At 46.8% G+C, this 71,007-nt stretch overlaps 2 protein-coding genes across 5 annotated transcripts; one reads left to right on the top strand and one right to left on the bottom strand.

Moving 5' to 3' along the window:
• Positions 1-17,801: 17,801 nt before the first annotated feature.
• PTPN11 (protein tyrosine phosphatase non-receptor type 11) lies at positions 17,802-60,937 on the bottom strand. Of its 4 annotated transcripts, XR_014229564.1 has the most exons (18): positions 60,774-60,936; positions 55,946-56,068; positions 54,586-54,780; positions 53,235-53,427; positions 51,855-51,971; positions 51,217-51,330; positions 46,211-46,307; positions 45,513-45,592; positions 45,228-45,386; positions 41,870-42,001; positions 40,822-40,976; positions 40,075-40,142; positions 39,259-39,410; positions 35,503-35,615; positions 35,175-35,276; positions 34,045-34,120; positions 30,039-30,173; positions 28,862-28,944 (listed from the first exon to the last, which is right to left on the bottom strand). XR_014229564.1 is itself a non-coding variant. In XM_082324988.1 (16 exons), exons 1-15 carry the CDS (start codon positions 60,785-60,787, stop codon positions 35,207-35,209), a joined length of 1,782 nt encoding a protein of 593 aa, XP_082181114.1. In that variant the 5' UTR covers positions 60,788-60,936; the 3' UTR covers positions 30,529-34,120; positions 35,175-35,206. The 4 variants fall into 4 exon arrangements, 2 of the variants coding, with proteins under 2 accessions (XP_082181114.1, XP_082181115.1); XR_014229563.1 differs by lacking the exons at positions 28,862-28,944; positions 30,039-30,173 and adding an exon at positions 17,802-17,820; XM_082324988.1 differs by lacking the exons at positions 28,862-28,944; positions 30,039-30,173 and having other exon boundaries at positions 30,529-34,120.
• Positions 60,938-61,335: 398 nt separating this feature from the next.
• RPL6 (ribosomal protein L6) lies at positions 61,336-65,691 on the top strand. Its single transcript, XM_082324990.1, has 7 exons — positions 61,336-61,471; positions 62,218-62,454; positions 62,547-62,645; positions 63,121-63,264; positions 64,284-64,332; positions 64,799-64,983; positions 65,487-65,691. The coding sequence occupies exons 2-7, from the start codon at positions 62,218-62,220 to the stop codon at positions 65,637-65,639; spliced, it is 867 nt and encodes a 288-aa protein (XP_082181116.1). The 5' UTR covers positions 61,336-61,471; the 3' UTR covers positions 65,640-65,691.
• Positions 65,692-71,007: the final 5,316 nt, after the last annotated feature.

Raw genomic sequence — 71,007 nt, 5'->3', positions numbered from 1 at the left:
CTCACCTCCCGACACTCAAAATCCATAACCAGGTGCCCAGCGCAGCCAGCGCGGCTCTTCTCCATTAAATTGTGCTTTGGAGGAAGAGGTGGGGGAGAAAAGAGGGAGAGGAGGATGGAGAAGGGGGTGACGGGCACTGGCCCGAGTTCTCTGAGCGGCAGGGTGGACCCTGGCAGCTGAAACCACGGAGGTTGTGCCCGGCGCTTTGGGGACCAGAGAATTTGCACCTACTTCTTCAAGAGGACAAAACGCCAAGCCAAGATTTAGGCCAGAGTGGGAGAAAATCATCCCTCTGACTCTCCCCCAGGACCTGTGCGGGATGCAGCCGGATCCACGCAATTTAATTAACACCTCATCCCCCTCTAGCCCAACCTCCTGCTGACTCAGAAAATAACGAGCAAGGCACAAGTCAGAGGAGACATCCTCCATTAATTCCCTCTATTAAATTGCCATAATAATAATAAAAAGAAATTAAAAAGGAAACCAAATTTTCCCCCTTGTCACTTGATTTGGGTGCTGGGGTGTCACACGGACACTCAGCTCCTCCGAGAGCTGGTAACAGCGGATTTTCTCTTCTGCAGAAGCAGTGGCTGGAGAAACAGAGGAGGAAAAGCACCTTGTGAGGGGGCCAGGACATTTTTAACCATCTCCTGTGCCTCTCCGCAGCGTGTCAGCCCTCACCAGCCCCATCCCGGTACTGTCCCTGCCGGAGATGCAGGAAAGCATCTGCAGCGAGAGGACTTCAGCATCCCCCCCAACTCCCACCCATCCCAGGTGCTGGCAACCCCAGGGGAAAATCCCCCTCCCCAGCCTACTTACCCCCTCACCCCGGGGCCACCAAGTCCCGAGGAAACCCATGGGGACCCCGAATCCCTCGCCGGCACCCCCAGCTCCCCTCCCCGCAGCCCCTGCTGTGGCATGGGCAGGACCCGGACCCCCAGCCCAGCCAGGGGTCTCAGCCCATGGTCCCAGCAGCGCTGCACAGCCCCAAGCTCAGCAGGCCCAGCTCAATCATGTAGGCAGCTCATTACACTCTTTTAATAAGATATGTGCTAGTTTTACATTCATTTTTCATTTCTGATAACGTTCTGTCCTATATAACTGCACTATTATCCTTGGCGAGGTGAGGGGAAGAATATATTTCCTAAAAGACTGCCTGCATTAATTTTTCAGTAAGTGCCATAAAAGATTTAATCTCCAGCTCCTCTTTTGTTAATGGGATTAGTATAACTTATTTACTGATTTAATTAATTGGCATGTCTTCCACTCAGCTGAACACAGCATTTCAGAAACTTACTGGTTTCGGCTGAGAATAACTGGGCTTCATTTCATTTTAGAGATTGCAAAAAGCACGTACCTGTAAGCTTTAAATCATTGAAATTATTTCTGATAGGGTGCATTAAAAAGAGGGGAGGAAGGAGCTTTATCTCCCCTTCAACCCATGAACACGGAGAATTGGCTGTACTACAGCATTGCCAATATATATTTGACAACAAGAGTTGTCGCTTCTGGTAACACCCTCCAGCGCCGGGACGGACCTGCTCCATCCCGCGGCCGTCGGAGGGACCTGCCTGCATCCCACCCGCTGCATCCCTGCGCACCCGGCTACGCCTCATCCTCACCAAACGAGGTGTTCTATTCATTTATCCATCTCCCATCCCCTCTGAAGCCCAGGGCAATGGTGCTCGGGGGCATGGGGTGCCCACGGAAGGGTCCTGAGCCACAGCCCCGGAGCTACAGGACCGGCACCCCCCAACATCTCTTCCATCGCTTTATATAGGTCACCCTGTGCTCGGCGGCACGGCAGCCACGCTTGCAGCGGGGGAGGTTGGACTTCACACTCTTGCTCTCCGAGCTGCTTTTCTAGGTCACCAACCCACAGCGGTGTATTAAAATAGAGTCTCTCCACTTCCCATTTCCCACGGCCGTAGGCTGAGATGCCTGGGCTGTCGCAGCCGCCAGCCAAAGGGGAAGGGGTGCGAGAGGGTGGCTGCAAACCCGGGGTCTGTGCACGCCCCGTACTCGCTCCTCCGGGCACCTGCAGAAATGCACGGGGTGGGCTGGGGGAGGCAACGCTGCACCCCCAAAATAAGCAACTCCAACGGCAGTGGGGTGGGTGCAGCAAGATGTGCCCATGCATGGGGACATCACCAAGGCGGGTCGGGGAGCCCAAACAGGGACCAACAGGGACCAACAGGGACCCGGTGCCCAGCCCATCCCCGTGGCACTGGGTCTCACCTCCATGCCCCAGTCGGTGACCAAGGATAACCGCCCCGTGCCAGACTTTGTATAAGGAGATAATGGATACCAGCCCCCAGCTCAGCCTGGGGGGTGCAGCCTCCAGCAAGGATTTTTGTTCGATTTGCAATAATTAACTCACAGCAAATAGCAATGTCCAGGCAGGCGGCCACATTCCCAACCAGGCACAGAAACCTGGAAACACTCTCCTGTGGAGAGGTGGGCTGCTCCGCTTTGAAGCAGAGAAGCATCACACCGCTCTTATCTCATTCCCCAGCAGCTTCCAAATGGAAATTTTATACCAGGAAAGAAAAGCCGAGCCCAGCAGCATGCAGGTGTCCGCTCGCTCCCCAGCCCAACTCCAAGAATATCTTCCCGTTCTGCCAAAAAACACAGGCAGAGTTCAGCTGGCAGCTCCCCCATCCCTCCCCAGCCAGGGAATCGCACACAGACCCGCAGCTGGGAAGCAGAAAGGCTGCTCAGGTGGCGGGGACGGCAGCGCCGGTTCACCGTGGCACTTCTCACCAAGACACCGGAGACGCCACGGCTGTCCCCAAGCCGGGCCGACGGCATAAATAATTACTTGGCCTTTTCAAGTGGTGGTGACCATGACCGCTGGTTGTTTCCCCTTCAAGGACTCCCTGGCAGGGCACCCTCCTGGGATCATTTGTTATTATTTCTCTTCCCTTTGATTTTTTAGAATGCTCCTTTTCCTGCGCTGGGGGCTGAGGTCCCTTCCCAGCGCGGGCCCTGGGGACGTGGCTGTGCAGGGCTGTAGGACAGCAGGTTTGGTGGGGACCTGTCTCTATGCCGTATGTGCCTACGAATCCACATCAAAAGTCTTGACAAGTCTGAACGCCCCAAAATCTCTATTCTTCACATGGTGACTAAGAGGTTAAATCAGCATGCGTTATATCCACACGGGGACCGAGCGGGAGGGGACTTTTTCCAGCAAGTGCAGCTTGTTTAACAAGCTTAGAAATCAATACTGTCGTCAAGCCCTACCCAAATGACAGCGTGAGCGAGACACCGCTGCAAAGGGATTTTGCTGTCAAGTCTTCGCAGCACGGAGCAATTTGCCAGGACCAATCCCAGCTTGGATGGGGAGCCCTGGGGTAGGCAGAGGGTCCAGGGGCTGCGATTTGTGTCCCCGGGGAGCACCAGCTCAGCATCCCCTTGCACCCACGGGACGTGCTCAGCCCAAAGCCACCAGCAACCATCTTATACAAAGGGCTGGTTTCCAGCTTGTTTTATTTCCCAGCAAAGCCTGCAGGGTATCGATCGCTGCTCAGGCCACTGCCTTGAGGGTAACGATTTGCTTTGAAAAATTAAAGCAGCAGCAGCTGAGTTTCTCACGCGACACGGAGACGGGGTTGCAAGCAGAAAGGTTGCTCAGCCTGAAGTGCAAGGCTTTAACTTGGGAGCTGAAAACCGGCTGGCTGGAGCTCCCAGGGCATGCGGGTGGTGTATTTACAGCTGCCCTCGCTACCAGCGTGCCCTGCTTTGGGAAGAAACCCAGCAGACATCCCTCATCCCATGCACAAACCAGGCAGCAATCCGTGCTAAGAGCAGCCTGCCGAGATGCTCCACTCGCTCAGCAAGGACAAGGAGCTCCTCGCAGCCGGCCACGGAGCAAGCTGGAGCCTCTGCAAATCTCCCAGCACCTGGGAAGGGTTAAACCTGGGGTATCGCTGCATGAATATTCTCACCAACACCTGCATCTCATCCCCAGGGAAGGGAGAGAAGAATTTTTGAGATATGCCAGAACTAGTTGCTTTGATCTTTAGTGCTGTGGAGTCTTATTGCTGCTGCTTAAAGGAAAAACAACCGCTGAGGGCTTTGATATTCTTGAATAAACAAACACTTGGGGAAAACAGCAGGCTGAGAAACACTCCCTAGTAGTTAACGTGTATTCACGCTCGATTCTCTTAACCTGGATAAAGAAGGCCCTGGTGAAAAACCCCAGGTTCAACCTGAGCATCCTCACAGGACGGCACTTGTACGATTCCTCTTCCAGGAGAAACGTGCAGAAGGTCAGAGAAAGTCACCCAGATCAGACCAATAAATCCAAGTTACCCATCGCTGGGCAAACTGCAGTCAGTTAGTTGAGATCTATAGCTCTGAGGTTTCCTACTGAAGATAAAATGCTGTTACTGGACTTGTGACCCAAGAAAGGGGCGCAGCGTGGAAGCCACATACTAAAATGTATTGCTGGGCGTTCACCAGACGGACAGACACACACGGCCAATGTCCCGCCCGGACACAACAGCAAGTGATTAATTTTTGCATCGCTGCCCAAGAACCACCTCCTGTGTGCGCATTTCCAGGCTTTGCCCTGACTTTGGGCAGCATCTTCTCAGCCGAGTGGCTGCTCCTGCTATAACGCTGCAAACGCAGATTTTCCCGGCTCCCTGGCAGCAGGGATGATTGCAGGCAAGAGGGTTAAGGCAGGACACAGACAGCTTGAGCTCAACGCTTGGTTTGACAGATGTCATTCAGTCCTGCTCCCCAAAGGATGCTCCGGCATGATGCCACCAGTGCTGGGCTGGCCATCGGCCTCAGGGTCATGGGCAGCACCTTCCCGCTCCATGCTCCAACGAGACCACAAATGCACCTGCAAACACTAACCTGAATTTCCATGCAAAACCTGACCGCAATTTGCAGTTCTTTCCCAGAGTATCAGATCTGGGTGTTTTGGTGAATTCGATCTTTGCTTCAGCAGGCACAGCCAAGGTCAGAGACAGATGCTCCCCTCCAACTATTGCATTGGGAAATTATCAGATACAATAAACACATTCTATTTGGATCAAGAGATAACTAATGAAGAGCAAATGACTGCAATAGCCACAGCCTGCACCCAGCCATGGAGATTTGGCTGGAGGCAGCGCAAGGTCCCCTGAGCAGCCGGCAGCACCGGGAGAAGGCACCGTGTTAGTGCCAGCACCGCGCCAGCTGATGGATTAGGAGTGACAGCCCAGAGCCATGCGGCTGTAAATTTCTGCATGTCCATGGAGGCCAGCAGAGATTCATGAGCCGGTGCTTCCAGGTGAGAAGCTGACCCATCTCTGCATCCTTGCTTGGGAGGTGGGAGATACAGCAGGACGGAAGAAATTCAGCCGTGAGCAGCAGTTGCCCAGGGTTTAGCACGCAGCGCTTCCAGCGAGCTCCTCAGTGCCAACAGCACCAAAGGTTGGCACCAGTGAAAGGATGACATGGATTGGCCTTGTTGCAACAAAAACTAGCTACCTCCATCCCGATTATTTTCTCCTTACAGAAAGTCAGCATTGAGCACAGCAAGATGCCACCCAGGCTTGCATGGAGCAGGATGGAGAAGGCATCTCTGCTGGCTGGGAACACCGGCACTGCTGAGAGCTCAGGAACCGGTGCAGGGGAGCTGGATGCAGCTGTGGGGCAGCCCCCAGGCCAGCCCCCTGCCCTGGTCCCCATGCCCAGACCACCCCTGGCAGCACCACCACAGCCAGGAGGGATTTCCGAGGTGCCTCCCCATGCTGCCACTGGAGAAGTGACAGTCAGGACTGGCCTCTCACTAAATTAGAAGAGGCAAATGTGCACATTGCAACATGCTCCATCATCTGTCCCATCCTTCTGCAAAGCCCACCTGAAAGATGTCCTGTCCAAATCTGCAGCCGCAGCTCCCGTGGGTGGTGGCCAGGAGCTGCCTCTGACCACTCCAAACTCTGCTCCCAGCCACTGATCTCAGAAATATTTGTTAAACATAATTTTTCGTCCAGGAACAGAGTAAAGTGACCCAGTTTCCAAGACTGCTCAGATGTGCCTGCATGTGTGAAGTCGTCCATTGAATGGACTTTGCTGGTTAGTTATTTCCTGAGCTCCCCGTTCACACGGCTGTGGTCTGCACGGCCACTGCTGGCCACGTCCCGCTGCCCTGCAGCCCCCTCCTCTCCTCTGCTTGGCCTCACAGCTAGTATGAAAGCATTTGCAGAAGAAAGAGCAGGATTCCTGGTTACAGCTGGATGCAGCCACCTCTTACCTGAGATCACCAGAGCAAGAGCTGAGCGGCCTGTTCCCCACTTAGGAAGCAAAGGGAGTTACATGTCCTCCTTAATCTGTCTTCAGCCAAAAGCAATAAATCTGTGGCCGTGCTGCAGCCCTGGCATCCCAATGACATCTCAGGGACACCTCAGCCACAGCTCCGACATGTGGCGGACGGTGCATCCTGATGGGTGGCCTAAATCTCTCTCCACATCCCCCTCCAGCTCTGGCACATCCCCAGCCGCGGGCAGGAGGTGACCCAGCTGGGGACACAGACGTCCGCCAGACCCTCAGGGCTTTGGCCAAAGCATCCCCGGTGCCAGGTCCTGCGCCCGTGCCTGGCTGCCCCGAAGTCCAGGTCAGGGTAGGGAGGGTGACTGTCACCGCATCGCAGTGGCACGTGCCACCGTGCCGCCGGGCTCACAGCTCCAGCACAGCACCACGTCAGCATCCAGACAGCAACCCTCGGGCAGAGGCCACACACAAACAGAACCAGCCTGTCCCAGAGCCGCTTCCTCTTAAGACAGCAGGAAAGAAGACCTTAAAATAACCCAGGATGAGCTTATCCCCCTGGACACCCCCTGCGACAGCCTGCGTCTGCAGGGCTGTGTCACAAATCCACCTGCAAAACCTGACCTGAATTTCCATGCAAAACCTGGCTGTGATTTGCAATTCAGAGGATCAGATCTGGGTGTTTTGGTGAATTCAACCTTTGCTTCGGCGGCATCGCTTTTCCTTGTCCTCTCCTGCAGGCTCAGCGGGGCCGTGCGCCCTCGCAGCACCCTGCGCCGCTTCCCATCACCGTGTCCCAGCACCCCAGGGTGGCACCAGGGACAGGCAGGACCGAGCGGCGGGGCTGCGCTTGGTGGCTGCTGCCAGCACTGCCGGATCAATAACTTTTATCTGCATCATTATGTGCCTTTGCAGTGAAATAAATTCGACGTGCAGGACACCCATCAGCCAGTGTCAAGTCTTGTGCTGCAGGACAAACAGCTCCTTACGCATCCCAACAGGTCGAGGTGTGAATCCAGAAGACAGCACATGCCCAGAACTGGAAGTCAGCCCCAGCCCTCTGCTTTTTGCTAGATTTCTTCGTGTCCTTTGGTTTCTCTGACTTGGGACACGTGTATGAAATGGGCCAGGGGAGCTCTCCCTATGGGGCAGGTGGAGAAATCCTGTCCTGCTGCCAGCTGGAAGGTCCTCCCCGGCCCATCCTCGGACATTGACTCAGGCACGAGGAACCCGTGGGGTCACCTGAGCTGTTGGAGATGGATGGGAGGGACCGGGCAGGTCCTGCTCCAGCGAGACAGCAGCCGCTCAAGGAGTGTAAAACCTACCTGCTGGAAAAAAATGAAAGGAAAGAAAAAGAAAGAAGAATAAAAGAAAAGAAAGAAGGAAGAAAGAAGGAAAAAAGAAACCAAGAAGGAAACAAGAAGGAAAAAAGGGAAATAGTGCATGACCGTGGGCAAAGAACCGCTGCGGCGGCAGCAATACAGTTTTTTGGTGTGTACCCAGCTGCGAGCAGGGAGCTTTGCACAGACAAGCAGTGATATTTCGCGATGCGTGGCATTAATTAAACACGAGCTCATTTTCCCATTTCTGCAGAAGGGGAACGAAAGGCAGGGGCTGGCGCTGACGACTCCTGCCTGTTGATGACCTGCAAGGTGAGAGCTTGCCTTCCGCTTTCCCTTGATTCTTGGAAAGAGCTCTACAATTTCAGTCTCAATATTTTTGGCAAAAAAGTGGCAAACCGAGGTCCTATCATAGGAAACGCCAGGCAGCTGGAGCAATGAGCAGCACAACCAGCCCTGACCACAAGAAAAATTGGGCTCTGGGTGGCTTCAAGGGCTGCCGAAGTTGGGCAGAAGCGGTGGCAATGGCCGAGCGGGATGCCCACGGCCGGCCGGGCAGCAGCAGTGCTCCAGCGAGGATGCGAATCACCAAACCTGCAACTGCAAATAGATTTTTACACATTTTTGCACCCATCCACTTTCCCAAACGTGGCTTTCTCTGAGCCTGCAGCATCACAGAGCCCCGAGAAACACCCAGATCCCCTTCCAGGAACCCCCCGGTGCTGCAGCTTCTCTTCCTCTCCTCCCAATATCTGCCCCCGGGGAGGAAAGTCTGTGGCTGGGCCAGCCCCTTCCCAGCCCACCCGAGCAGGCTGTGGTGGCCTTTTCTTTTCTAGGGCTGTAAATACTGACACAGAGCTTTTTTTCCTGCTTTTTACTGTTTGGCAGCCGTTCAGGTTGTATTTGTGTTTTGGCTGCCAGCAATGCAGCATTTACAAACCTGCCCTGGATTTATCTACTGCAGAGTTGGCCACTAAATTAACAAATACAAAAGTTGGGGCTGTTTTGGAAACGGCAATTTTATAACACCCAAGTTGCACGCCGACCCTCTCCCACCCACATCCCGCTTCTCCTGCCTCCGTTTGTTCCTCATTACAGCACCAGTTGGCTTCGGTTTCCCCCAACATGGCATAAAGGCACATTTTGATTTTCTTTCCTCCCTCCCAGCTGGGTTTGCCCCATGCAGACCCCATGGAACAGCTCCAGGAGCGCTTCCCTGCAGATCAGGGCCCCCCTAGCACTCCTAATCTTGGGATTCCCCCGGAGACCACATGGCACCGCAGGCTTTCCCCCCCCAGGCCATTTCGGGAGGGGGTGGTTGGGTGGGGGTCCTTAGTAGATTCTCTAGTGTCTAATAAAGGCTGAACGCCTATGCCAACTTCTCTCCGGCAAATGCGTTTCTCCTCTGCCTTGCTCTTTAAACGCACCGACTTGTAAGAATTTAATTACCTTTGAAACCTTTAATGCTTTATCAAGTGGCCCGACAGTTCACATTGTGCGGGAGGATAGGGACAAAGCGGCAGAGCAGTCACACAAGCCTGTGTTTTTGGGGAAAGCAGGCTCAGAAAAGACGCTCTGCAGATGCCCGGGGCTGACACACGAGATGGTTAAGCATCCCATAGCAATGCCACACCGGGGCTGCAGACACTGATGGTTCAGCTAACCAACCGCAGCCCTGGCAGACCACAGGGAATCCCAGATGGACGCGCTTCGTCCTTTCTCAGATACCACTTCATCCCTGCTCGGTTTGGCTTGCAGGAGTGAAGCTGGAGCCAGAGACTGCACCCAGCGAGGCCGTGGCAAGCGGTGCTGGCTCACCCCGCATCCCACTGTCCAGAGAGCATCCCAGGACCCCCCAGCAATGCTTTTCATCGCCACCACGGCCCTGGAGCCCAGCCCATTGCCAGCACATTTGGACCATCCTTCCTCAAGAGTATTCCCAACCCCCGTACTGAGCTGCAGACAACTGTGGTGCAAATTTACCATCCGCTCAATGCCAATAAGCAGTGGATTTCAACCAAAAAAAGGGGATTTTTCTGGGGTCCTGAGAGCCTCAGTGCGAAGTCAAAACCCAGCCCTGTGCTCGCCAAATTGGGCACCCCAGGAGAAGTCTTGCACACTTTGAGAGTGAAAGAAAAAGGGTTACACAGAGACGATAAAAGCTCCTGTCTCCTCCCTGCGTACAGCGTGTTCCTCTATAACACCGATGCACGTTGTGTGTCAGCCTCGGGATTAATGCCGGGTAGTTAGACCTCCCCTCCTCCCAGGTTTTCTCTGCAGGATCTGATCTCTCTGCTCATTCCCGCAGTGCTTTCCCCAGCCGATGCACACCATGTGTCTTGGTGGCTTCCTCGCAGTGTTAGGCTTTCCGAAGAAATGTCACCACAGATGGGGCGAGATGCAGCCCACGTCACTGCAGACTCCGGGTGCAGCAAGACCCTGGGGGGAAAGGCTTGAAGGTGCTGACACACACGGTCCCCATCCCGGGAGTCCCCTGGAGAGGGTGGCAGGACCGTGCCAGGACATCTCCCTGGAGGACAGCTCCGAAGGATGCTTGTCTGGTCCACTTAGTAAGCGGAAAAACAAAAGCGTGATGACACCCGGGGCAGGTGCTGCTGTGAAGTGCCAGAGCTGTTCCCAAGGGTTTTTCCCATAACAGAGATGCTCTGCTCTGTAAATCAAAGCAGCAGAAAGCAAGGACAGTTTTTGAGACATCACTCCTTTCCCTGGACACAGAGTTTGCATCAGCCTCACGCCCAGGTGATGACTCCTGCTTCGTACCCTGCACCGACTGAACAGATCCCAGAGGGATCCAGCACCCAAGAAGGACCGAGAAGCACAGCTGAACCAGAGATGATCTTGGCACTATCCCGTGATGTTTGGCAGCCCCAGGCTGCTGCCAGACCCGCCAAGCACAGCCCTGCCCACTGTCGGCTGAGCTGAGCCAAGGGGTTAAACACAAGCTCATCAGCCACCCTAATTCAATGTCTTCCAGTGATTTAGTTGTGCGCTATCAAAGCTGGCTTATAAAAGAAAGAGGTTTCCTTTCAAGAACTGTCAAAAATTCATTAAAACGGTGACCGGTAACCCCCAAACCAGAGGTCTGCCGTGGTGCTCAGGGCAGAGCCTGCAAATGCTGGAGCCAACGGTGCTGGTTGTAGCTTTTGGCCAACCTGCACCTACATTTGCATTTAGGGGGTTTAACTGCTACACAAAAGGAAACAGCAAGCACTAGTAAACTTAATAGAGAGAAAAGTCAAGCTCAAATGAAAACAACATGGAGGGCATAGGCCAGGAAAAATATAACATTAATAACCTCCACGAAGCTGGCAAGAGGCAGGATTCTTGCAAGGGAAATTGGTGGCTCCTTTTTTCTAATCAGAGTTGATGCGGACAAGCCAGAGCAGACGGGGACTTTGCAGGGAAGATCAGGATTTTGGTGCACTAGGCTGCAGAACAGAGATCCAGCCAGATCCACTCTTCTTAGCTAGAGGGACTGGCACAGACCGAGGCGTCCAAAGATGAAGCAGCAAGACAAGTTAGAGAGCATGAAGGTGCCAGCAAGGACTGGGCAACGAAGGTCTGAGCAGACATCGGCTCTGCCTGTGCCCCAGAGCAGGACGATGCTCAGCATACGACATCCTCGGCTTCCCCAGCCCAGGAGACCAGAGCCCTCCTGCATCTCCTGCCAGCAACTCACTCCCTTCACCTTCAGGTTTTAACTCTTAAGGCTCCCTCTGCGCAGCCATGACCCTGATGACTGGAAGAAGAAGAAAGCGGGTTTAATTCTGCCCCCATCACTCAGCTGGGTCCTGATCTCTCGACACCAGTATCAACCCAAAGCCACCACTTACTTCCCTGGAGCTACTCCTCATTTACATCAGCATAATTGATATTCTGGCTCATTAGGTTTTAATGCACAGCTTCAAGAGCTTATTTAAAATTCATTGAAGCTTCCCCGTTCAAAAGGATTTAAGACCCAAAAGAAAAAAAGCATGTTTGAGGAATTCTGCAAAGCCCTGAAGACAGAAGGACCGAACATCTCCATCTGCTCCGCAGTGCAGCGGGAGCAGGGCTGTAGTAAATCAAGACGTGGTGATGCAGCGATCCCTCCCGCAGACAGCTTCGGCAGGCACCGGTGCTCCTCTCCTGCCAGGGCAGACAGTGCTCCTAGGAAGGGAGAAACCCCTGGAAGAAACCCCTGCACTTCATCCCGGTGTCCCCCAAAGAGGGAGAGCCGCAGCTCCAGGCTGGCAGGGCTGAACACTGTCCCGATTAAAGACAGGGAGGTAGAGAGGACAAGTGGCCACTTGTCTGCTAGAGCATCCCTCAGGCAGGGCTATGCTTCAAAATGAAGCTGTTGGAGCAGGCACCGCTCCGCTGGGTGGGGATCCCCATCACCCAGCCGGCAGCTACAGCTGACTAAGCTGCTGCGCACAGAGCCGAGCTCAACAGGCTGCTCCCAGGGTCCTGCACTGCTGGGACAGGGAGAGGGACACAGCAACACGGACATGCTCCTCGTGCCGCCCTCGCCCGGCCGGGGCTGCTCAGAGGTGGGCGAAAGAGAAATAAATCCCGGTGCAGCAAAGCATCTCGCTGTGTTTGCTTTCGGCACTATTGCTCTGAGCGTTTATCCTTTTGGATACCTCATCACAACAAAACCCTTCCCAGCCCACTCTCCGTGGGATTCATCGCGGGCAGGTGGTGAGATCAGCAAAGTGCTCGTCCTTGACTCGCTGATCAATCGAGAATAGGCACCCACTGGAGCTGCACGTCATCCAGTTAAAACACGTGGTGGAAGGAGAGATCTTGGGGATTTTCCTCTTTTTTTTTTTCCTAATTCCTACTGAGTCCAAAAATATGTTTGAGGAGAAGCTGCTAAATATTCCAGAATCAAGAAAGATGAGACAACAAGCAAGAGGGGAAAGAAAACGGGGTGCTTCTGCTGTTTGATTTTTCTTTTTTCCCTTTCTTTTTTCCCTTTCTTTTTTTCCAGGCTGTGCTCTCACCCATCTTACCTCCCAGTACCCATCGACGAGTGGCTCCCACAAAGAAGCTGAACACAGCAGATGGGATTATTTATTGCCTCATCAACCTGAGGACAAGGAAAAAATATTCCTTAACTCTTAATGCCGGATAGAGTCAGCTCCCTTCGAACTGTACGTCATGGGGGACGGCTCTCCTTTGCCACCGGGCCGTGTCGGTGTTATTTTGGGGACACGTGTCAGGCACTGGCTCTTTGCAAACTAATGGGACAGCCCCCAGGGAGCAGAAGTCGCATCTCCCAGCGAGCCATGACACCTCTCACGCCATACAGCCATCAAATGGAGGCTTAAAGGTTGTAGCAGAGGTGGGTGAGAGGATGGAAAAAGAAATTTAAAGGATGTTAAAACCCTGAAGGACCATCAGAGGCTATGCACCTTTCTCCCAGCTAAACTGCCCTGCAGGGCATTTCTTCCTCCTCTTCTTTCTTCTTCCATCCCAAAAGCAAATTAAAATAAGAGGGGAACGAACCAAGTGCATATTTCAGAGCAAATCACTTTAAAAGCGCACTTAAAACTCTCACAGCGCAGTTTAAGAAATGTAACACGTCCTCTCAAAGGAGATGGGTTTTTCCCCCCCATAAAATGATCCACTAATGGCTTTCCAAATGCACCGCATGAGAATAATCTAGAGGCATAAAAACACTTGCCAGAGGCAGATTCTGTAGGATGCGTTTGTCAGCAGCTCCCCTGCCGTGCCTGCACACCCGGGTGCTCACACCCCCCTCATGCTCGCACCCTGCACCCAGGAGGTCGCCCACGGGGGGGGTCAGGGATGGGGATGCAGCTGCGGGTGCCCCCCAAAACCTCTGAACATGAGGTCGGGTTCTTGTGCTCTTCTCCCGCCCAAAATTTGCACAGCCATCAGCTTCCCGAAAAGGCCAAAGGGACCACGAGGTCCAGCCCTCGGTCCAGCACTGCGAGCCCCAGGCGTCTTCCCCCAGGGCTGCTCCTGGCAAAAACAGCCCCTGAAAACCAAAATAGATCCAAAAAGCAGATTTAAACCAAGGAAAGCAGAAAGAGAAACAACCAGCAGCAAAGAGGCACCATTTACATTTTAAGACCAGGTTAAGCTAACAACCGCTCGGGTTTCTCCTCTCTCCCAAAGCAAATAAAGCAGCAGACAGGTACTCGAAGCCTATCCGCAGCTGTCTGAAAGGATGCTGGGTTGCGCATCGGCTTTTCAAGTTGTATTTGAGCACAGTAAAATCTGAACTGGCAAAGTCTCATACACACCCCCCTCTCTCTGCTTTGAAAGGACTAATAACACAAAAGCTGCAGACGGTGGTGAGCCCAGTCAGCTAGGAGAAAGAATTTAATGAAGAGAGAATTGGACACTGCTTACGGACATTTACTTAATTATTTAAAAAGCTGGAGAGAAAGAAATTCATAAAGGCCTTGCTCAGAAGGCAAGCATAATCAGGCTTTAAAAGTTTGTTTTTGTTTTTTTTTTTAAATACAATATATAGAACTAGATAGCTGCTAGCAGCTAAATTAGAAAGTGAGCAAAAGCGATGAGAGCAAGCAGCGCTGGGAAGAAACCCATGGTCCCCCCTGTCGAGCCCGATCAGGTTAGGTACGGAGAAAGCCAAGCAGAGGTGTCAGCCCTGTAATCAACAGATGGGGTGGAAGTGCTGACAATAATGCAGAGAAATTGGGTTTATTTAATATGGAAGAGGAAGAATTAGATGATGGATTCATGCCACAGTACAATGAGACATTTTGTATTGCAACACAAACTAAAATAAACCAATAAATAGAGATTATTAATGCCAAACTTTTTAAAAATCAGCAAGATCTGGAGCAATTGAATCAAAGAGGTTTTAAAGAGCTGGCCAAGGAGTTATTTCTAGATTTTTTTTTTCCTTTTTAAAAGGCTACTTTAAATTACAGCAGTGATATTTATTTTCTTGTATGTTAAAACAATCCATGTCGTCTTCCAAATCGTTGGTCTGACATTGAAGCCGGGCAAAACAAAGGCAGAGCTGAAACAGGACTCACTTAATGAAGAAGTGAAATTTAATTAGTGCCAATCAGCACACATTTATGAAAAGCAGATTTCATTAAACCAACCTGAGCTTTTTATGAGATTCTAAAATGAGTTTACCAACGCAACAGGGTGTTTGATTCAGCTGCGGGTGACATTTTGATGAAGAAGCTGGAACAATATAAAAATCAACACAGAACCTGTTAAGTCTCTAAACAGCTGGTTAAGACACAGCTGCCCAAATGTCAGGTGAAGGAAGGAATCACCACTGACAGGGATGCTCAGCCAGCTGGTGAGTCACTAAATAACGAGGGCTAATAACGAATGCAGGGAAAGCAGTTTTACAGCCGGGGTAATACCAAAGCTCAGGCTAAAAGATTCCGCCTGGCCTTAAAAGCCATTAATAAGGAGGGCTGGGGAAAGGGGGAAACATCTGGTGAAAATAGCGTAGGGGTTTCTCTCTCCTCCTACCCTATCTGGATGCACACGCACATCGCCGCGTTGCTGCGGCTTCAAACCGGGCTCCATCCTCAGCGCGGTCAAATGTGCCCACTGACGGTTATTTTCCATGCTGTATTTGTGCTCCAGCTTTCATTCCTCTCCCGGGAAATCAGCAGCAAGCTCTGCAACAGGCAACAAAAAAAATCACTTATTGGGACAATCAGAAAAGGAAAGTGCTGGAAATCAGGCTGCCCGCCTCATCCGAAAGCCAAATCCACGCAAGGCTTTGAGTGAGGGCAGTGCAGACACGGGGTGGCAGAGATGCTGGCAATGCCACCCGGTGTGGGAAATGGAGGTTAAACTGCAGCAAAGCAAGAGGCCATCAACAGACCCAGGCTTTTTGGGGTTTTTTTTTGGTAGTTGCCACATGCTAGTTGGACAACACAAGGGTTACATATAAACCCTGCACTGGGAACAGGGCGTTTCTCGCCCCACGGCAGCGGGAACAAGGCAGGACGTGGCAGAGCCACGCTGCCCATGTCTGGGCACTGCTGGGTTTGGCCCCAGACATTTTGGTCCCGACACATTTCCCCTCCTGGAGATGGCACAGGGCTCGCCAAGCCCCACTGCCACACCGGGGCCAGCTCACCCTTCTTTTTTGCCTAAATTGCAGGTGTTAGGAAGCCTCCTCCCCGCGTGTGGAGGTTCCCCAGGGCCACCAGGCTCCAGGCATGGGGACATCGCTCCCTGGAGATGCAATGACCACGGTCCCAGCCCAAGCCACGGGCCCACCACAGCCCGAAGTGGTTGCTGCCCTGGCTTAGGTTGTTCTCCATCGTTGCTAATTACTGCAGGGAGCCTTCTGCACGCGCACACGCTCCCCTCCAACAGCATCTCCAAGGAAAGGACGTGCTGAAGCCCAGAGCCACGGTCCTGGCTGGCTGCCACCCCCATCTCCTTGCAAAGTCCCTTTTGATGCTGTACAACCTTCACTGGTGGGGGGGAAGTCACCGCTCTGCTCAGCACAGTCAATGCACGAAAAGCTCCGTCTGCTGCCCTCAGCCACAGAGGGGGAGGAGAGCGGCAGCCGTAGGGCTGGCCTGGGGATGTCTTTGGGGTGAAAAACAGCAGGATGGGGACAAAAGCATGGCCAGAGCCCCAGAGCTGGGGGGAGAAGCAGGAGGATTTCGCATCAGCCCCAGGACAGAAGCAACACGAGCCACGTGCAGGGAGGACCCGGGTGGCAGGGGGTGGCCAGAAAGGCCACTGTCCTGCCTGGCCTCATGGTGGCTGAAGGTGACAGGGAGGTTTGGGGCTGGCAGGAGGAAGGACAGGAACAGGGAGCTGCAGGGGCGAGCACCCAGCTGAACCCCGGCATCCATTTGAAATCTGGTGCCTTTATACCACTCAGGGAGAAGGTTTTCTTCCAAAGGCACCAGCACACTTGGGCAACCAGCTCCTGTTCTGCGTTTGCCCCTGCAAGCCCACGAGCTACATCGCAGGGAGCAAAAAAGCAGGTCTGTGCTTCTGGGCATGAGGAGGCACCTTCCTCCCCAGCCTCCGCTCCTCTGCAAAACCTTCACGTCTCTGAACAGGCGCAGGCGGAGAAGCAAACACTCCTCCCGACACTGATGAGCCCTTTTGTACCCAGCCCGCGCGCTCCTTTACCTTTGGGCAGGGATAATAGGACAGCCTGAGCCAGGCGGCTGCTGCAAATGTCACCTCTTTGGAGAGGAGGACAGGGGGTGGCCTTCGTGCTGTGGCTCATCAGTGCTCTTGTCTGGAAGGAGCTGTGACAGAAGGAGGAATTAATCCTGAAGGCTCAGCCGGTACCTTTGATTTTGGGGCCCCGGAGCATCCGCCGCACCCTGCGCTGTGCGAGGTCCTGGGAGCAGCGGGGACCCAGCAGCACCCCCATGGCAATGCACCCCCACCCTCGCATCATCCCTCCCCAGGCTGCCCAGACACCGATTCCTGTCCCAGGGACCTGTCGCAAACCGGGATTGATTTCTGCACATCAACAAGCCCGTTAGTGACAACCTGAGGCCAGTACCTCCTGATGGCTCAGGAACACATCTCCTCCCCACCATGCTCCCAAACCGCTACAGCCACAGCCAGCCTGCTCGTGAAGCCAAACGCTGTCATCGCTCCTCTCTGGAGAGTTTTACACTCAGACACCATCCTCCAGTTCATCTCCAGAGGAGACGCTGCGGCTGTCAGTGGTCCTCCCCCGCTTCCCTCTCCTCCTTCTCCAGGCAAAAACAGGAGAGAGGAACATGAAGGACACGTGTCACATCAGGCACCTGGTCTGATGCTCAGAGACACCGAGGCTCCAGAGAAGGGGTGTGAGAAGAACCGGGTTAGATGAAGCCCCCCGAGATGACTCAGACCAGAGGGAGGACACTGAAGGATGCACATTACGGGTCTCCATCCAAGCGCTCTCGCTGCAATGACCCATAAATATGCTGTTTGCTCCACCACTGCTGCATTTATGTGCTCTGCTTTCACCAGAGGGATGCTCCTAAGGAGAAGTTGACCTGAACACCGCAATACAGCAAGTCCAAGCAGAGGATGTGGCACTGGAGCAGAAAGCCACGTGAGACTGGCCAGAAACCGGCTCCTCGAGGGGCTGGAGAGGCAGCATGCAGGATGTGCCCAGTGCTGGACCACCCCATGAAGCGGAGGCTCTCAATTCCCAAAAGCAGGAGCATCCTTCCCATTAGCCCTCGTCCCTCTGGATTTGGACCTGGTGGGACACAAGGCAGAGACCAGATAAGCCACATCTCCATCCACCGATCCCTTTTGGAAACTTCCAGTGCTTCCCAGAGACCTCTCCCACCCCCTTCTCTCCTGCTAGAGATTTATCACAGACCCTGAACAACAAACTCACACCAACAGTCTCCAACGTAAATTATTCCAAGTTGTCTTCTGTACATAAAGCTTCCTCCAGCTCACTGTATTAATCTGTGCAATTAATTAGGCATTTGCCAATTAAATTTTAAATGTCATTTTAGTTTAGTTGAAGGCGGGGAGGAGATTTCCTATTAAAAAAAAAAAAAAAAAAAAGGAAAAGGGAAAAGCAAGTAAAGCCCTAATGACAGGAATGATTAAAGACAGGCTGGCAAACGGGCCCTTAGAAGACATGGATCTGCAGTCAGCTCAGACCACAACTCTCTCATCCCTAACTGAAAAATAATCATCATCACAGCATCATTGCAAAGTCAATAACTTCAAGACACTCGAGAATTACTTCCACTTGCTTCACCATCACTTATCCCCACCGAAAGCAAGCTGAGAGTATTCTCTGGCTAGAGAAAAAGCATTTTGTCTTCGTCTTTCCTTCGGGGGAGGAACCTGACGTGGCAGCAGGAGACTGTAGCTATTCGGATGGAGAGCAATTGTTTTCCCAACCAGATGAGCTCATGGGTAACTGTGACCGGTGAGAGCTTCCATCACTGGGTGAAACGTGTTTTGCTCAGCAAGGTACAAACCTTCTGGCTCTTCACAGACAAGCCCTGGCCCCAAAAGCCCCGTGGGAGCACAGAAATCATCCCATTTCCCCATCACCGGCGGGACCCGAGGATGCAGCGTGTCAGGATGGTGCCGTCTTCCCTTTTCTGTTCCTCATGAGCTGCTAAATCCATGCAAAGAAGCAATTGTAATATATACCACACAGATATGACGTGGGGATGGGCCACTGCTATGGTGGAAAACTGAACCAGCTACGGAGGATAAAGCTGATTTGAAATCCAGGTGAGTATCTAAAGACGACCCAGCGGCAGCCACGGATCAAACCCATGTCCCTCATATTCACACTTCATGTCTCATCAAAAGCTCTCCAGGCCCTGCTAAAGGCAATTAATTAGATGCACCTTCTCAAAAGACGACCTTTTGTTATTTTCCAAGAGCAGGGAAGGTTAAAAAAAAAAAAAAAAAAAAAAATCACAAAGCAGCATTGGTTTCACCCAAATTATTTTAAAAGGCGATTATGAAGGATAATCCTCTGAAAAAATGGGTGATGGATTTCCATTAAACCTGGTCTCCGTTCACCTGTTTAAGGGTCCCCGTCAGTCCGATGCCGTATGGGAGGCGTGCATCCCCACAGCCGCCTGGGTTGGTGGGGTGCTGGCCTCCCCTTCTCACCTGCCCAGCCCAGGCCATCAGCGCTGCTCCTCAGATTTGTCACTTTTCCTCCAATTTAAAATAGAAAATGGATAAAGCACCAATTAAAAAATAAAGCAAGCTGTGGTTTGTCTTGAGTTAAGCTGGGGTTTTCGAAGGACATTACCCCAGTCTGTTGGAAATCAAGAGCAATGCAGCTCTGCAGCGGTCTCTATTCAGTGTCTTTGAAAATCCCAGTCTTTCATCCAGGTTTGAGCTGAAAGCACGAGGAACACCAAGGGATGGTTTCATCCGCCCCGCTGTCAGGCTGCCTGCTCAAACAGGGCCACACGCGCTGGCAGGACAGTGTCCCGGCTTGTCCATCCCCCTGCCATAGTTACAGCTCCTGGTTTGTGCGCAGCGGGAGAAAATTTGTTAAAATTCAAATGCTCGTTAACAGGATAAAAAAATAACCCAGGTAGACCTGCTGGCCAAAGAGTCTGCTCTCTGACTGCTGAGCATGTGCTGCTTGGAGATGTACCCCGTGCTTGGGAGAGGGATGGGTTTAGAAAGAAGGTCTAGAGCTGACACTTTGGATGTCTCGCTACCAGTGGTGGTTCTCCATGAAAGCCCTCCAGATGTGCTGCCATACGCGCGCTCGACTGTAGACACCAACCACAGCGCGGTGCTGACAACATCTTTCCATCTTTCTCAATAAAGACCGTTCTCAACAGGGGAGCTCATAAAGACGATACTCCAGAAGCCATCAAGTTTCTGATGAGTTAGACCCACCCTACACTCAAGAATGACCCTCAGTCTTCCCTCCAGGACCGTAATCCTGATGACTATGCGTGTGATGGAGGAGCATTGGTTTGACGGGCTGCTCGGGGCAGGTACGTACCCTGCATCTCACCCAGGAGAGTTGCTGCCTTAAAGTCAAACCTGATCCAAGTCGGGCCATTTCCCGAGGAGCAGACGATCTGCTTAGCTCTGCGACACAACTGCAATGGCTTCACAGAGTTGGACTCGAGCTGCACACAGCTCTTGACAAACACAACTGGGGAACCTGCCCTACTCCCAGCTAGTCCTAACCCAGCTAGTCCTAACTTGGCATCTGCCCTGCCTACAAGCTGTTATTTGAGATGGATTTTGGAAGAGCCAAGCATTTTGCTGTACGACCCACGCGCAAAGCTCAAGGCTGCTGTCAGCGGCATCTCCACACCGTGAGCTGGAGGAGAGCAAGATGAGACGCGACTCAACACGGCTCTGCTTATCCAGAGCTCCACAGCCGGCAGGGAGAAGTTTGCAAACTAAACCTACAATCCGGCCCCAGCCCTACAAGAGCTCAACCAGCATCACTGGAGAACCATCACCCACCCAGAAAGGCTTAGGCAGCGTGTTGGTAAGAGCAAACCTGCCCTTACAGATCCCATCACAGCGCAATAGGGCAGACAGCAAGCTGTGCTGGAACGCCACGTTGACCTTTACAAACATGATTTCCCCCCCATCTTCTGCTCTCCAGTCCTGGCCACAGCCGGAGCGGGATATTCATCATCATTTACCATCAGGACTGCAGGAGAGGACCCAGGAGGGAAGCGGCGAGGGAAATGGAAGGGTGCCGTGAGCAGGCAGCCGTGTTTGGCGCTCGTGGTCCCATCTCCGCTTCCCATTTGTCATTGCAGAAATAATAAGAAAGCGAAGCCAGCTGTAACGATCCAGCCTCTTCCTAAAAATACGCATCGTTGGCAGCAGCTTTATTGCTGCCGGTTCAAAGGCAAGCCAGCGTGGCCTCTGCTTTCCTGAGCTTCCCGAGGATACATCAGGTAACTGCCTGGGGGGGATGCATTGCAGTGAGTCTCCACCCTAAAGCATAGAGCCCACCACGGCACCCGCGGAGAAGGAGCCCACCGGGACCCTCGCTGCGGGCTGCTGAAGAGCAAAGCGATGAATGCTCCTCCGAATGGAGGAGGTTAATTACTGTGATCAAAAATATCCAGAGGGAAAAATGTTACACCAGATATTAGCAATTAACCCAGAAATCTAAACATCACAATTGCTGCAATTAATAGGATCCTACACTTGCACTAATTACCAGTCTGCGCAAGAGGAGGCTGTGCCAGGAGGGAGGGAGGGTGCCTGCGGAGCCGCCAGAGCAGCAGATCCCAGCCCCAAATGGGGATGCTACAGGGGGTCCCATCTAGAGCCGTGCCAAAATGGAAGTGGCAGGGGTGACTGGAGGTCTTGAGGGGGTCTCCTGCCTTCAAAGCTACACCAGGGTGCTCAGGGCCTTGCACAAAGCTCGTTAAACCTCCAGCAAACCAAACCTGCTTGCAGTGGCATCGCTGCATGTCACCAGACCAGTGCTGTTCTGCAGCACTGCAACCGCACAGGCTTTAAACCGGGAGAGGAGCTGATCCTGTACCCTGACTCACCCCCAGCATGATCCTCCCTGGTTATGGTGGGCTGCAAACCACACCGCAACCGTGCCAAGGGTGTCACCGTGTGCCGGGAGGGTCCCGGGGAAAGCGCAGTGCATAGAGGACACCGCCGCTGCTCCACGTCCCCAGTGGCCAGCGTAGGAGAATTTACCCCACCTCCTTGTTTTAGGAGTGCTGAAAGCATAGAAACATAGAGTAAGGCTGAGTAAAACAAAAACCCAACGCCTTTTCCTTCCTGCCCTACAAGCCCAGCTCAGACACAGCCCCATCGTGAACTGCTCAGAAAGCAAAGCCCCTCTCCTCCTGCCTCCAGGTTTAAGCAGGAGGGAGGATCCTGCTTCCTCTCCAGCACTTTTCTAACATTTTAGCTCATTTAGAAAGGGGTTCCTCTGCACAGAGCAAGCACTCCCACTAACAACCACTTTGCTCTTTAAGTAACCTGGTGGTCCTTACACCCAGCGTGCAAATTCAGCTGTCGAGGGCAAGGCGATGCAATATAATGGATGCGATGTCAAGAAAAATTAAATCAAATGTCAGGATAAAATTCCAGGGGGGAACATACTTTTATGATTCATAATGCCAACCAATTATCCCCGTGACAGGCCAAACGGCAGTATTTTATCATGCCTAGCAGCCTGGAAAGGGAGTTGGGCAAATCGGCTCATAAAAAGATTCTTTAACAAACTCAGCAGACATTGTAATGATCACTAGCACACACTTCATTTTTCAGCACCAAATGACAAAAAAAGAAAACCCAGCACTTAGTGTGTGCCAGAGCTGATGTATTCCCAAGACAAAGCACCTCTGCTGGGGAAACGGTCCGGGTGCTTTGCTCTCCCCTCTGCCCCATCCACTCCGGTGCTCGAGATCTCCCCCTTCTCCCACCGGCACGGGCAGGGCTCAGCTGTCCATCCTAAAAACACTACAGAGCTTTTCATTTTCCACAGCTGACATGCTTCAGCGCTACTTGCTCTGGGCACCGAGACATAAAACCGAGGTTACATTTCCATCAGAAATACAAAGTAATTTAATATCTCAACCAGGTACAAAACATTGCCCTTGGTGATGACTGCCCCCAAAATCACATCAGCTGATGTGATGCAGCGGGGGATTAGCCAGGCACTACGGCCAGACTCAGCAGCCGACGAAGCGGTGCTAATATAGTCTATCGAGGCTGGATGTATTGTGTTTATACACAAGATTTACCCTGGTGTCTCATCAGCCGGTGGAGCGGAGCGTGCTGGAAGGGCAGTGGCAGTAGATGTCAGCCTGATGGGAAGCCACCGCGCTGAGACGAAGCCAGGAGATCACAGCAGAAAGCCCACGCAGCCTCCGGGTCAGGCTGCAATGCAGGACGCCCTCAAAAAAACCTCCAGATACCAAGGTTTGATGTACGAAATACAGCATTCAGTGCAAAAGAGCATGCAGGGCTAATGGGAGTCAAGCCGTCAAAGCCCAACAAAAACGTCAGCATTATTTTTAATCCCTGGCATAACCCCACTGAAAAGCAAAGGAAAATCTCAGGAAGGAAAAAGCTTCCTGCACTGGAAGTATTTGTTTTCTGTGGAAATGCTTGCAAGATCACGGCTCAAAGTGTATTCAAGTGAACTTAGTATTTTTTAGGACCTACAAAGTGCTTCATACTTCCATGTCCTGAAGGGCAGAAAGGAAGGAGGCAGTTGCATCTCTCCCAGCAAAGGTGGAGGAGCAATCGCTAGATAAACTAAGGCGGATTAACAAACACCCAGCCCTGCATCCCAGTGCTGCCTCTGCCCAACAGAAGGAAAAGCCCAGGGTGAAAAACAGCAGAATTTTTCTGGCTCAGAAAAAGGGTATTTAGACCAAGAAAGGGAAAGAGAAATTCCACCTATTAAACCAAACCTGCCACTAGGACTTGGATGCTCTCATTGGCCGCTCTTCCCAAAATGGCTTTTTTTTCCCTAGAAAAAATGAAGGGTGTGCTCAGGACCTCCCTCTGCGCCGGGGCAGGGAGCCAGCGACCACCCGGGGGGCTCGGGGCTCTGCCGGCGCCCAGGAGCCCTGCCCGGCCGGGGGCAGACGTGCTGGCAGACGGAGCCGGTGGACCTTCGCCTGGCCCTTGTTTATGTGACATGGATCTTTTCCAAGTGAGCAGGTTAAGTGTTTGCATCCTGGAGATACAAAAGAAAAACCAAGCCACCACCAGACGGGTCCCCAAGGAAGAGGTTTCTGATGCTTTCCATCCCTGCTAATAAACTATAGTTCCTGGCTGGTCCAGGATCCTTTTGGAGAGGTATTTAATTGGCGCTTATTGCGGTAGCTTTCCAGCCCCCTGCCAGGATGGGGCAGCTAATGACGCGGGCAGCAGCTGCTCCTGCTCCGCTTGCAATAACAACGGGGTCTAGGAGGCAGCACCAAGCCACCAGCTCATCGGCATCACAGCCCGCACGCACGGACACCCACCCGGCTCCCCCGCGGCTCCTATGCAGTCACAGGGCTTACAGCAAAGGGATTTTTTCACCTGTTTGTTCCCAGCCCATGCCAAAACACAGCGGTGCTTCCCTCACCAAGCCCATGGAGGATGGCGAAGCCGCGTTCCCAGGAGCCCACGCTGTCTGCTCCCAGCCCAGGGCCCGCCGGAGCAGAAGCAGAGCCCCGATGGCGAGAGGCTGCCCTTCCCACCGCTGTCCCGTGTGAGAGGGCCAGGAGCATCCTTCCCGCCTCGTGCTTTGCAGGATGACTTCCACACTGACTGTTCCTCTACGAGAAGCAAAAGCAAAGCCACCACAGCAAGGTACGGAGAGGACAGAGAGAGTTAACGCCTCTCCAATAAAAACAGGGGCAAGGTAGTTGTGCTTACAAAGTCCTGCTCTGCACCAGGACAGGCACCCCCATGGCATAAGCCAGTTTTCTCAGCAGGCTTTAGCACCGTAACCCAGCCTTTTGGCCATCGACAGACCTCCAGAGGTGCTCCCATCCTCACGACCCCAGAGAGATGGACCTGGGTATCCTTTGCACCCTCCCAAACATGCATCTCCCTCTCCCAGGGGCTGGCTGGCCTCGAGGGTCACCCGCAGCCACCGCGCAGGAGCCCCAGCCTCCCCCATCCACGGCACGGCCGGGCGGCAAAGGAGGCCCCGAGGACCCTGGGCAGGCACGTTTGAATAGGACTGTCGACGCTGTCCCGCTGCCGCATGACACAGCATCCGAATGGCCTTAAAATAAACTTCTCCTCCTTTCTTATGCATGATTAAGCTTCCTCCCGAAAGCGCGTGTGCCTGTGCATGCACGTGTGCGTACACACACGCACGCTCCCCACCGCGCCGGCACCGTAGGCAGCGGCGCACTCATTATGTTTTAAATAAAGCATTTTTAAAACCTCTCAGAATTTAGCAACAATTGCCATGGATACCAATCACTGAAATCCCTCTGTTACTATGGCAACACCTTTCCCATCCTGCCTATTTATCCTGGAACTGACACACCATTTATCGTGAGTGATAGGAAGGGAATTTGAAAGCAACCTTCCTTAAGTGCACGGAAGCATAAAAATCCTCAGTGAGGAAATAACTATTAATAGAGATAAAACAGCAACAGCGCGCGGTAGCCCCAGACCGATGGCACACGGGGCACGTTTTGTGCCTGCGCATCGCTGCTAAACGCCGAGGACAACACAAGCAAAACGCAGCCTCCAGCAAAAGGGAAGGCAGGCAGGGTCAGTAAGGCTGAAAACACAAACGGACACCATTTTTTTGCACATGTAGCACGCAAATAATTAACACGAGAGCCCATAAGAGCGAGACTGTGTGCTGCAAAGGGACTGGGGTAACTGCGCTGCTGCGGTGGCACGGGGATGCTTTAGCAAACGCTGCTCGAAGCCTCCTCGCAAGCCTGCGGGCGACGCTCAGGGCTCACAGCAAGCCCTCGCCAGGGCTGGTGGCACCAGAGTATGAAATTACCTCCTTGCCCCAGCAAAGGGGCTTCCAGGGGAGCGGAGTGGGCAATCCAGCCAGGTGAACCATATATAAATGTCTCACGCTAGGTATTTATGATGCCCGTTGGGGTAATATTCAAGAGGCCTGAGATCTCCATGGTGTTTATTTTCACAATACATCTGACAAGTCAGCACAGTTTATTATTCCCTGCATCTCCAAGGGTCAAACTCAGCAGAGCCAGAGCCTGCCGGTGAATTGTTTAACTCAACCCATTGCCCCAAAGCACCGAGGGGCTGAATGCGTTAAGCACAAAGAGACTCCTGCAGTCGAGCTACAAGCGCTCACATGCAAGAGCCTCCAGGCTCTTATGCACCAGCAAGCAGCCCCTTTGCAGCACAGACTGGAACAAAGCCTCTCCCCGGCGCTTCTGATCCCGCGCCAGAGCGCCGAGCGTGCTGCGTGTCAGAAACGCTCAGCGACCGGCCGAAGAAAGGGGAATAAGCCTTGCAGAAAGAAGCCCACCACCATCACGGCCCTTCTTCCCACACTCTTCATGAAAAAGGGGAAAGAAAGGCTCCAAGCCCCTGGGAGGGGGATCCTCGTCCCTTCCAAACATTGGTCGTCCTGTCACTCTCCTATCCTACAGCTTAAGGCACAGTGATGCTGAGTGGGAGGAAGGAGAGCAAACATGAGGCAAGCCCAGGTAGTGGGCAAGACCAGGGCTCCATCCCCAATTTCATTTCCCAGGCTGCGTGTTACCATTAAGACTGTGTAATTCATCCTGAAGAGCTTCATACTCAAAGGGCAAGATACAGCTATGGGGAGTGGGACCCCAACTGTTCCCTCGGGAAGGATGGAGCACAGGCTCACAGCTCACCACCCCAAGGTCACACTTACTTGTTCTGCGGGGTGACAGCAACACGCTGGCTCCATCCTTAGGTTTTCATCAATGGCAGGCACCGAGGATTTGGGAGAGCAGCTTTATATTTTTCTCATGCCTCTTGTAAAAGCATCATGATCCAGACTTGAGTCCATCCACTGACCCGTGCCTGGGAAGAGCAATTTGAGTAACAGAGTCTACTGCTTTTCCATGTTATGCAGAAAGGCATCTCTGCAAGGGAAGTCACCACTCAAAGCCTTTTGATTGATTCAACTGAATTTTAGGAGCAGATTGTCCAGACACTGATATCGCTATGCAGATCTAGGCCTGGGAAATGGACCAAAGCTAATAGAAATTCAGTACAGCCATTGATGATTTGTACAATTATGGGCTGCTATGAATCAAAAGGTTAACTTTCAGACAGTTCCTTGTGGGAGAACCCTGAGAGATCGATTTCAAATTTCATACAGTATTTAGTCAAATCTCTTTATTAGGGGACAACAGCAGTCTCCGTGTCACAGAAACGAGAAGGCTGAAGGCTACGCAGAGGTTAGTGCAGGACACCTGCAGAGACAGCAGCGTGAAGCGATCCAGCGGAGATGCTCTGGAAGCACTGCATTTTTCTGAGCTCATGAGCCGTGAGGAATGTGAATTGACTGCAATGTGCAGAAAGGCTGTTAATTACAATCACGCAAGTCACTGCAAACATCTGTGATTAACAAGAGGACTCCAAGAGACTGAAGGAAGGGGAGCAGATCGCACACCGACACAACACACCAGCTACCGCAGTCGAGATGGGTGAACATCGAAACTCAGCTCTTGACACTGGGGGCGGAAAGACTTGCAAAGCATGGAGCTTGCGCGGCTGAGAAGTCCCGGGGAGGTTTACTGTTCGCACAGAAGCCTACAAAAAGAATACCCCAACTAAAGCAGCTTTCTGCTCTGCTAAATTAGGACAGCGCTACAAGTACGATCAGCTGCTGTCAAAGGATGCCAGAAGCATCAGGAAAGCAGCGGGAGGACGTGTCCATGGGCAGGTCTGTATCCAAAGCACGGGCTCCCAAGAGACACCATTTCCCGTGGGAAGGCCAGGGTGGCCAAATACGTACAGACCAGGCCAGGATTGCTGCAGTTGGGCAGGAGCTGAGGCCAGGCTTATCTGAAAGAGCGAGCACAATCAATCTTGACGAGCCAGCCTTCGACCTGCTCTGCGTACCCGCAGCCCAGCCACCAGAAGGACAGAGCCATTCCCTTCCTTCAGAAGGACACTCACCCGCTCTACAAATACCAAAACCTTAAACGCACAAGATAAAATGAGATCAAGCAGTTTGAAAAAGCCACCACTTACATATTATTTCTCTTTCCTGTTTCTTATATAGCACTTTATATCCCTTTAGCTATCGTTCATCGTTGTAAATATACACGGGACTTTCACACATCTATAAAATTAAAGATTGTGGCCAGAAAAAACCACCATAAACTAAGCTGAGATATAGGACTATTAAATAAAAAGACCAGAAGGAATCACAGCATCTTCCAGCCTGATTTCCAGCACAAGAGAGACTAAGGAGTTCCTCCCCCTCCCGTTTCACATCCAATGACACAGATAAGGAAACTGAGAAAAGCACCAGCGTAAGAATCCAAAGATCTTTCCTCCATTAGCAGCAAACATGCACATAAGTCAAAAAAAACAGAGTTGTCAAGATGATGCACGCTAAAAATGTAGCAGCCCCTCCAACACTGGAGGCATTCATTGGGAGAGCTGGGGTTTTTTTCAAATCAAACGTTTTGATCTACAAATTGTTATGCTGAGCCTTTCTCCGTGGGGAAAGCAGGAAGCAAGCAGCGTTTTAAGAATCCTTTGAAGGTATCTTTCCCAACCATTACAAAAGAAAAAGGGGAAAAAAAAAAAATAGATACATGTTTGAGCCTCGGGCCCCAGCTCAAGGCAAAGGAAGGTTTCAGAGACTTGAAGCACAAGCGCCATGCGATGGGCTCAGGGGTGATCCCAAGCAAAGGGACACGTGAAGGCTCAAAAAGCACCACCAGCTGCAGCACACAGGGACGTGAACCAAGAAATGCTGCCCTGAAAACGGAACCTGATTTGCACCAGCTCTGCCAAGAGAGATGTGCTGGAAAAACATGGTCTTTGGAAACAGCAAATAGGTTGGCTGAAAGATCAGAAGAGCGGTACGATGTATACATCTTGTCGTGTAACAGGAGGCGTGTTTCAGGATTCACCTAACCGAAACACTAACTGCACTGGAGTTCGTACTGAAGAAAAGTCAGCCAAAGTTTCAAGGTTTTATGGAGATAACAAACTTGTCCTTGAGCAATATCCAATCACCCAGGTTTGCATAAACACCAAGAGCGCTGCGAGAATAAATTCTATTCATACTTACCTACGCGGGGCAAGCAAAAAATGCAACACGGCAGCCTGGGAGAAAGCAGGAGGGGCTGCAAGCGTCACCACGTCACGATCGCTTTCCATCTTTGTCAACGTTCTCAGATTGGACCAGGCCCCCTCCCGCCCCAACCTGAATCAGATTATAAAACCATTGCTATACACAGAGGTGGATATAAACTGTTAGATGCACTCATAAAAAAAAAAAAAAAATCTTACTCTGCAGGATAATCGCCTTAAAACCAAGCTGCTCTACATAGCTACTGTCCTCATTTGAATTCAGCTTGTATGTGAATCTGCAGAGGCCTCAACCACAGGGCTTTGCCTCCTTCTTGGCATTTCAGTAGATTATCTCTACGCTTTGCCATCGCCTTGAGATTAAGCTTGTTTTACTACAAATTCAGCTGATATTTGCTCTGCGTTCAACCGGCACTGCTCATGTTGTCTGTGTTACAAGATACAGCATTTATTTCCTAAAAAGTTGCAGCATGGCTCAGCTGCATTTTTACCACTCAGCCCTGAAAGCAGGATCGAGGGGAGAGCTAATGCTTAGTGGAACCTCTCCTTAAATTAAAGCCCCTTCCTATGTTAGTGAAGCCCCTCGGGCTGTCTGGTTTCTGGGAATCGGTACCAGCAGTGACATGCCTAGTGGGGACATGCCCAACAGCTATAAGTAAGAGCGAGCAGTATTAGTGGACCTAAAATTAGACCGATAGGCAATACTTAGAGGCACATGTACGCTCTTCTGCTCAGGCCTAGAGAATAGGTAGGACATTGCATTTTGGGAGTGTCTAGCTCCAAGTGCTACAGCGAGTCAGAAATGTTGATAGCTTTTGAAGTATGGTAGCAGCAGCTGGCAGAAAGGAGCCTGGGGTGCAATACAGCTCCTTTTCAAAGCACCAGTCCCTCTTTTGAGTCACTGCATGGTGCTGGCATTAAAGGATCTCAGGAAACAGCAGAGCCCCAAAGACAAATGGTGCAAGAGATAAAAGATCTGGAAGGAAGAAGCAGCAGGAGTGAGAGCAACAGCTTCTTCCTCCCTCCCCCCGAAGAGCTGGTTGCAGCTACGTGCGCTGTGGACAGAGAAAGAACAGGATCGTCCTTCCTTTCCCCAATTAAAAGTGATTGATTGCACACTAAAAAATGAGAGGCTAATCCTCATCCCTGTTTTGAGGAAGCTCAACACCAAGTTCCAAAATCAGGAACGAAACACCGAGGGTCAGTTACCTGGAGGCGGAGCAGGAGAGGGAAAGCGGGAGGCATCGCGGGGCACAAGCGCAGGACTCCCAGGACAAGAGCCATCGGGGGCTCACCGGAGAGGCAGTACCTGGACAGCACGGAGACCTCCCACGGGGCAGCCAGCTGGTAGCGGATGGTAGGAACACAAAGATAAAAGCTCGTATACATCATATTTAATAAGAGTTTTGCTCCGCTGGCTCCCGGGAAGGACAGCTGCTCTCTTCAGCAGCATCTCACCCCGCGGGGGGCTCAGCAGTACAACTCGGAAACACTATGATCTAGCCTGGAAGATTAGTGCCCGTACAACACCATCTTCTCTGACTGCAGCTGGAGAACAGAGTAACTGACAAACCATCTTAAGAAAATGTTTTTTATTTCTTTTTTTTTTAATTTCTTTTTTTTTTCCTTTTTTTGGAATTTCTGATGTTTACAGATATGCTTTTATTTCTGATAATATAGCTTCGCAGCAATAAAAATCACAATGCAGCTAGCAGAGCAGCTGAACTAAGACCCATAAATACCAGCACAGAAAACAATGGACAACCACCAATATTTCTATACATGAACTATTATTTTAATGTCACATTTTGACAATTGTAAATGGTCTACAGAATGTACGTGGGCAAAAGGCAATAAGTGAGTCCTTTGAAACGCTAGATGTATAATAAACAGCGCATTATCAACATTTACATGATTCACATCAAATTGATGACATCCTAAATGTATTCCTTTTAAAGGACAGAGATTTTTCAATAAAATATTACATTTCATTTAATACTCTGGTACAATACTTCATACATTGCAGGAAAAAAAATAAATGCAAGGTCTACTCCACCTAATAAGAGGATCCTTTTTCATTAGTCTTTAGTATTGTAATAAAAAAAAAAAAAAATCACAATAATATCATAAATAAACAGGCTTGAAATTATTAATTACGTTTCACTATTTAAAAGGGAGAAATTAAAAATTAATTTGAAATAATGAAGTTATGGGTAGAAAATCAAAACCTGACAACACATCCTAGTACCAGCTGTGATTTTTCCCATCCCTACAACAAAAAAGGAAACACGTTTTGTAACTTGGTTAGCCGTATCCTAGTTAATCGTGTTTCAAACACATATCTTAAGAGGAAAAAGTAAAGTTTGGTCAGGATTAATAGGAGAACCAATCAGTCCTAACAACAGTTAGCTGAAATTAAAGTGTATGCTATAAAACATTCAGTAAATGAAGTCTGTAGCAAATTCATGCTGGCATAAATTATTGTGCCTTAGGAGTCGGGTTAAAGTTTCCCTTGTGGTATAAAGTCTTCTACAACAGAACACTTCAGAACTGCATCCCTTTTCCATTCCATTGATACAGCAAAAGCTTGTAAATCAATGCTTAAAATTTATTCTCTAGAAACTCACCAGAAATACATGAAACCCACATTCACTTATCTCCCCTGAACCAAAGGACATTTCTCTTTCTTGCTTCATCTGTCATAAACCCCAGCCATTGTTTAAAATAATTTTAAAAAATGCTTTAAGAATCATCCCTCTCTTGCCGGTGCATGAAAGGCAGACAGATTTTATTTTGGTATTCAGCAGGGCCTAACACTCCAGTTAAGAGAGGAGTATTTATTCACAATCTTTCAGATTCTGTTCCCCCCTCATTGACATTCTTCCACCATATGCTCCCCAGGATTAATACACATTCGGCATTGAGAATTCCCTGGTTCCAAGAAAAAAAAAAAACAAAACAAAACAAAACAAAATATCCTACAGCGGCAGCTTCTAAACAGCTAAAATGAGGTCATAAGAGGCAACTTTATGTTGGCCAGGTAACTCATTGCTGCTTATACAGGTCAATCTTTTAAGACACATCACATTAACTGAGTTCATAACAGAGTTCAGATTCATTCAGGATCCTTCTCTCGTTTCTCTTGACTTTTCTCCTGACTTTTCAGTTTGGTGCAGAATAGCTCCAAACCTGAACATGCGTTCCACCTTGCTATAACGTATGAAGTGTAGAATTTGTCTAACTCTGTACAAAGTTTTAGACAAATATTTAATTGCCGTCAATCGCTCTATACAAATACCAACACTTATAACTGATCCCTGTTCAGCAGGATGAAGCTGTAAATAGGGACAGGAGAGGAAGCAGGCGATGTAGAATCTCACTACCGAATGAATAGGTTTTGCTCTCATCATGACTAGAAATTTTAGATCTAGAAAGGGCACAAGTATTTATGACTAGAGTATAAGGCTATGACATTAAAACAGGTATTATGGTATGCTGGTGACAGGAGTTCCAAAAAAAACCCAAAGCCTCAAAAGACAGAAAGGACAATAGGCAAAGTAACAAAATTCTGCTTAACATTAAAGAAGCACCTTCATTCAGTTCAAACAAAGTGTTCAAATATTTGACTTTGCAAAGTACTCTCAGGAAAAGGTAATGTCATCTCCCACTTAACCTTTCACAAAGCTGCATTAATTACATTCCAGGCTTTAGCATAATTTCACTAGTAAGGCCAATCACGCAGTTCCGTTGGCCCTGCACCCTGGCATACAGCAACGTAACGCACCGTTCACCACCTGCACCTGCGGTATGAAAATGGCAATAATTCCTTAACACCACGTAAGTCACAGAACTTCCCCAGAAACACGGGGAAAGATGCTGGTAAGACACCACTGGTACCCGCTCCTAGGGACCGATTCTGCCATTAATGCACACGTGCAGCTGCTCATGGCTTCAAGGGGAGCTCCTGGTCCAGATAATTGGACAGAGCAAACAAAGTGAAGAAACCCAATTAACAGGCAGCTTAACAGCAGTTCTTCGTTCTAGAGTCTCTAGAAGAGGACTTTTGTCTCATTGACAACCATCAGAAGTGGTTTCAGATGAACGTGATTTTTTAATCTAATAGGGACAGCAAATTCAACGCAGCTCTGAAAGGCACTTCAGGTAGAACGGTAATAAACTCCTGCCTGATGAAACGAACCAGGACAAGCCTGCTGGCCTCGCTGCCGGTGCTGCCCTTTTCAACTAAGGCAATTTTAGTGGATAGCTAACTTCCATGCACTGCTTTCCCCACACAACTTTTAATTTAGCCACTTACACTAGCATAAGGCCTTACTAAAAAACCAGAAGGCTCAACAGCTTCCACCTCCCCAGCAGAAGGGGAAGAGGGTTACCTTATACTAAGGTAACAGCCTGCACAGTGGGTTACTTGTTTCACTGTTTTTAATATGCTGTCAAGGTGTCATCATGCAACTTTTTAAAATGCCTTAACTCTACAAGTTCAATCTCTTGCTTAATAGATGAACACAGACAAATTAACATAGACAGTGTCCTCACAAACTGCTAGGCCACTGTGTCTTTTGAGAGATACAGTAAATTGCTATTTTGGGTAGAGATCACGTAAAAGAAATTTTGTTTGATATAAAGACTACCTTGCATAATTACTCAAAAATAGCCCATCCAGCCACTCAGCTAAGTTGTAATCAAAGCCACCAGATATCACAAAACGCACCTTCATATCAGTAACTGCTCACCCCTATGAAACTCAGTCTGAGTTTGAAATGTATTAGGACTAATTTCATCATGTAGCTGATTCTATTCACGCTGGTGATCCACTGTTTTCAAACAATCAAGTATTGTTCCCATCAGTATTTTACATTAGTGTAACGGATTTATGCATATCATTGCTCTCCCACCACCACCCCCCAAAAAAAACCCCAAAATCCCACAACTGCTCAAATAAGGAAAAAACCCCAACTAATAGCCATACTGTGAAACAAAAATACTATTTAAAAAACAAATGGATGACAGTCCAACAGTTTGCGGGATTCAAAACTGACTCTACAAAGTAGTTGTCTACATTGTAGAAAGGATTTCCTTTTATTTGGAAAATGAGCAACTGTAAATCAGGTATTGGAGAGAAGAGATATAAACAATCTTTAGATGGTCTTAAGTTTTGCCTACTGTTGAAGGATTAAAACCGTAAATAAAAAGGTACCAAGCCCTCAGAGTTCACCGTTCATGTGAAGCTTCTTCCATCTCTTTCTTGACCTTTTTAAAAACCATATTCATTTCTGGGAAAAGAAGGGAGAAGAAAATAAAAATTATTTAGGAAAAAAACCACCAGTTATTTCTTATTCTGACATGATACAGAAGTGCTCAATTTTGACTCAATAAAGCCTTAAAATCAACCAAAAGTCTCAAACCTTGCTTATAAACTGCGTGGTACTTTGGCAGTAGAAGATGAGATTGTGTATAGACTTGGAGAAGATCCCTGGACTAAACGGATGAAACACACTTACAGTTACCAAATAAAAAAGGGAAAATAGGATTTCTGAGGTCTTTAAAAACACAGGGGGAAAGATGACAAAAGGCTTTAGATTAGAATTCAAAAGAAGTTAATGACTAAAGACACCTTAAATTCAAAGGTACTCCTTTGCTGTATTCACAGCTCATTAACCGAAGTATCAGATAAACTTATTAGCTAATAACCAATATATATATATATATTCCATCATCTGATTGCAAGAACCAAATTATAACAGCTATTTAAAATATAACAAAGAGAATCTACAGATTTGTATCTCAGCAAAAGCAAGGATTTAATTTTTATGAGCATGACAACAATACTACACCAACCGCTCACACCACACAGGCACAGCAGTAAACTTGCTCATTGCATCTTTTATGAGGCTGAGCATGAGATTAAGTGTTCTTTGAATCTCTGTAGATGCACACAAATACTTAGCATCGACCAGGAGCAAATATCACTTATAAAAGACATGGAAAGTTCAGACTGTAGTTGCTACTCATCTTCCACTAGCATTCAGAATTTCAATCTCCTGAATAATGAAGACTTCCAGCTTGTGTCACTGGCGAGTCAGGACACGAGAACAAAGGCCAAACTACCAAGCTAATATTCCATGTTAATTTGAAAGGGTAGCATAGGTGCAACTCAATCAAAAGTAGCTTCTGGAATTTAAACACCCTAAGAGGAACAGATTACATGCACCTCAGGCATTAGAAAGTCCTTCCTATAGTTCTTCTCATAGTTCGGTTTTGTGTACATTTTCTCCAAATCCCACAACTCCAGGCTGGATATGCACACTCACACTTGAGCGTACGTACCTGCCCTTGCATGGAAGTCTCTGTACATCTTCTCATCTGAAACTTTTCTGCTGTTGCATCAGCCCCACATTTTCATATACTCTAGCACTATCTTCTCTCATTCTAAAACAAAACAAATATTTACAGTCTGAAGAATCGAGTTTGAGAAAACCACATTTGTACACACAGTATAATTCAGTGACAATTTATTTTGCTCAATTCATTAAAAGAGCAAAGCACAGGGCAACAGTCTAGGGCAGATTCTGTGACAACTCATTCTTATTCGAGGTCCCTGAGGATTAGTTAGTACAGTTCAAAATTCACACACCAACAACAGAAGTGAACTTACTCTGGACACGTTGGGGTTGGGGTACAGGGTGGAAGAGGGCTCTGATCCCCACTTGTCTGGTCCGATAAAGAATATTTAATGTTTGTGTATTCATGACCTTTTCTCTTACTCTTCTGTGAAGCAAAACACAACAAAAAGCCAGGTTTTGAATTACTAGTAGGAAACAATCATTGAAGTAGTGCAGAAATTGCATGTATAACTCTGTATGTTTTTTGAAGAAAGGTTTTTCCATGAACAGAAGAGAGCTCAATTCTGTAGATAACACACACAACATGGATAGGACCTAAACGTTGGCTTTAGCTATTTGTTACAAGACCTGAAAAGCCTCACTTTTCAATACTCCTCTTTCCACCACCATCTCCAGCAGAATGTACCAACCTTATGAACCAGCTCTTGTACACAACCTTCATCTTACTTGGCAGGAGAAACCACATTTCATTCTTTAATAGAGAGTACCAGCCAGTGGGCTTCCCACTGACCTTATTTCCAACTTGGAGATGTGGTCAAATGAGTAACAATGTTGTTTGCAAGATCTCTAATAAAATAACATCTTAGCCCATTAGGTTTGATATAAAAAGAACCCAAGCTGTTATTTGTATTCTGCAGCATATGTTACAAGCTGCAGCCAATTGTGCTGGCATTCATCTAAAGATACTGAAGGCTCCAGCAAGCAAAGCTACGCTAGGAAAAACACGGGATATAGCTTTCTTAATTTTCAAGACATTCACAACACATGCATACACTGAAACCTACATATAAATTAAAGTCTTGTTTCAAAATTTTACAGGGTACTGGGCTTTGGGTTTTTTTGTTTTGTTGGGTTTTTTTTGGGGGGGGGGAGGTTTAAATGCTCGAACAGGTACTAAATAACTGGCCTGAATCAATCTCACAGAAGTTGTCAGAGCCTCTGGGGAGATCTGGCTGCTGAGTTTCCATTAAGAATGCTCTGTATAGCAATGTAGGTTGAAGTTTTTCCAAGATGGCCTTCTGAGACTTGCTCAAAACTTGTTCAACTTGTTCTGTTATTTTACTGAACTTCTCCCCTCTCAGCCTCCTACTTACTCCTGACAAATCACTTTCAAATAGACCACCAGGTCAAGGCTAAAAAATAAGATTTAAATAAAACACAAAGGTTCAAACTCGGCTGCATTCTACAGTGTTATGGGTACAAACCCCTCAGGTGCCAATAATATTCTGAAGCCCAAACCTAGGCCTTGATTTCCACCACCACCCCCAAAACTGCATGATGAATGGCAGTTCAAGTTACAGATGAACCGTACAGTAAAAGCAATTTTAAAACAATCAGTCAGCTCTTCTATTACTTAAGCTGACTGAAACAGATAAAACAAGGCAAGAAAAAGTAGATATCTGGCTTCTCTTCCTTTTGCTTAATTCACTGTAATTATCCTTTCTAATTCAGAATAATAGAAATGCATTAAGAGCTACTTGTTTCCTAGATGCAAAGATATAGACATTTCCACAGGGAAAAAAAAGAAAAACAAACAAACCCTAAAACAAATTCACTTTGCTTTTCTTCTACACTTGTAAGAAGACAGGCAATATGTAACATAACACTTAACTCAATGAAACCTTGAGGCTCTCGGCGTTGCAATGCAAGAGAGAATGCCAGCAGAGGAAGGAAATTTTTCCTGAATATAAACAAAAATCAGGCATATCTATGTGAATGGATGCAGCTACTCACGTATCCACTTCTTCAGCCCAACTGGCTCTAAGTCCTGCATGACAACAGGCTAGCTAATGTGACTACCTAATTTCTTATCAGAGCTGGCTTGTGTTCATCCAGGTTGAAAAGCAGACAGGGAGCACGACGCCATACTCCTTCCTATACAGGTGCCCTAATTCACTTCACCATTTGGGATTTTTTTCAACTTTCAGGTTTTACTGTTTGCAACTGCAATTAAAGCAACTGCAGAGAGAAGAAGGTTCCAGAAGTTAAAGTTTCTCAAAACACAGCATTTTATTCCCAAACTCTCCTTCTGGGGTGAAATTCAAGCATTCCATACAGTATTCTACTACTCTACTCAGCCATTTTTTTTCTGCTCTATCAAAATGTTTTGGAGCATTCCAAATTCACCATGTTTTTTTCAGGACACTAGTTACTACAGTCACCCCATAGCTTTGCTTTTGTCTGAAGAGTTCTATATTGTTTTATTCCTAGAGCTGCCACTAGCTCTAGTTATAGGTCAAGACCTCCTGAGGTAAAGCAATGTTCTATTTCCAGTTTCTTAAAAGTTTTATACCTGTGCCTTCTGAGCTAGTAATGGAACAGAGGATGAAACACAACTAACTGAGACTCATCGCTATAGGAGAAATACACTGCTCCACTCAATAACAAAACACTATTCAAAACCCATTACAACGATCCAGAGTGTTACAGATCTACTGTGTAAATGGCAGCAGCAGAAAGAGACCGTATTTAAAAAGCTAAGGATACAAGGCTTGCGTAATTACACACACAGAGATATGAGGGAGCTCTAAGGCGAAGTGAGACAACAAAGCCAGGAAAAAAACAGTACACCTGAGGGATTTCTTGTTCTTCACTTTGTGTCTAATCACCCTCAGAGCACACGACAGCTGTCCTGGGGAGAGGAATAAAGTCTCCATCCTCTCTGCTGAACAGCGCGTCTACATCATGTAGGCAAATATAAAACAAGCTCTGCCACACTCCAAAGCAGCCAGAAGCCACACAAGAGTGCCAAGCCGGAGCTGGCACACTCCATCTCTAAACAGGGATTACAACTCACACCTGGCACTGCGCTAACCACACAGCTTCCCACATCTGCCCGATCAGTTGTGTGGGTCTATCTCCTGAGCAGCAAGCCAGCTGCAGAAGGAAAGATACTGAAATTCTGAAACAAAGAGATAAAAATCCCAGATGACCAGAGGTTAGGGCAGGGAATGAAAGCAACAGCAAGTAGAATGTCAGTTCTTTATTACAAAACAAGGTAACTTCTGTAAAAGCCTGTAAAATTTGAGTGCAATGAAGTACTTAAACAGGAAGAAAGAGGTGAAGGTCTTGTGGTTGTCACCACATACTCAAAAACTTTTCTCATCACACCACATCACTCCTCTGACTGCTTTTTGTTGGACACTGTACTGCAAGATCACCACACTCATTCTTTAATCTTTCAGTCCAACATACTTACCTCTTACTAATAAACATGTCATTTAAGACTCCAAAATACATATTAGGGCTACTAGCATTTGAATTTGATTATCATACTTTAGAAATACAGTTAACAGATTGGAAATCTCTCTAAAGCTCAACAGAGCACAAGGTTCTGTGTTAATTAACAGAGCCTTATCTTTTATTCTTCTTGCACAGAAAACTAGATAATATTAAGGGAATTTGCTATCTGGGGTACAGGGACTGGGGGACAGGATCCCATACATGCAAGCATTTTCATGGAAGGTAAAGCAACACTAGCTGCAGTCACATGGAAAAGCCTCTCAGACTGATGATTTTCTTCCTCTGCAAGTGGCCAAACACACTATTTTACAGTTTTCTAATTCCACCTAATAGTTTAAGTAATTATTAAGCACAGTGAATTGAAATACAGGCTAACTTCTCTGAACAGGGTTAACAAGTTACAGACCCAGCCTCTTCACGATGCATTGGTTATACAGTCAGCAGTCAGGCCTCCAAAAGTAACAGGCAGCAAACAGGCAACTCGGCTCCCTGTTCCAATGATAACACGTTCCTGCGTAACATTTTATACTCTAGGACAAATATACCTGCTCCTCTTCAATTCTGCGCTGTAGCGTTTCAATGTAGTGCTGTACTGCCATGTAAATAAATCTGTACTGTGCTTCTGTCTGAACCATTCCTGACCGTTGTGATCTCACCATCTGAATGGTCTTTGGAACATCAATATCACAGTCCACACCTAGGAAGAATCATTATAATGTTAAGAACAATGAAATAAACTATGTCTTTGGAGGAAAGATTGGCCTCATCTTCCAGCAGAACACAGCACAGTTGAATGATCTTGCAATAAGCAAGATTGCTAACATTTAACACAGAGGATTTGTCCTTGACTACTAATACACAGATCTGTAGAACTGTAGCGTAACATGGAAAACTGTCCTGGGGGAGAAAACTGCATCACTTCACACTGTTCCCAGACAACTTTAAATGCAACCTAGCTCAACATACATGCTGAGCTAGCATTTATGGCAGTTTATACATAAATACAACACCATTCTCTGAAAACAAGTTACTCAAATTCAGCATGCATGAGTACATTGACAGCCACACACTCATGAATGATTTTAGAAGAAAAATAAATAATAAAAATAATAAGAAGAAAAACATAATCAGACTGCTGGCTAATCCTCAGCTGAAAGTTTTCATTACACTGAACTGGAGCAGGGTTTCAGCACTTTGACTCCAGCTAAGTCAAGAGGAATGAGCAAGTCCTTTCTATGCCAAACACACACGCCTACTTTGTAGCATCACTAGAATCCTCTAATTCCATCAACACTCCTGCTGTTTCACTGCGATGTATCTGTCAATGTCCCACAGGAAAATAAAGGCGGGGGGGAACCTACCTTTTTCTCTGATTATGTCAATAAGAATATCAATCACAATGAAAGTTCCTGTTCGCCCAATCCCAGCACTGTAAAAAGAGAAGGGGGAAAAAAAGTTAATTGTTTTTCCTCTTTTTGAACAGACACCAAAACAGTAACAGAAGTAAGAGTCCAATATTAATAGACATTAGATCTCCAAATTATAGCCAGAGTCAAACCAAGCCACACAGCCAAAAGTAACTAGAGACCTCATCAACTTAACATGGCAGAGACAGAAGACATAACAGCACTCTGTACCTCAGCGTTTATTAACATCCTTGAATCAGAAAAAAACTACAAGGTCAGATATAACATTTCCTGGCCTTATAAAAAGTACCTCATTTATAAGCCGAGAGTGAGGAGAGAGCACTCACAGGAGGTGAGATGGGACACTAGAATTCCCATGATCCCACAACCTGAAATGCATCTAGCCAAGACTGGCACCACCTTCTCACACAACATCAGAAATTTTTATTCATACAGACATGCACACTCTCAAAGACAGCCTGCTTAGAAGGTAACCATTTGACACCTATCTAGAATATATCATTTGGCAAAACTTAAAGCACAAACACCTTGACAGATGAAAGTCTGAGTAGCTCTTAGGGGGAAGCTGTCGTCTTTTAAAGTTCTCAGCTCCCCCCACCAAAAAGGAAAAAAAAAAAGGATCCAACAGAACTCCAAAGGCATAGAGAGCAGTAGCAAGAGAGGCATAGTGCATCACCATACCTGCAGTGGACCACAACTGGTCCTGCATCAGAAATGCTCTCCTGCTTGTGGTGCACCTCCTCTAGAAAGTCTAGTACACCACCAGGGTCACTTGGGACTCCGTGATCAGGCCAAGTTCTGAAGTGATATTGCCAGACTGTTCGCTCTGTGTTCCCCTAGAAGGAAGACGCCAACATGTGAAAACAAAATCCTTCAGATCAAAACCCAGCTAAAAGCATTTATGTGGCAAAGTTGAGTCAGATCAGAAGGTGGCATATCCAACCTGCTGCTCAGTATCCATCACGCCACAACTCTTAAAGGAGGGAGCAAGCCACACTTCTTCCTGGCCTGACAAGTCAATCACAACACCTGCTTCCTCAGCTCCCTCTTTCTCATGCAGTTGTTTCCAATAACATTTCCATCTTAACCTTTAGAAGCCATGGCAAAGTTCTATCTGAGGGTGACCAACAGCAAGGGACCTTCCTCTGTCATACTCATCATCCACACCTAGTGGCACTTACCTTACGCACTTCTTCTCACTCAGTTCCATCCCATGGACATACCAATCTAAGACATCTTGCCGATTTGCTTCTTACACCATTTGTTTTGCACCCTGATCCAAATTGTTCCTTAAGAAGGAAATGCTATTTCCACACTAGTTAACTGTTTCCTTCCTCATCTTTTGTATTCCTTCCCTCAAGTGTTCTTGCTACATACTGGACCCACACACAACCGTTTTCTTCTAGTGCAACAGTCTCCGTGAAAGGGAGCAAATGCCTAGCTAGACTTGAGCGTGATTACTTCAAAGCATTGTCCCTTTCCAGATTTCCTCAAAGCTATGCAGATGTCCATCTTCTGCCAAAAAGTGCTTAGGTACATGAATCTTCAATTATCCCAAGAACAAAGAGAAAGATGTATGGAACTAAACTTGGAGCTTCAAAGAAAGAGACAGGGCTCAATTTATTAATCTCTTAGTGCTTTTATTGATTCCAAAGAAACAGTCTATTTCTGCAATTTTTTTTGTGATCTGCAACCTAAATTAAAAGGACAGAGTTACTAACATACTTACTTGCCCAACTTTAGAAAGCTTAAGTTCTCTTAGTGTGTAATCGTGTGCCGCACTCTCCTTAACATTCCTAACACGCATAACGCCGTACTCCTTTAGGGAATATTCATCAGGCCAGTACTTGACACACTTACTCTGGGGGAAAAAAAAAAAAAAAGAAAAAATTAATCAGTAAGAAGAAAGGCTGGTTCGTAAACTGGTTAACAAACACATTTCTGAAACTTCCATTTCTGAATACATAGAGGACAATTACTAGCACCAACTAGACAGCTAGCTGACAAGGTGAAGGACATTTTAGGGGGAAGTTTCTCTTCCCCATAACAAACACCAGATGACTTCAGACAAACAGGTACAGGCAATATCTCCTTTTAGCAGCTTTTGTGATCACCTTAGTACCTGCTTTGCCTCGATAGTTTCAGAAACTGGAGATTAAAATACCCTTACTTGTATCTCCACCCATCTACGGGTTTCAAAATACTGAGAATTTCCAGTGGAATGCTGTACCCTTACAGGCTATTCTACAATCAAAACCCAACCGCCTGCAAAATAAATACAAGTCAAAGGCATAAGCCGTTTTTAGCAGAAATGAAACTTGGATGCTTGCTTTTTCATCACTTAGAGCAGAAAGCGCTAACATAGCTCTCTAATTCAACCACCAAAGCAACAAAGAACTGCTCCCTATGGCAGGGGACTGAAGCCTCCTGTGTCTGTAGGTTTTGAAATCTAGAGCTTTTGGTGTGCTGCTTCTCTCTCAAGATTATCTTTGGCCCGGGATATATTCCATCCACTGAAGAACTGGTTTGCCTACTACTACTTTCATTTGGTTCCTGTAAAAGCTTAGGAAAGAGCGAACTCCTGTTAGCCTGTGAATGTCATACAAGTCCACACAGTATCAAATGAGATATTATAGTGGGTACATAGATGCAGCTTCCAGCAATAGCAAATGCAGACTAAACGCCGAGTACTACAGAGAAACATTTCCTATTTGCAGTTACTACTGCATATTTACGAGAAAACGGGGCAACAAGAAAGTTCCTTCTGCCAACACAAGATACAGTAAGAGATGCTTGAACACGTGTGTTCCAGCCTACTTAGGCAACAAGATGCTTTTCTGTTACTTTTGCCCTTCTTTCCCTGCCGTCTCCAAAAAGGTACATGCAAAAGAAAAGATGTTGATCTTAGCGTATGCCAACATAACTTGCAGTTTCAATACAGCACTCTGAACACAAGAGCAGCTTGTACAGCAAGTCTGAACAGTAACACACGATGTTAAAACAAGCTTTAGTCTGATAGAGGGGATGCATGTATTATCAGCTCAATGGACTGCCTCCAAAACACCACTATTTTAATTTGTAAGTATTCTTATTGCTGCTTCTACAGTGCACTCTAAAGCATATTCAGAACTCTGTGTGGATCTGAGATGTTTCAAAGTTCCTCACTTCCTTAGGCAACACGCTCTTGAACTCATCTCTGATGTAGAGGTTTCTCTCCTTCCTGCAGATCTGAAAGCACCTTGGCCTGAGATAAAAAAGCTTTTATATCAGGACTGTTATTTGCAATTCTGGAAGAAGTGAAATAGGCATCAAGAAAAAAAAAAAGAATAAAGAAAAAAAAAAAAATCAATGCATCCAGCACTGATTAAGTAATCAAACATTTTAATGTTTTATACAGCCAGGGCACAGAAAAAAGGCTTAGCAAAACTTGGAAAGAATCATGGAGAAACTGCAGAGGAACACAGGCCATTCTGTAGGTGCAAAAAAAAAAAAAAAAAAAAAAGGGTATTAGGTGTATTCAAGTCAATTCTTCCAAAACAACCCTGTAATTTATTTCTCTTCTTCCAAGAGAAAGATCTAAGAGGAAGGTCACTGGAAAGGGGTAGCTTCTCCCTCCTTCAGTTCATTCTCAGGAAGGAAACACAAATCATTCCCCTTTATAAAGGCGATGAATGGGCAGAAGTTTACAAAGCCTAAAAAAAAAAAATATCCACAAGACGGAGTCTAATGGTTTTTAAAAACACCACTAATGGCAGCTTTGATACCTAGATTAGGAAGATAAGCCCATAAAGTCTACTGCTATTTGTCTTCAGTGCATATACACAAAGCCTCTTTTTTTGTGGCAGTGATAAGGAACCCCGACAATTACCAGTCACCCATAGAAAAACATTAGCTATACTTTCAATTTTTTTCCAAAAGTGACGCTCATCTAACAATAGCTTTCCATTCAGAAACAGATCCTCGCATTATTGAAAAAGGTAGACAATGGTACATGGAAAAAGCAGAGAAACTGTAAAAAAAAAAAAAAAAAAGAGAACAGAAACTCTTTACCAAACAGAAAAAAGATCAGAAGCAACACATTCCAAAGATAAAACTACACTATACACAGGAAGCAGTATATGACTGTTGCCAGAATATCAGTACCCAACTATTTCCTATTCTTTCCTGCCATATGTCATTAGAACCCAGAAACAAAGTAATAGCCTCAGATTTGCCCGAAGACAGCGAATAAGACAAGATCTCTGCACTTTAAAGGGAAAATGGAGGTTCTTGGGATACCCCACTGCAAGAAAATTTCCTCTTTCAGAGCATTAAATACTGCCAGAGCAGTTCACAAGGGGCTTGCAGATTCTTGAGGCTGAACAGGCAGCTGTCTTCACGCAGAACAGGGCAGGCAAAGGACCTGACTTTAGGAACAAAAGTGCTAAATCACACCTGGTTGAGGGATTCCTAACCAGGTACAGTTTCAGTTGTAATCGCTAGCTCAGCATGTAATAAGAATGTTACCAAATTCAAGCATAGAAAGTAAACCCAGAAGAGAGAACAACATTCTAGTAGAGTCCAGTAAACGTGACTTGAATGAGGTGAACCTGGGGCAATAACTTCCACATTATATTGTAGTTTTTAGGTAAGAAGCAATATTATCTAAATTCATTCTTATAAAGTCCCACAATTCTGCTTTTCTAGTAAAGTCTATACAAACTTGGTAAGCTAAAATAAATGGCAATACTTTTGTTACAGGAACAGGGATTTTACCCCTTCAAGTACGCAGAATGCCAGTTTGGCTACATGTTGCATTCCAGTGCCTCATTCCCTGAATAATTTTAAAATACATAAATTCACATTCAGTAGTTAAAATTTAATCAGTCAACCCTTAAAAAAGGGAGGCCTGATGATATGACAGGAGTGTACCCTCAATTCCCACAGGCACCAACAAAAAAGGACACTCAGCACCTTCCAGGTCTCCAGAAACAGTGGTGGCACACCAGATTTCAGCATATAAATCAATATAACCAAGTCAGTTTAGTCCTTACTTGCATTCAAGTGTCACGACCTTTCCTAAGGCCAGTTTGAGAGTCTGTTTTTACCTTTCCTCTTTCAACTTCTTTTGTTGTCATAACAATAACTCGAGAATTCTCCTGGAACACCATCCTCCAAAAATCATTCACCGTATTCTGTAGGCAACCTTGAGTAGCAATGTAGCTTTTTTTTGGCTTTGAGTTGTTGCACTTGGTTTCAAACTCAGGCTAGAGAAAAAGCAATTTAACAAATGGTGAAAAATGGTTACAAGACTAACTTGGATTTAGGCGAGTATGTTAAAGAGTAGACATGGGCTGTGCCAACAAGATTCCTGTAGCTAGAAGTATACTTACCATAATAATATTAGCATTGATATAGTCTGAAACAGGTTCATTTGGATCACCATCATGTAGAACAACTCTGGTATGATCAACTGGAAGAACATATATGTACGTTAAGCACTTGCATCTTACAGTTGTGAAAACACAGCTATTTTTAAACATCCGACAGACAGGTACATTTCTTACTGCTACCAGAAGTTATTAAGTTATCAAACTCACTAAGTTAGCAGCTAGAATATTCAACCTTTCCTCTTTTGCCATTTCTTAAAACAAGTGGCCAATTCATAACAAGCTAGATCAAAATAAGTGTTCGTGACCCCTAGGAACTCATGAGTACATGGACAGTCAAGCACTAAGTCAAGGCAAATGGCCGCTGGATTTGCACCATGCAGTTCTGTACCACAAATTAATCCTCTTAAATTTAAGCATTCCAGTTTGCTGAATAACAGTTTAGGGATGTGATGCTTTTAAATGAAAGCTGAAGATAAAAACAGTATTTGGGAATCAAAATATTAGTATCTACAAAGTGCAAATGTTTGAAGACAAATTGGAAATTGCATGGGCTAACACTGACAACATAAGAGGGGAAATTATCACTGAAGAGAAGAAAAAGCACAGTGGTGATTAATTAACCCTGTATTTATGAGTTAAGAAAATAAAGCATAGGAAAGTAGCAGGCTTACATTATAATGAAAGAAATCAATACTTACAGGGTAAAATGTTTTTGTATCTATTTTTGTTTTTGTTTTCCTGACGCTGACCTTCTTTACGACTATAGAGGAGTTTGCATTCCTGCTGCTGTAAAGTCTAAATGAAAACAGCACAAATAACTGGTTTTAATAAGAGCAGTATGGCCTGTTTCACCGTCATTATAGCGATCCTTTCTCACAAAAAGGATAATACTTGACTATAATGCCAGGTGGTCAGAGAAAGAGAGAGAGGTACTGGATTTCCCCATTCAGAATTAGTACAGCATTGCTTCCAAGGTACGTAAGAAACACAGGAGCACGAGTGACAAGGCAAGCTGTTTTCCACCTGATAATTATAAACACCTATGAATTCAAAGCTTCTTTAAACCACAAACTATAACCAGCAAGTCCCTCATGATACTGTTCTGACCAAGCAGACCCAAGTTGGTCCCTTAAAGCTTTTAGCTGTAAAACACTGCGCAAGGAAAACATAACTGGTTACAAAGGACCAGAACAAAAATTTTGGAAATCTGGGAATCTTAAAAGGCACACAAAATAAACCAAATAACACAAGCAGCATTGCACAGAGCAGGTCCAAATAAACATTATTTATCACTAGGTCTTTCTCACCAAGCATAGAAGTTGGGAGTACTACCACATTTCTCCTTTTTGCTGAATTAGGCAGGTAAGGAGTTAAAAAATTTCCACTGAACTGCCATTAGCTTTAGAACCGATAAAGATTAGTAACTAATGCATTCAAAACATTGCCAGCCTGCAGAGGAGTAAGGCACTTTGTGATCCAGTGCTTCTCTACCTGAGCTGTACCGGATTCCTCCAGGCCTTAGCAGCCTTCTTCCGCTCCTTCAGCTACAGCGAGTCTGTAGTAACACTGCTGGAAAGCCCCCAAAACAAGTCCCTGAGATTACGAAGGCTGTGTTACAGCAAGGCCACAAGAGCAGATCCTTGCAAGCTGCAGCCAGACCAACTCTAGACAGCCAAAGAGGAGGAAGGAGCATATGGAAAACCCAACAAAGCACATGCAACTGTATTTAAATATCAAGCACAGTGCAAAGTCCTTCAGCAGTGAGAAGCAGAATATTAGGAAGATATTCTTGTCTATTCCCGCAGAACAGAAGTCCACATGGGAATGCTACAGTATTTTCAAAGGTATGGATGAGACAGGTAAAATGCCAACGCACAACCCACCACCCCAGTCATGTACCACTTTAAGTGCTCCAATTATTCTCTTCTACCAACATAAGGCCATTTCACTAAACCGGTACAAAATTTTGCCCAGACTTTCTCATATTACCCTGTTGGGGGAGGAGGGGGGTGCATTAGATAACCACAAACAGGGTTATCCATAAATCATTCTAGTGCAGAAACAACAAATCTGCATGGGGATTTCTCTTGTTGGCCAGGAGCTAATTTCTCAGTGCCTGGTTCACCATTAATATGACAGGGGCAACAGCGATTCCATACTTCACAGCCGTGTTGCTTAGTAGCAAATCCCCTACTTGCAATGAAGCTGGAGGGACCAGAAGCTCGATGTCTTTGTTCCAGGTTTTAATCCCAAAAGCAGTACTGGCCTGACTAAAAGGAACACTCAGGCTTTGGAAGCTGCTCCCACTCTTAATACTCTTGCAGAGATTGCTTTTACTTTAAAGCTTGGGCATGTCAGGCACATTTCCTCACTTCTATTTCAACCTCTGTTACTACCTCACTTAGTGACCTTGGACAATTAGGCTTGTCCTAAAGACAGGGAAACCACAGAAAGAAAGCAATATAGGAGAGCTGCAAGGCTTCATGCTTGTGAAGCAAAAGAAAACATATCCCCATAAAGCATTGCTTCCTACTACTAGCGATGGCTGAAACAGCACTTTGCAGTAAGCTCACCTCTTGCCACACTGCAAGAGTCTTACAAGTGCCATTATCACAGAGCACCTTTATATAATATTAACGCTTTTGAGTCTCAGCCAAGTGAAACGCCAAGCAAAAGAACCAAAAGCTAAACTTTGCTAGCAGGTTAAAAGATGGAAGCAATTAGGAGTGTGGAAACCATAGCTTCAAACACATCTTCACTTCATACAGTTAATTATTATTGCTTTGAGCATCCCCGAGGAGAGATCCGTGAGCAGCAACGACTTCTAACAAGCCCATTAAGAGATGTACACAATGCAACAATAAATCTGAAACATAGTCCTCAATTTCACTGCAACATCCAAGCATTAAGCTCACCAAACAGCCATTTTTCAGAAGCAAAAACATTACAAGGACTGTCAACATTTCTGCCTAGTGGTTCATGGGACAAGAGGTACATTCTTAAATATGCCTGAAGACAAGTAATTTATAACCACCATCTGGACTGCCAAATCATAAACAGCACAGGCAGAGATCCATGGACAACCTGGAGTTTGCCCCCCTGCCACCAAGGCTGACAGCTATAGATTACCTGAGGTGAATGAAAAAGCATGACACCGAAACTGCTATGAGATTGCTTCATTTCCAAAAACACAGTGGGGAAAAAAAATAAGGTTTAGTGCTGACCTCACTAACAGCAGTGAAGGGGAAAGAGAAGTTGAATATCTCACAGGTAAAATCATTTCTTACATTTACTTTTTCTGTAACACTTCTGGCTTGCTAGCAAATACTTCTCTTCAGGAAAGCCAAAAGACAGGCAAAGACTTTCCTTCTAAGGACCAACTGATAAATCCATTACAAGACAAATTTATTCAATAAAGACCAGAGGTCAGAAAAGAAGTCGTAAGTGTCAACTAATAGTTCTGTCATTTTCACAAATCAACAATCCATTCCTAAACGCACCACACAAGAGTGCTTCCCTCCAGAAAAAGAAAAGAAAAAAAACATACATTGATTCACACAGCTTCGAGTAAGCCAGCACCAATTACAAGGACGGCAAGCCAACCGGGCACACTTTTTCCTTTTTATGCCCTCTGAATAAGAGTAAGATATGCTTGGAGTCTCCAGGGAAGCCAACAGACACCCTTTGCTTGGCTAACTTGCAAATGTATGTTCAGGCTAAACCCCACAGTGATCACAGGCACCATCTACACGACTGTGTCATGATATGACAAAGCACACCACTGATCAGTCTTTGCAAAAAGCACTTAATTCCCAGATGCAAGTTTTAGCCATTACAGCAGGTGTGGTTAAACTGCCTGGCTCTTCAGGCTCCGTATCAAAGTTCACGTGTTGAACTCTGCAAGAGACGCAATTCAAAGGTTGAGGCCAGTTTACCTCCAGGCGAGGTTCACAAGCAATAGATGAAAACCGCTCCCCAGGGGATCCACCACTCTACCGTCAGGGTAAAGCAGAGCCCCAAGCCCTCAGCAACAGCCAGAGTAACCGCCGCTGGCTTGCTCCCCGCTCCAGGTGGGATTCTGACCATTCAGCAGTCCTGGGTCAAGGACTGTCCCCCCGCATTGGGCACAGGGGAAGGGAGAGGAGAAAGCTTAATCCTCATTTTATGATCTCCCCACTGTCATGATCTCACCTTCTTATATTCCACCCACATTCATAGTGAAATGTGTTACCTCTTTGGTAAGAGTCTTTTGCTTTTCATGGATTTATTTTTCTCCTCGTGACAACAATCTCAGAGCAGAATAGCCAGTACGTTCAGCTAATGAATATGTCTGATCAAAAAAGAGTTTCTTCAAGAATCGTTGCTTTGCAAATCCATCACTATTCAAGAAGTTTCTCAAAATAGCATTACACAGCCAAAACCAGCCTCTCTGCCACAGCTCAGGACTTTCCAGTTTCCTGTTGCCATCTGCTGGTGGAGTTCCAGACTCCACTGTGGTTCTCTTACGTGTGTGTGGTATAAACCAGTCCATTATACTTAAGACACTTCTAAAGCTTTTGGCTATGACCATCACGTGCACGCAGCTGTGAAGTGACTCCAGTTGTCAGATGGGTTAGGACCCAAGCTAGACTCAAGCAGTTTGGAATGTGTTGGTTAATGCTCATACTTAATCTCCTCTGCTTGAAAAATCAGCAGTTTCAGCTGTATTTTCTTTCAAACATAAGTAGCTCCCCGAAATCATTAGGGCTTCAAAGATGGGGAGAGCTGGGCCGGCACAGCTATGTTACACGCACACGCACACGCACACACACACACGAGGTGTGCAGGTAAGACAGAAGGCAAGGCAATGCTACTTGCTGGGAGGAAAATGGAATTTTGGCTGCAGGCAGAAACGAAACACCCAAACAAAACAAAAATAAATCTCCAGGAGTCCAAAGAATACATATAATCAATGTTGCTTCATCTCAGAGCGTGCTACCGCTACTGCTTCACAGTAGTTTTAAGGTCCCCAAAAACAGCTATCAAAAAGCCACAAACTCAAGGGCAAGAGCATATATTGACCGAGAAATCACACTGAGGTTTCCTTAAAGCAACGGTACTCAACCTCCCAAACACAGCAGAGCGCAAACCGAAACATCCTCTGCACTGAGGCATGCAACAGACAGCACGGTGCAATCCGCTTCATGTGCACAATACATCTGACATATTCCAACCGCATCAGATACGGCTACTGCACTAGTACTCGGTCACCAAGAGTAACATAGGCTAAGAATTAGTCCTTTGTCTCCAGAAATGTTAATCCGGCCTACAGACCTCTTCCTGTCCACATGAAGAAAAGGAACACAGGAATGAACCTGATTAATTGTCCTGGTGGGCCAGATACAGTTGTACATAAGGCTCCCTCATGATGGGGAGGATATTCAGGAGGAATTGTGCTAGGTACTGAATGAATAGCCTTGAAGAACATAATTAGCTCTCAGAATCAGGAAAAAAGGCAAATATTTCAATCATTTTACTAGCAGACACAAGAGTGGAACTGGTAAAATTTTAACTCATGCTGTACCTGACACAGGAGATGGGAGCAAGAACAGGGATCTGAAGCGACAGAGGGGGAGATGAGAAAATGCCAGGAAGGCAGTAACAAACCTAACTTTTTAGTAGTGTAGAGATTTAATACCGTAACACTTGGAATGTAATGAAGTACCTCAAATTCTTCCCAGAAGCCCTGCTTGACTTTATCTGTAGTCTCTGCTAGCTTGCTTAGCTCTCGCACTCTGCTTTCAATCTCTGCAGCATTAATACGGGTAGTATTCAGAGGCTAAGAAAGATACAAATATTAAACACAGGTATAACAAAGGACAACTGTGAGAAGACAGTTAAAACACAAATTCCCTACACTAAGAATATTTTATATAGGCAATTCTAGGATCCAGGCATCTATTTGGACTTCAAAACTTTACAATTTATACAATGAAGGGCAGTGAGAGTAGAGAGGAATGGGGCAGGGAACAATTGCTTTTAGATAAAGTCTCACGGTTGTTCTTCAATACATTAAGTTGTCTCATTTCTGGACTAGCCCTGCAATCCCTATGGACCACAATGAAACCACAAGAAGTTCTGCATGCATCAGAGACACAAGAGTCTATCCTTCACAGGCATCTAAAAAAATTGTTCCCGTTTAAATGACTGACTTCGTCATCCTGTTTCACAAAGTTTAATTCTTCAGTTTTGCATTAGGAAAGAAAAAAAAATGATGTCTCACAGAACACATGGAAAAGCCTGCACTTCAACAATATATGCTGAAGGTAACAAAGCTTAGTGGTGTCTTCTCCATTCACTCACCTGCTTGAGTTGCAGTACTGTGCCCAAAGTTTCTACCATAGGGTTCTTCTTGTAATGTTCCACTAGATCTGTCAGAGAGTCAAATTTCTCCCCTCCACCAACATCGTATTTCAGATCCTTGAAAAAGAGATGCTCATCAAAATAAATGCACTTCATATGATGAAGTCTACTCTAATATCATCTTTAGGCTATGCAACATACGAGAAATTCTCTTTAAAACCGTATGTAGAAGAATCTAGTAAAATCCTTCTGCTAAGGGATGGCAGAACCTTAATAAAAACAAACACACACACACACACGCTATGGAGGACATTATCCTTTCCATCATCTAATTGAAAATCGTTTTATCTGCCTTTTCAGGACAGCTGATTCCTTCCGAACTGAGGTTCAGTCAGCTCAAGCAGGCTACCTGAGCTACACGATTAGAATCCAGGAGACAGCCTTGGAAATCAATTCCGATTCCTAAGAGAGTATCATTGGGTCCTGAAAGGCTGGTATTGACTGCCACCATCCCGATTTTAGGGAAGCAATGCTAAGTTATTTTCCTCAATGTCATAAATACTACTTGTAGTTAACTGCAAATCAAAGAGGTTTTCTCAAAAAAAAAGAAAAAAGAAATCTGGTAGTTTAGCTTTTACGGTCTTCGTAGGCCATTTCTATCTCCAAACTATTTCTGTTACCGCGTTTTAGTTGTTTTTAAACAATTAAGATGCTGCACTGTCTTTTAGGATAACAGAAGAAAGAGAAAATGATAAAATCTGTAATTTTTTTTTTAAAATAGCAACCCATGGGCATATATGAAAATATCAAAATACTATAATTTAATAATATTTCAGAGAAGAACTACCCTATATTAAATTCAAGCTTTAGATTTAAAACCGTTCCTTGGATTCAATACTCAAAATTTTCACAGAAAGTTGATCGCCTATCAGGTCCAATTTTATAAACTGACAGGGGAGAAACAGATATACTCTGATGGATCTCTGTTTGTCCAATTACTCATATTTTTATATAACTTATCCAGGAGACTGCAACTCACTTAAGAAGATTCATGAACGTGAAAGGCCCCATCAGCAGAGGATCTGAGACAGACTTCTGATGCAATCAAAAGCAAATCTATTAGAAGGTACTTGACAGCATAGTATAGTATGACATGATTCAGTCAGGCAAGCAGTCAAAAAAAAAAAACCACTACTAGAAGTTTGATGCTATCAAATTAGTCAATTTGATCAAACAGATGATATATAGCACATAGAGTACCACAGGGAAAGGGGAAACACGTTTAGCGCTCTGTTGCCAAGTGCAAGGTGGCCCTCCTGTTAGAACAAACCCACCGCCCGTGGAAGTAGCCCTGTTACAGCAGCTCGTGCTTCATCATACCTGGCAGTGAATCATGACATGTGTCACTTTAGATTTCCCATCATTACTCTCTCCTTTATCATCTCCTGTCCGGACAGAAAGAACAAAGTCCCCAGGGTGGCTTTGACTCTCACGCACAAGAAAGCTTCCATGTTTTCCTTTTTCTGTTAACAGTTTTTCAGCTTCTCTTCCAGAGAGATGCCCATGAAACCACCTTTAAATAAAATAAGATATAGACAGGTACCCTACTTGTCATTCCAGCCATGGCTGAATCCGCTTGTTCTAATTATTTATAATAAAGTAAAACGCTTATGTATACTGAAGAACAACGTCCAGGTCTACAGAAAGCCTCAGTTTATAAAAATAAAAACCAAAACAAGCCTTGGAAGTGTACATGTACATACACATGAGTGATTACAGAGACACTTCAAAGCAAGCACTTCCATAAGCACTGAAATTTGCATTTCACGAAGCTTCAAATGAAGCTTTGATTTGGCTCCTTTACAAAGTCCACATGGATTCCCTGGTGTCCAATAAACATGAGCTTACGCTGCAACCTTTTCCTCAGTCAAGGCATTTGTTCTTTTATTTCCTTCATGATGCACTTTCCTGATAAACCTGTGGGAACTTAGCATCTTTGAGACCTCACCCTTCCCTCACATTAGGAAGTGGACAGGATAATCACATCAATCCCATTTCTTCAAGAAACATGGCCAAAAAGGCAATAATCTTCCCCACTACTGTTAAATACAAGCCATTCTGAGGAGTGAGAGAACTTGTTTTAATATTTTTCCTTGTTTTTTCACTTCTGATAATAAACTGATATCTACTGGTCACAGAGGTTTATTTCTGACATACACATACTTCCTCAGTATATGTCAAGTCTAAAGTCTCAGATTCTCCTTACTAGCCATGCTCCCAAAAACATGAGTTTGAGCAATTTGGGGATTTGCATGTCATTCACTTTCTCATACACAGACCCACCGCTGGAAAAATTGTATAAAGTTATGCCCAGAAATATACCCGGGAATTCCTTGCAGTAATAACAGCTTCAGCAAGCTTTAGGAGAACTTCTATGATAAAACATTCTCCCAGTAAAAATAAAGGGAACTATGCCCTCTTTTTTAGTATTGTATCACACCAGGAAGAATGCTGAAGCAAATACGTTCTCGGGCTTAGATTGTTTTACCTTTAATCATGTTTATTAGGCTACTTTGCAAGTAACCTCACTGAAGTCAGTGGGAGAACTTTCAGTACAAGATAATGGCCACCCTTTCATCAAATGGAAGCTGACTGGAGTGTTAATAGGGATAAAACATGCATTTATCAAGAAGTGCATGGACACTGAGGTTTTCACCACTATTTCTCTGACCTTTCAGATGTAGGATCAGCACAGTTCAGCGGATATTTCAACTCTATAACATCTCCATTCTTTTCCTTGAGCTGTCCATGATGTTCCATGTAATACTGGACTAACTCAGCCAATGTAGCAAACTTCTCTCCTCCATAGAGGTCATAGTAGTCTCCTGTGTTCTGGATCTTGATGTGGGTAACAGCTCCAGTTCGCCTAAGATTTGAAACAAAGGAAAAAAAAAAAACAAACACATAAGTCAGCTGATTTCCAGTCACTTTTATATTTAGTGTTCTGTTGTCTGAGTTAGAGAAATCCATACTTTTGCATCACTTTCCAACTGAAATATTGCAGAATAGCTAAGCTAGTGCACCTCTGAAGTGTGCTTCAGCCACGTTTCAGTGGCTTGCAAGAAGGGGAAGTGGCTATCCAACAGTCAGGAAGAATAAGAAAAAAAACTTAATTCCGTAACAAAGGAATCCTTGAAGCCAGCGTAAGCTCTGTGGCCTCACGATCTCCAGTAGAAATCCCTCAGACCCCTAAGAATGGCACACCCAAGCACAAGGGGTAGAGGGGTGAGGAGAGAATTCATCATTCTCAAGACACCCATCGGAGCCCGTTTGCTGCTTTCCCTAGGATCTCACACTAACTGCTAAGATCTCTCCTTCAGTAAACAGTTGCCTTTGCCTGATGTAAATCATTTGCTCCCACAGTCTCTAGTATTAACGAAGAACAGCTCTCTGAAAGAGTCCCCTTCTGTTCAACAACGCCCATTATCTCAAAGGTATCCAAGCAGCATTATTCTTATCACCAATCCCACTTTTCCCTTTTCCTTTATTTACTTCTGCTTGCCATCCTTTCCCCATCCTTACCACTACACACACAGTGTCAGGGGACAAGTGTCACAAAAGGCCTATTTTGGGAGCTGAAACAGCACCACAGTTGTCCTTAAAAACTTGCTGTCTTTTCCTGTAAGAGAATCCGGATAGCATTTTCTCGCATGCATTTGATCAGTAATTCATATCATCTCTGCTACTTTCAGATGGTTATCGAATAGATTTTTAAAGAGCTAAAAGTAATGCTATTATGAATCTACTTCTGCTTCCCCTTAACTTTTTCTGTCTCTCTGCAGAATCAGAATTCACCATCCCTCCAACCTATAGTTTCCTCAAGTTGGGTAAAAGTAATTGAGAACCTCTCCACAGAAAATGGGAGTAAAAAAAAAAAAGAGGGGAGAACAGTGAACAACAGACAAAAAAGTGGTTCGTGCATTCTTTCACCTCTTACAAGTAGTTCATTTACAACTCTTTCCCATAGAACAGCATCAAACGCAGACTCTTATCAATCTGGGGAGAAAGAGAAAAAAAATTTAAAAACTTACCTAACGGAGAGTGTAAAGTCTCCTGGGTTACTTTTGCTGGGCCGTGCCAAAAAACTGCCATCAACTCCTCTCGTTAACAGTAGGTTTTCTGCCTCCACCCCAGTAATATTTGGATGAAACCATCTATAAAAGGTTAAAAATAAAGAGTGTTAATAAATTAATAGAAGTTCTTCTGGTTTTCAGAGTTAACTTACATGACAAGACTAAACAATCCAACAGCTTCAAAACCAGGAAGTACTGAATTTTGTTCCTAAATTAATAAGAATATCTATCTTAGCAGAAAGCATAAATTGTTCATTTCATATTACCTCGCAATTTTGCATATTGGTAAGAGATGCTTTGTAAGTGAAGGAGATACAGCCATACATATTCAGACTGCTTGGATTAAAATTATATCAAGGAAAGGTCTACAACATAAGCAGAGACCACAAGTCATGCATTTTCCTTACTCCTGGAAGACAGGACACACAAACAAACTGAAATACAATCAGGAAAAACACTTAACATCCAAAGTGACACTTGACAACACTTTAAAGGTTAAAAATTTAACAAAACCTCATGCTTTAGGGCACAGGCTGACCACCAGCTGACAGGGGTCACGAAGGAACTTCACTTGTGGACAACCTATTCAGTCGCCCAGTCTTTTTCCACCTTCCACAAGAGAACGTGGTGCTGAGCGCTGCCAGACACAAAAGCGCTGCTCTCGTCTTCTAACTACCATGGCAATTTCTCTGGTCCGAATATATCCCGCTTAAATACAAACACCGCGGAATCTCATATTGATATTCACCACCCACGAACAGCCTTGTGAATGACTAATACAGTGCCCTGCCAAAGGAGAGCTGTATATGGTCTATATCTAAGAAGCTCAGTGTCCCCACCTATGGCATTAACTTTTGAGAGACTTATTCTTAGCCATTCAGTTAACACATCTGCATTTTCTCTTATCTGTAATTGAGGATTTTCATGGCACTCTTGCAGTACTAAGTTACATCCGTGTGTTCTGGATGAAAGGAGTTTTTAATGAGGCACAGTTTTAGAAGACAAACTTAAAAAAAAAAAAAAAAAACAAACCACCACGCAGCCCAGGGACAGAGATGTGAGCACAGCAACTAAGAACTGTTTTAGTGGCTTTGTCAGACTTGTATTTGGCAATTAAAAGATCGCCTTTATTTTTCAGAGTTGCCATAAATCAGACACCACGCAGGGCACAAGTGAAAATGCACATCCATATCTGCAGAAAGAACGCAGCGTACTCCCCTTTGTACACGAGGTTCTGGTTCTCCAAAGTAAAGCAAAACATTAAGGCAAAAGTCTCCGCAACCAATCTCACTACAGATATGAGAGTGCTATATCTAAAAAAATCGCATAGCATTTCTGATCGTTCCTCATACAGTCAGCATTTCATGCTAAATTGCTAAAACAGCAAAATATGCGAGTGCATGTCTAAATTTAGGGTTATTACTTGCATTGTTTCAGCAATATATATACTGAATGTATTTTCTATACTGAAAAATTGACAATATTCCTACCAAGGCCTTATCCAGCCTATCCTCTTCAGGCATGGATTCTCACGGAAACATTCTGGAGAGTTTTAGAGATTCTAGAATATCCAAACCTCTAGCAAGTCATTCAAATGGGAATTAGGATTAGTTATGTACCAATTCCATTTCAGAAGTAAATGATTCTTCTTGTTAATCTTGCTTTTTTTCTAGTTAAGGATATTCTGTTTGCACCAAGAAAGTTGAGTGAATAGTACCATATCTTTAACTGAAGAAAAAAAAAAAAAAAAAAAGAAAAAATCAATCCTATGCAGCACAGATCATGAAAAAAATATATCAGAAAATACTTCCAAGTTATTACAGCAAAAGGGAATGAATTAATAAATAATGCTACATTTATCTAATGACTACTCAAAAGTCAAGAAAAGTTCTGCTTTGATGCAGTCTCACAAAAGAAACTGCACAAGCATTGGCGCCTGGGATGAACTGAACATTAAATAATATATATGAGAATATGACAGGTTGGTCTGCAGAAGCTGATAATATATTTACCACACTTCCACCTCCAAAATTTTACTTCCATTAGGAGAAAACAAAAAACAAGCAAAAAAAAAGTGTAGCAACATTTTGAACAGTTTATAAGCTTTTTAAATACACACCGGATTCAAGAGCCATCTTTGGAAGCTTTTGAGTTTACATTCAAAATTTTATGAACATAAAAAAGGAGAAACTATTGGAATCAGCCCTACAGATTTATTTTATGGTGACATGCCACAAACTTTAATTAATATAATATCTTCTGTATCTTGCCCTAAACCCTAATGCATCTGGAAGTAACTGTACACAAGTTGTTCAAAAGATGTAAAATAACAGAAAAATAATAATTTAATGAACAGAAGGGCCTACAAATAACTTGCACTTAAAGGAGAAGTTAAAAAGATGGTAGATTGTTTAAAAACCAAAATCTCACCCCCACATATACATACACTCCTACTGAAGATGGCAAAAAGTAAGTGCGTGCAGCAAGAGAAAAGCTACATCTGGGAGACGGATGGAGTTTATTGCACTTTATGTAACTTTTGTTCTAATGGTAACTTGTACTCCTGCTCTCTCATCTTTGTATTTTTGGCTTTGAGTAGGAAGATGCATTTGTCAGCCACCCCAAATAGAAAAATGGGGGTGTTAGTGATCTCTGTTAAATGGTTCCGGACCGGTGATCAAGATTGCTTCATTTGAAGTACTGCCATCACATGTGTGCGCTTTTGAACCTTGCTGGCTGCATCCCTTCCAAAACTGGAGGAGAGCGCAAAGGGGACTGCAGACACAGATACCAGTAACATAAGCCCTATAGAGGACTTTCTCTTACGCTTCCTTTTATAGGGATGGAATGCATTTTAGACTTTTTTTCTACTTTCCTTCTTCAACCTCTATTATGAGCAGGTGCAGAGGCTATCCCAAGCAAAGGACATCACAGCCGATAAATACAATCAAGAAAGTAACACATGCACACGTAAACCCACGCTCTAATTAAACTAGCTGTCCTCACCACGCACAGAACACTCCTTACAGCAATTCTGATTTGGGGGTTCAACAGCATACCATTCCAAGTCCCTTATTAGTTTACAGTAAGATGAAAACGTTGGCAGAAAAGTAACCAGTGTAATTGTGGGGGTCTCATTTACAAAACTAAGGGGATATCAGCTAAGCAAGAAGCCTTCTGATATAAACAAATATATGGTAGGAAACACAGCCTTGCTACAATTCTCTCTTCTTTTTTTTGTTAGCATAGTCCAGAAAAGATCAGCAGGATTTGTGCTTTGTAAGGCATACCTTGCCAGCATATTTCTCTCTTACCAAATTGAAGAGAGAAAAGAAAAAAATCAATACATTTTCCCATGCTGTGCTTGGGCTTTTCTAACCACCTTTTCAAGAGCAGGAGAGATTAAATCAGTTCTGAGTCTCAGCTGTCACAACCATAGCATTCAGGGAGGCAGTGACTGGTAGTTTAATTACTCCTATTTATAGGCCCATCAGTTTCTATTTCTCATCTTTTTTCAGTCTCCCTCGCAAGTTACAATTTAAACTTCTGAGCAGAATAAGAGGATTACTCCTGACAATGAGGAAGTTCACAAGTGTTTCTAAAAGGTAACCTGTACCCTTGTTCTGACACGTGAGTAGGGACATTCAGAAAACCCAACACACGCTAGAGATCCTCCACACGCTTCAGAAGACCCCAAATCCGAATTCAACTATAGATGGCCACAGACTGAAAACCAACCCACCTAGTTTCAACCGTCTTAAGCAGAACAAGAAAGAGGACAACCCAACATTGAAGAATTTATACTTTAATGGGTATTACTTAGAGAGGTATCAAGTTTCAGAATAGGTACGTTAGATAAGAATATAAACATCTTTTTCCTTTTTGTGACAGTAATTCCTCTTAAGTCTAACATCTACCTTAGCCTCTCAGCCCAAAAAGGACTGCTAAAATAAGACAAACTTCAAAATACGTTAAGGACAGTGAGAAGCTACAAAGAAAACAGATTCAACTGTTTATCATCCTGATTTTGCCACGCCACAAGGTTTTGAAATTAGACCGAATGCTGCTAATAGACTGAGAGCCCAGATCAGGTCAGCTTGCGAACGCTCATTTTAAAAGTTGGCTCACGTTTTAGTCTCAGGAACGTCCCTAGTGCTGGGCTACCGGTAGCAACACGCCCCTCCCTGGCCTCGGATTCCGGACCGAGAACCGAGTGGGTCGCCACACGAATAAAATTCACCTCTCGGCTCCGGTTCGAACGCACACGCGGGCGCGGGGAGGCCCGCCTGAGCCCCCCGCGAAGCCAGCGCTGCTGCGGCAGCTCCGGCCCCCGCACGGGGGTCGGCACAGCCCGGGGCCTCCCGGCCCCCTCGCCCCACCGGGCCCCCAGCCGCGCCGCGCCGGTCAGCGGAGGGTCCGCTCGCCGGGGAAAGCCAGGCAAGGCGCGGGGGGCAGAGCGAGCCAGGCCCCGACCGGAGCCGAGGCGGCACCGCGGCCCCAGGACGGCGGGAGCGGGGACATCCCGCCCCAGGAACGGGCGGGGAGAGGGGCCGGGAGGCGGCCGCAGGCAGCGGGGTGGGGGCTGCCCCAGCGCCGCAGCCACGGGGCGGCGGGAGGCCCTGCCCTGCCCGGCCGGGCCGGCCGCGGGGAGGCGGCGCGGCCCGGCAGCCCCGCCAAGAGCGGGCGCTGAGGGGCCCGGGCCCTGCGCGCCCCGGGGGCGGGCGGCCCCCCGCCTGCCCGCCCCCCCCTCCCCCGCCGGGCTCGGCGCCGCTCGCTCCCGCCTCACCTCCGCGATGTCATTTTCTCCGGTGGCACTGGCGGGTCGCGGTGCGCCCGCCCGCCCGCCACCCCTCGCCGGCCGCCTCTCACATGGGGGCCCCCCCGGCGCGGGCCGCGGCCTACGGGCGCCCTGCGGGGAGCGTGAACAACGGCCGCCTCAGGCCCCGGAGGCGCACGGAGCGCGGCGCGGCCCGCCCTGCGTCACCCGCCCGCTGCGTCATCGGCCTGCGACGCCGTCCCGCCCCCGCCTCGAAATGGAGCGAGAGGGGCGGGCGGCCGGCCGGTGGGGGCGGCGGCTGCGGGGCACCTGCGCGGGAGTAGCGGAGCCTCGTCCCGCGGAGCTGGCGCCGGGCGGGGGTCGGCGGGGAGCCTTACCTCGGCCGTGCCCCGGGCTGGAGGGAGGGTCGGTCAGGCAGAGGCAGGACAGCGAGCCCCGCTGCCGGAGCCGCCGGCCACCGCACAGCTCCCTCCGGGGCGGAACGCGGGTGTCCGGTGTTCGCCCCCGCCGCCCGGCCGGGACCCTCCCGCTGTCGCTGTCGCCGTCGCCGTCCCCCTCCCCGGGTGACCCGGGACTGCCCCGGGCCGCGCCGGCCCGGCCCGGCCTACAAGTCCCAGCGTGCTCCGCGGCCGGCGCAGTGACGTCAGACGCCGCGCTCTCTTTAGGCCTCTTGTACCCGGATGTAGGTCCCTTTCCCTCCCCGGAAGGTAAGAATGGCGGAGCGGCGGCGGGCTGGGCCGGCACCCGGCGGGCAGCATCCGCCGCCATCTGCCCTCGGGTGGCCGCGCTGGGCTCGCGGGCCCGGCCCGGTGCCCTCGGGGAGGCGGCGATGAGGCCCGGGGGTCCGTATGGGGGTGGGGGGTGGAGCGGGAGGTGAAGCCGTCTCCGGCCAGGCCAGGCCGGGGCTGGCTGTGGAGGCCGGGCTGGGCCGTGACCGGCCGGGCCGGCGCCTCCCGGAGTGCGCCGGGGCCCAGCGGAGAAGCGGGAACCGGGCTCGGCCGGGGCCGGAGCTGGAGGCCTCTGCGGGGCCGAGCGGTAGCCCGGGGAAGGCCGGCGTAGCCCCGCGGTGCGGCAGGGCCCAGCAGCTCCGGCGGGACCGGGGCAGCCCCGAGCCCAGGGCGGTTGCGACCGCCCCCGGGGACGGCAGGGCGGCCGCGGCCTCAGCGTGCGCTTGCATTGGCCTGGGCTTCCCGCCGAGGAGGCTTGGATGCCTCCGGTGAGCTTGTAGCTGTTGTGATTAGCGTGGAGGAGCGTTTTGCGTGACGGATGGGCGTGCAGCAGGCAGAATGGCTTTTGACTCTGCATTTGATTTGCCACGGCTGTAAGAGGTGGCTGACAACTCTTAGAATGGTGTAAAGGATCGAGTTCCGATTCTTCTGTTTTGTTTCCGCAGCTTAGATGCTCCTGCGCACCTTGCAATAAGTCATAATTTCTGTTTTATTTGGGTCCACAGATGGCGGGCGAGAAGGCGGCCGGTGAGAAAAAGCCAAGCAAGAAGAAGCCGGCTGAGAAGAAGCCGGCTGAGCAGAAGGCAAGCCAGAAGGAAGCAGGTGAGAAGAAGAAGAAGATTAAGAAGCATCATGCCAGCCGTAACCCTGTCCTGGCCCGGGGTATCGGGAGATATTCCCGGTCAGCCATGTATGCCAGAAAAGCACTATACAAGCGCAAGTACACTGCTCCAGAAACAAAGGTAGGATGAGAAATACTATGTTTAAATAATCGTATTTTCCACGGTGACTTTGCTTTGGAATTTCATACGTTTTCCCTTTTCTCTGCCTACAGATAGAAAAGAAAAAGAAAGAAAAGCCACGCGCGACCATCACTAAGCCAGTTGGTGGAGATAAGAATGGCGGCAGCCGTGTGGTTAAAATCCGCAAAATGGTAAGAAGAAGAACGGGGACGGTGGTGGGTTCAGGCTGTTAGGGGTCGCTTCTGACCCGAGGCTGCGCCTCTCGGCCGGGGCGACGCAGCAGCCTCGGCCCGTGCTGCGCCGCACAGAGCTGGTGGCGGTCATCTCCTCCAGAGGCCGACCCAGCGGTTGCGCTCTCGGGGAGATGCTGGTAACTGAGAACGGTTCACGGGCAAGCGCGGGTTCTCCTCTGCCGTTGGTGTTGCTGTGCGGGACTGGAAGCACGCTCGGAGATACGAAGCTGCTCTCAGCTTTCGCTATCGCGTAATTGTACAGAAAATACTCGGTGTGTTCCTGCCGTGCTGGTTGCAGCAGAGCAAAATCTTTCAGAAAGGTCATCTTTAGTGAAATAGCCTCCCTTAATGAAAGGAAGAATCTAAACTGTAGTGAAAGCTTTCTGTCTCGTGGAATACGGAGTGGTACAATGATTTCCTCCTCTTTTTGTAGCCCAGATACTATCCCACGGAGGACGTTCCTCGCAAGCTTTTGAGTCACGGCAAAAAGCCCTTTTGCCAGCACAAGCGGAGGCTGCGGGCCTCTATTACTCCAGGAACCGTTCTGATCCTTCTGACCGGTCGTCACAGAGGCAAGGTAATCGGGGGCTTCGTCCCGTTGGCTCGCGCGGCGGCTTTGCGGCGCTTCCGTGCCGAAACGGTTGTGACTGAGCAGCGGCGTCCTGCGTTTACCAGCTGATGTCACCGGGCAGCGCTCAGCCACGAGATGCGAATCTACAGAGCTGCTTTTTTGTGAATTCTGTCTAGGCGCTTTCTTCGCCCTGCCTTTAGGGGAAACAGTCTTTAAACTAATGTTCTTCTACGCAGAGCTGGAAGTAAAACAGGCCAGGGCAGTGGCTTAGACAAAACGAAATGCAGAAAAGTGCGTAGATTCGTGTCCCGCCAACTTTGCGCTGCAGAGTGGCTGCAGAGTGGCAGACCCGATGCCCCTTGCTGTTACTGTTGCAATGAGGCCAAAGCTTTGTCTTAGCCTGCCTATTGCCAAGGAGGAGTTACAGCGTCATTCTTAATCTAATTACCAAGGTACCACTTCATTGTTACATTAAACTGTGTGCTTTGGCTTAATGATTTTTAGTAACGGGTCTTAACTGACATTGTTTATTTTCTTTAATTCTTTGGCTTCCATGTCACATTACTGAGAAGAATGCTGTTAGGGAAGGCGAACCTGACCAGAAACAATAAAATGTAACTGGGGGATGGCTCTGACCGGGTGCTGTGTTGTGGTGCCCTTCTGGGTTTTATCCTGTTCTTGCCTTTAACTTGTACAAAGAATTTGGGCGCCAGGACGGCTGTCTCACCGGCCTCTAGAACGGGCAAAGATTTAAAAAAATGCACTAATTGGTTTTGCTCAGCCTGGAGTGCGGAAGCACGTGGAGAGGGGCGATCTGTCGTAGGTGCGGTAACCCTGGCAAAGCCGCTCTGAGAAGCGTTGGCAGCCTGGCTCGCGCGCCGGTTGCTTCTCGAGTCGCGCAGTTGCGCCTGCGCCCGGCGGCTTTGCCGATGCTTGCCCCAGTAACGCAGGGCGGGCGCGGTTTGGTTGCAGTATTTCAGAGGGCTGGGAGCTGAGGACTAATGTCACATCTCATCTCTTTTCAGCGTGTCGTCTTCTTGAAGCAGCTTGCTACTGGCCTTTTGCTTGTCACAGGTAAAAACCTTTTACTTAAGTGTATGGTTTGGTTTTTTTATTTGTTTTGGGCAGTTTTGTGGGGTTTGGGGGGATTTTTTGTTTTGTTGGAGGGGTTTTTTTAAGTTTGTCTCTGGGGTCAGTAGTGTCACAGATCTGCGTGTGGATGGTTTGGCGCATCACGTGTTCATGTAACTAAGTGGAATCGTGTTTTGTGGCTTTCCAGGGAGGTGGAGGGGAGGTAATTAAGCTTCAATACCTAGAAGAGATCAGGAAGCATTTTTTGGCTTTTCTAGAGGCTGCGGGGAAGTGCTTTGTTGGTGGTTCAGGTTTTAGCTGTAGGCATCTCTACAGAAGATGAAGAAACTAGTCATCTAAAGTCATCTAAAGAAGAAACGAGTCATCTCCGACAGTACAAAAATTGACCTTCAGAGCAGTGGTTGTTGCCAGGAAAGCTAACCTTGTTCTGTCTTTCCTCTGCCTTTAGGACCCTTGGTTGTCAACCGTGTCCCTCTGCGCAGGGCCCATCAGAAATTTGTTATTGCTACATCTACAAAGGTCGATATCTCTGGAGTGAAAATTCCCAAGCATCTCACTGATGCGTACTTCAAGAAGAAGAGGCTGCGTAAGCCCAAGCACCAGGAAGGCGAGATCTTTGACACTGAAAAAGAAGTAAGGAACATAATTGTTCATTCTTTATGAATGTCCTTGTTGCCTAAAGCCTGGCTGGAAAGGGGGAAATGCCATGAAACAAATGGACAATTTAATTTTAAGTGATCCTCGATAAAGTAAGGTAATGCCATTAAAATGAATTAATACAGCAGCAGTGAGATAAACCCCTTTTAAATTTGGGGATTCTTTCCTGCTTGTACCTTAGCAGAACAGCAGCAGTGATGATTCCAGTTAAATGTCTTTTTTGACCGAGAAACACCTTTACTGTTTCAATACTGCCAAGAGCGTGCTGCTGGCTCTGGTACCTGCAACGTAAGCCAAACAAGCGGCTTCAGTTCTCTCTGCCACCTCCGGTCTCCTACCACCTCTCCCATATTTAGAGCAAATGGAGAAAAGATTTCCTGAAAATGCCAGAACTCGGGGTTTGCCCTGAATTTTCTCATCTCTGTAGAAGAGTCTGAAGTCACTCTGCAGATTTTAACATTATTCTTTGTACTTTCTAGAAATACGAGATAACGGAGCAACGCAAGTCAGACCAGAAGGCGGTGGATTCACAGATCCTTGCACGAATCAAGAAGGTGCCTCAGCTCCGTGGGTACCTGCGTTCTACATTCTGTCTCTCAAATGGAGTCTATCCTCACAAATTGGTGTTCTAACTGTCCTAAAGCACCACATTAAATTTGAAGGGAGAAAAGCAAGGATTTCTGGTGTCTTCATTGCAATCCGTACTAGAACGTGTTGTGCAGATCTTGCACTGTATGTTATTTAAAGGGTAGGGAAACTGCTTGTGGCATGAAATTCTGAGGGACTGTGCGTAGATGACCAGAATTTTGAGTGTATAAGGGTTTGGGGGTTTTGTTTCATTGGGGTTGGGGTTTTTGGGGGTTGTTTTGGTTTTTTTTTTCCTGTTCAGTATAACCAGAAAGGAATTAGCACTTGATTTTCAGCTTTCTTAATTATGAATGAGTTGAGGGGGCAGAAAAAAATCAATCACTTTTGGGAAAGAAGATATACATACTGGATTGACTACCCATCGGGACATGTTCCAGAATAAACATCCAGCCCAACTTCCGCGCTGGGGTATTTCTCTGCACTCGCATGCCTGAAACCAATGCTTCAGGTGTCCTTTGTGAGGAACCAGCAACAAACCACTGCTAGGTAACTCATTAGCATTTTAAAGCTTGTGTACAGCTGTGTTGAGATGGTATTGCTGACGAACAGCTTTGATCCATCAATCACTACATAAACCTCAGCAAATATAGCAACTTTTTAGAGGCATTTCAGGAGGCACGCCTTGGATTTTGAAGTGGAAGCACTATATAGAGTTGCAGGGTAACATCCCTGGAACCATAACAAAATTTGGAATGTATGTCCCTTCCCAAATCTTATATTTTTTTCCTGTTCTTCGTTTATCCATGTGGGATGTAACACTTTTAGTCAGGAAGAATACCTGCTTAGATCAAAAAGGAAAAGCATGATTCTTAATTCTGTGGGCTCAGAAATGAGTTAAAAAGCAGAAGCTGTTTCTGTGAAAGGCAAGTATTTTCCTATTCTGGGAGACTTCCAGAGTCTCAATTTTTCCTATCTCAGAAACTGGCAGAAAGCGAGTTGAGAAAGTCAGTCCTGTCTGTTTTCTTTCTCTGTTGAGGTCAGTTACCAGATATCTGAAAGAGGATGCTTGGGTACTAATAGCTCTGCTCTTATAAAAAACAAGGCTGTACACATTAACAAATCTGGCATGCTTGAGCTCTTCCTTAGCCAGACTTAGGCAGGAAACAAGGCTTATATAACTGCACCATCTGTCTTCCTATTAATTCTTAGCTGAAAGTAGCCAGTGGGGTCAAGCTTGATGGGGAGTAGAGATTTCATCAAATTCATACAAGTTCCATGAAAAGGGGATAGAAAAGGGAGCGATACAACCCTCGCTGAGGTGGAAGCCTGCACGTCACATGCTAGCCACGTTCGTTAGGAAGGAGGAATTGGGCTTCAAGTGCTCCAGAGCCAATGAAAAAACTCGGACTACCTGCAGAATGCCTGGCGGGTTCTCGCACCGAGGGGCTGTGGCCATCTTCACAGCTGGTGCTGGCTGGTGGTACAGGGTATGGAAGTCTACAGCACTGGTTACTCTTCCACCATCTTCCTCCTGAGAATTAACATATTGAATATTAGCGTGGTTCAGCAGAGGGAGCCAGTGAGCCAGCTTTGTCCCAACGCAGCACTGCGGGCTGGGGGTGGGTCTCGCGTCGCTCTAGGCTAGGTTTTGCCCCAGGGTGCTCTGGGAAGATGCTCTTTATTTTTCCCTCTCATCAGAACTGCGTCTGCAATGAATTACGTCTTCTGTTGTATGTGGTTTGGTGGATAATGGGTATAGTCAGAGGTTTCTTAAGTTGATGTGAGATTTTACTGCAGTGGTGGGACTGGCCTGTTTACATAAATCAATTCTAAAAAGATACAAAAGTGTGGCACGCATCTCACTGCTAGGACTAAGATAAGTTTACTGATACTACCAAAGAAAGATCTTAACCCAATATGCCTAGAAAGCTCAGTTAAAGTAAAAACTTGTACGTGGGAACACTTAAATGGGAAAAGTCCAAAACCAGCAAGTAGACCTCTTGATCAAAACAGTTTGTAGCAGCATGTGCTATCACAAAGTCTGCAAACAGATTTGGTCGCACAGTTGCGGTCTAAGAGAACACTTAAGAGGTACTAGTGCTTCAGTCATTCCCTTCCCCTCCGGGAATGGGGAAGCTGTAGTAACAGAACAGGGCTAGTCTAAGAATAACTAGGCATTTAGCTGCAATGGTATTTTCTATAATTATTGATTACTCTGACACATTCCTCATTTGTGTATCAGAAGACATGAAATGATACTTGGAACCATTAACCTTGTTTACTGAAAGGGGAGGCTTTGTCTTCCAGTGTGCTGTCAGGAAGTGATTTGGTAATGCAGCCCAGTTGTCTTCATAGGTACGGAGAAACGGCCTCACGTGCTGCCGTCGCCTCCCTCACCCCAGTCCTGTCACTTGTCTGACGAGGTGGTGACCAATGACACAGCCCTGCAAGGTGAGGGGAGAGAGAGGGAGGAATGAGTATTTTCGTGCTGGTTTAAATCCCTGAACTGAGTCACTGTGGGACCAGATGAATGTTGGTGTCGGCACACAGGGGCGTGGGAGCGGGCCTGCTTCTGGGGGCGCTAGCTGTTAAGTCAAATTTTAACACCAAATCATGCCTGCGCAGTGCCGAGCAGCTCCTCGGGCTTTGCTGCAGAAAATGGAGACGGCAGAACGCTCATCTTTCGTAGGGAAAGGCAGCCGGTGGACAGCTGTGATTTGTCTCTCTCTTAACCTCTAAAATATTTTCCTTGAGTTCTGTGAAATCTGGCTTTTTTCCGAAACACTGTGGGGTGGCGGATGGAAAAGAGGAACAACAAGGACTGTACAGATGACCAACACAGAAACAAAGCGAATATTCAGAAGGATTTTTCAATGTAGATAATACTGTCCACTACCTGAAAAATACTTCCACCACATAAAGAGCTTTTGTGCGTGTTCTCGCTGTCCCACAGGTTTTCTCATTCTGAGCATGTAAACAGTTCTGCAGCCCCGGCTCGCTGAGTCATTGCTTTTCACTGAGCATCCCCCACAGAAGAAGCTAGAGACATCCAAAGCCTCAGTCACCCGATCAAAAGTGCTGGAGATGTGCAGGTCCAAAAATAGTGACAGACTCAACCACAACAGCACTTCATTAGCATCAAATGTGCTCTTTGCTTCAGCTGCCTAATAAAGTGATATGTAATTATAATAAAGCATCCTTTTGAGAGGAAAGATAGAGGGATGTTGGCTTTCTCAGGGAATTGGTACTAAGATGCAATGCCTTATTATCTACAGGCACCTATTTTTACCTATTAGCTGCCTCTGTGAAGTGACCTGGTGGATTCAGTCCAGCCCAGAGAGGCTGTGTCCCCACTGCTGTGTTGGCCGGCAGACTCAGGGAGGCAGGCGCTGGCTTTCCTTCTGGGAACAGGAGCCTCGGGAGAAACCGAGGCGTTTTTGCAAGACAAAGTGCTTTCCAGTGGCAGGTTTGTAAAGAATGTTACTTTTGGCATTTCGGGTGTGACACACTTTGCTTTAACCTTAATTAAGAGAAGACGCTATGGCTGGAGCGTGAAGGTGCTTTTACAGGACACATACCATTTTGGCCAGGTGTTGAGGAAAATATGCCAACTGCCCAGATCTCCAGTGATCAGCTACTGAGTTCACCTATGCTACAGGGTACCTATAGGATGTGCCTTGTCATGCAGGGGCAGCTGAACCTTCTTCCCCCAGCGTATTTCCACCTGATCCCTGCCCTTCCTCTCCTCGTAGTTCACAGAACTGTTGCCGCTGGTATACCCAGCCCCACTTCTGCAAAAAGTCATTCTGGATCTCCCCACAAGCTCAATACAGAATAAACAGAATTTGGGGACAGTTTCTCTGTCTTCACCACCTGGTAGAATCTCTGCTTTTACCTCACAGAAAATGTAGGCAAGATCAGCTGAGACACCATTCATGGAGAAGAGCTGGCCTAGGTAGCCTCCCTTTAGCAAATGCAAGGTAACTCCTTCCACTCTTCTCCAGATGCTGATTCCCATCATGCTTTAAACGATTCAAGCATTAGAAACCCCATCCAAATGGATTTTACTAAGAGAATTTGTTCCAGATTCTCTGTATATTCTTCTTTCAGTACATTTTGTTGCTTGTCTTTCAATGCAGAGGGCTTCCTGGTCTCTGGTTATTAAAATCAACTGGTTTTTAAGATGAAAACTGTTTTTTACAGTTTTCTGACTCCAGGCGAGCAAATACCCTGCTCCGTTTGAAACTGGGCAGCAGCGTTCTGCCCTGTCCCTGGCTCACTGTGAAGGTTCTGTTACTGAGGTCTCTTAAAGTTCCACTAGGATAAGAGATCACACCATTTTCCTGTGCTGTTTAGGGGATTAAGCAGCATCCCAACCTACAAATATCAGTGGCTCCTACGATTTTATCAGCTATTACTCTGTTACAAGACGGAGACATGGACAGCTTAGTCTAAGAGATCCAGAACTACATCGAAGAGTCATGTAAGCTCCACTCCACTTTCTTCCATCGTTATTGTCCTGAAGTAGCAGGTCACATAAATGACATAATCATATGGGTACGGTCTTAAGAGCTCCTGCTCCTGTTCTGGTTTGGAGACAGCATCTGAAGTTCCCAGTGACTTGTGTGGGATGGGAGGATGCAAAGGGGAACTATTTACCTGTTAATTTGATCTCTCCAGTTCTCCTGCATTACAGTCTGCACCAAGTACTTGACACCTCATTGTTTAAGCAATTAGAGCAATTAAGTCCATATTTTATAAGGATCTTATTCATAATAGTTTTGCTATTTTTTTCCTCATTGTTCAGGAAGCCACTAATTGAACAAAGGGAGCCAGTCCCACGGGCTGAAGCCAACATTTGCACTGAGTCATGCAAGAGGGTTGGCCTGTGATGGTTATATGTGGAATTTAACATGCTTGCCAATAAGCAACCATGAAATTTCAGACTTGTTTAGTTTGTTTGGGTTTTGGTGGTTTTGTACATCAGACCAGTTTTGACCCTCTCACAGATGAAGAGTCAAAAAACATTTTTGTCAGCTGACTGCTTTTTTTGCCTCACTTTATCCTGTTTTTTTTCCCATTATTTCAGTGTTTATTTCAGTGGGAATGACTTTACATGATAGACTGTACACACAGCCAGCAACTTCTATGACCTAACCATGGTTCACACTATACCAGACATAAATATTTATTAGTAGTAATAATGATAGGGAGAGAGGAAGCATGGTAGTAAAAATATTACTTGAGATTAAAGAAATTAGATTTTTTTTTCCTCAGCAGTATTGATTTTCTGTGTGATTCTGAGCAAGTAACTTAATTTCAGTGCAGTCAGTGTTCACATACCTGCAGAATAGCAGTAATACTTTCTCATATCAGGTCTCAAGAAGTGTTTTAAATTGCAGACATACAATT

The sequence above is a fragment of the Platalea leucorodia genome, assembly GCF_965183815.1.
Source record: "Platalea leucorodia genome assembly, chromosome: 12".
Taxonomy (NCBI): Eukaryota; Metazoa; Chordata; class Aves; order Pelecaniformes; family Threskiornithidae; genus Platalea; species Platalea leucorodia.
Note: the sequence above shows the minus strand (reverse complement) of the source record. Positions and strands in the feature narration are given on the sequence as shown.

Excerpts from the sequence above, each read along its gene's own strand:
- PTPN11 (XM_082324988.1), bottom strand. Across the intron at positions 40,977-41,869 it reads AGCTTTCTAAAGTTGGGCAA|GGGAACACAGAGCGAACAGT; the intron begins GTAAGTATGTTA and ends TCTTCCTTCTAG. Across the intron at positions 39,411-40,074 it reads TGACATAATCAGAGAAAAAG|GTGTGGACTGTGATATTGAT; the intron begins GTAGGTTCCCCC and ends GATTCTTCCTAG.
- RPL6 (XM_082324990.1), top strand. The coding sequence starts at position 62,218 with ATGGCGGGCGAGAAGGCGGCCGGTGAGAAAAAGCCAAGCAAGAAGAAG. Across the intron at positions 62,646-63,120 it reads TGGTTAAAATCCGCAAAATG|CCCAGATACTATCCCACGGA; the intron begins GTAAGAAGAAGA and ends CTCTTTTTGTAG. Across the intron at positions 64,984-65,486 it reads TCTTTGACACTGAAAAAGAA|AAATACGAGATAACGGAGCA; the intron begins GTAAGGAACATA and ends TGTACTTTCTAG.